At 36.8% G+C, this 72089-nt stretch overlaps 3 protein-coding genes across 5 annotated transcripts; 2 read left to right on the top strand and 1 right to left on the bottom strand.

Moving 5' to 3' along the window:
- The first annotated feature begins 24928 nt into the window (after positions 1-24928).
- On the top strand, positions 24929-38672 carry TAF7 (TBP-associated factor 7). Of its 3 annotated transcripts, none has more exons than XM_086451438.1 (7): positions 24942-25069; positions 32169-32236; positions 33479-33601; positions 36902-37035; positions 37114-37233; positions 37329-37400; positions 38261-38672. In XM_086451438.1, exons 3-7 carry the CDS (start codon positions 33481-33483, stop codon positions 38408-38410), a joined length of 597 nt encoding a protein of 198 aa, XP_086307564.1. In that variant the 5' UTR covers positions 24942-25069; positions 32169-32236; positions 33479-33480; the 3' UTR covers positions 38411-38672. The 3 variants fall into 3 exon arrangements, with proteins under 3 accessions (XP_086307567.1, XP_086307564.1, XP_086307566.1); XM_086451440.1 differs by having other exon boundaries at positions 24974-25069; positions 32176-32236; XM_086451441.1 differs by lacking the exon at positions 32169-32236 and having other exon boundaries at positions 24929-25069.
- A 140-nt stretch (positions 38673-38812) lies between these two features.
- Positions 38813-41711, top strand: LOC147396291 (putative expansin-A17). The gene is made up of 3 exons (XM_086451437.1): positions 38813-40532; positions 40769-41090; positions 41319-41711. The coding sequence occupies exons 1-3, from the start codon at positions 40382-40384 to the stop codon at positions 41623-41625; spliced, it is 780 nt and encodes a 259-aa protein (XP_086307563.1). The 5' UTR covers positions 38813-40381; the 3' UTR covers positions 41626-41711.
- Positions 41712-43040: 1329 nt separating this feature from the next.
- On the bottom strand, positions 43041-48475 carry LOC147396290 (integrator complex subunit-like protein). The gene is made up of 6 exons (XM_086451436.1): positions 48274-48475; positions 46116-46313; positions 45082-45205; positions 44891-44964; positions 44270-44427; positions 43041-43576 (listed from the first exon to the last, which is right to left on the bottom strand). Exons 1-6 carry the CDS (start codon positions 48354-48356, stop codon positions 43410-43412), a joined length of 804 nt encoding a protein of 267 aa, XP_086307562.1. The 5' UTR covers positions 48357-48475; the 3' UTR covers positions 43041-43409.
- Positions 48476-72089: the final 23614 nt, after the last annotated feature.

Genomic DNA, 72089 nt, shown 5'->3' with positions numbered 1-72089 from the left:
AAGTGAAAACTTAATTTGTTCAGTACAAGACTTTTATTGAAGTGCAAGTTTGTTACAAAGAAGATTAAGATTTTTCATATGAAAATTTTTGATTAATTACACTATAGTGATTCATCTAAGTTACAATGAAGAGCAGAATCGCTCATGTGAAAAAAATGTCATATAGAAAATTGAGTACATAAAAAAAAAAAATTACAGTTGTAAAGCAAAATTTTCATTAATTATGAAAAATATGTATAAGTGAAGTCCAAAAAATGGGAGAGAACATGAAAAAACAACAAAAGCAGAGTACAGTTGAAAGCGCCCTCGATCAGCGGGATGAGCGGATCCGCTTTTGATTTTTGAGGTTTGGGAGTCGCCACCTAGTTATTACGGTCTAGGAACCGAACATTGACTCTAAAAGGCAAATAACACTAATCTACGAAAGAAAATACGGGTCCGGGGATCACGTTACGGGGTTGGAAGGTGTTAGGCACCAACCCTGCCCAGCAAACACCGGTCTCTACTATTCCTCAAAGAAAATTACATTGCAAAAAGACCTAAAATAAATAAAATTAATAATAAAAAAAATAAAAAGATTTACTTTGATGATCGCAACAATGGTTCCCTCAGAACTAGCGGAGAGATTCCTTGCTTCGTTTCCGTCACTGGATCTGTTTCTGATCTTCTAAGATGAAGTATCTTCTTCCTACATCTGAGTGTTTTTTATTTTTTTTTATGGATTTTTGAGTGTTTTAGAATGATTTTTGAGTATTTTTTGAGCTAAAGTTGGGGTATGGATGTTAGGTAAAGAGTTAGGACTTCAAAATTAGGGTTTTGTAAAGGTTGGGGAGGCTTCTTGACTCACTTTTCTAGGATTTTCTCTTGGATATGAAAATAGGTTGTAGAGACCCTTATTTATAGATTTTTTTAAGTGCTTTTTTAGATAGAGTTAATGTTTAATCAGAATTACATTAGATAGAGTTAGTGTTTAATTAGAATTATTTTTAAATAGAGTTAGAGTTTAATTAGAATTCTATTAGATAGTTTTAGAATTTAATTAGATTTCTTTTAGATAGTTTTAGAATTTAATTAGAATTCTTTTAGATTATTTTTTAGTTTAATTAGAATTCTATTAGGGTTTTGACTTTGGTCTTATTAGATTGATTAGGGTTTTGACTTAAGTCTCACTTGATTGACTTGAATTTAGGGTTTTGACTTAAGTCTTACTTGATTGACTTGGCTTTAGGATTTTGACTTAAGTCTTACTTAATTGACTTGACTTTATGATTTTGACTTAAGTCTTACTTGATTGACTTGAATTTTAATTAGGATTTCACTTTACATTAATTAATATTTTAATTATGAATTTCAAAATTTTTAATTATTAAATTGTAAAATTACCATTTTACCCTCAAAAGGACTTTTTGTGTTTTAAGTCATTTTTTAATGTTCTAGGATGTTTTGGAATCGATTTTTTGTAAGGAATTCAATAGGAATATTGCTTTTTGTCATTTATGAAATTTTTTGTGCGAAATGGTCGTGAACTTTATGAGGGGCATTTTCGTAATTTTATCAAATTTTGTGAAAATTGACAAAATAGTTTATTTGATTTCGATTTATTGTTTTATGTGTTTGAAAGGGTTTTTTTAAGCGTAATGTAGGCTCTAGGGATGTTTTGAGGTTAGGGGTATTTTGATAATTTTGTCATTTTTTTAGTGATTTTTACTGTGAAGCTTCTTTTTGTCTACAAGATGATCATTTCTATGTTTTTAGAGTTATATTTTTCTAGTGTAGCATGATTTCTACAGTTTTGTTAGTTTGAGATACCTCATCCGAATTTCTAAAACACATCTGATAACCAAATAGAGCATTGGAATAAATATTCATCATTGGGAACCGTTGCAATTGGGTTGACGAGTTGATTAATCAGGCGAGTGCAAAAATGGGGTGTCTACAACAGTAAGGTCAAAGGAAAGACATTTATCCAACATGAGGAATCTGGTTGGTAGGAGGCAAGTCTTCAGCAAGGTTGGGGTGGACGATTAGCTTGTCCTGATCAACATCAATTACCTGATCAGGAGGCAAGTCCTTAGCAGGGTTAAATTGGTTGGCCTAGTCTAGGTCAATGATTTATTCAAGAGTTATAACATGACCATGAACGTGGTCTAGGATAACGAACGACATACACTGCTCTTCCAACTAGAATGAAGCTACATGCCCAAAGTCACTAGACCATATGGGTATATTTTTTACAAGAGTACTGGCAGGACCATCATAATCCTCCTCCTCCTCATCCTTTTTGTATTAGAGTAGAGCAGCCTCAAAGCTTTCATGGTAAGCCTTGGTGGATGTTTTCTTCATGGCCTAAGAGTACCAAGCTTGTACTTGACTCAACAACTTTTTGGTCTCTGCCTCGTCTTCCTTAGCATGCATTGCCCTTGCTTCTGCCCATGCTAAGTCAAACTGAGCCGTTAGAGCATAACTGAGATCAACTTCCAAGCATTACTCAAATTCAATTTTGAGATAGCTCAACTCAAGGTCCTGCTGTTTTATTTTTTTGGAGGTCTACCAATTCTGCGTTTCTTCTCTATACCCTCTCCTTGTAACTAGCAAGCTTTTATTGAAGAAGGGCTTGGGAGCTCTCGAGCTTCTTATTCTTGGCCTCAAAGACTTCGTTTGCCTTGGAGAACTGTGCCAAGTTTGCCTACAATTCCTCATTGGCCTCCTTAATGAGATGACTAGAGGAAGCTAGCTCTCCTTAGGGTAGAGCCAGCTTCTCCTTAGAGTAGAGCCAGCTTCTCCTTGTGTTCCTTTGTGAGGGCAACTATGTGGTTCTCAGCTTCACACCACTTTAGGAATGCCAAGGATCCATTAGCGTTGACCTGCAAAGGAAAAAATAGTTAAAAGAAAGGATAAAATGTGGAGCAAAAGGTATAGTGCTAGAAAAATAGTGCGTTACCTGGTTAAAGCCAGATCAAGATTGGCCCTATCAGTAAGATCTTAATCCTTGGGAGGAATGGAGTTGGAGAGCAGAGAGATAGCAATGACAGGGTCCTTTACCTCGCTACTTGTTATAAACCAGGCTAATACCAACTGTAAAATGGTGTCGGAAGGTGTTGTTTTCATACCCACCTTGGATGAGTGTTCCACAACTCCTCTAGTAAAAGGCTACATCCTCGATGGGGTATTATAATCATTAAGGCCCTCCTGTTCTGAATCCTTTGGGGAGGCGAACGCCTCCTTATGAGCTTACGGCTCTTGTGTTGTTGGAGCTGAGAAGCAGGGCTGATGTCCTTATTGGTGTCGGAGCTCTACACTACCTGGGTAGAGTACCCTTCAGGAAACTTAACATGAGCATCCTGCTTAGCACAAACAAGCGCCAGTTGCTCAGCCCCAACAAACTGAGTGGTATTGGAAGGAGCCAAACTATTCTTCTTCTTACTCTGTTTACCAGGGGGTGGGGTAGCCCTGACAAGGTGAGAAATAAATAATAAAAACTTTGAAAGGACGATGTTCATGACATCAAAGGAGTAAAGTAAAGGAGAGGAAAAAGGAAGTGGATGAAAGGATGAGAAAAGTGGAAGAACAGGAGGAGAGGGCATACTCTCCATGATCTGCATAGCCTGATCAATAGGGACAATTCGTACAAGTGGCCGAGGTAGGAAAGGAGGGAAATGATGGATCTACTCTCCTTTGGACTTCCACTGTTACCACCCTCTATCTTTGGCGATTATGTGCTACTCTTTCCTTTACAACAGAAAGGAAAAAAGAATCTCCAAAATAGCCAAGTTTAGATCAAACTGACTTGCACAAACTAAGGTGTAATAAAAAGACAAATATTGCTAAAACCCTAAAGTGTTACCCTATAAGGTCTAAGGGACCTTGAATCCCTCACGAGAAACACCAGAGCCAAACTCCCAATCCCTGGAGATTATTAGGGGCTCCTTGTACCATCCTTTGTCAATACTAAGAAGAGATGGTACCAGTGCAACAAATGTATTTTTGGAGGACAACGAGTAGTACCCAAGGCACTAGGGAATGGTCTACCGAGAGAGGAAGTTGTTAGGGGTTATCCTCAACTCCATTACGTTCTCTATCAGGTGAGAGAAGTTGTCTGACATTTGGCCTGCAACCCAGTTTATTCTTCACAACACCTCCCTGATGAAGGGAGAGATGGGGAGACTCAGGCCAGCCTTGATTTGGTTGGCATAAACCAAAATTTCCCCTAACGACATTCGTCAGGGTTGTTAGGGTTTTGTCAAACCCTGATAGACATAGAGGTGAGATTAAGAAGCTCCCTACGAAGTTGTGCAATGTTGATGGCCATTGAGAAATAAGAAATTACAGAAGATTAAAAAATAAGGAAGAAGGTTACCTCAAATCAAGAGAGGTAAAAATGGCTGGAAGACTGAAAAACTTTGGAGGCTTTAAAAGAAGAAATTGTAGGGATAGAAAAATAATAAAAAGGAAAAATGGTGTATGTCCCTTATTTATAGAAAGGCAAAAAGGAGAACAACCCTATCAAACCTAACCGTTGCAGTCTTTAGGCTTAGTAGAGACGTTAGTGGGGCAAGTGGACGGTTATAGATGAGAGACGATTCGTCTCAGTCGTCAAAAAAGATTTGAAATGACACTGCATTTAATGTGTCGATTCATTGACAACAAACGTAATGACAGGAGATAATGACAACCAATAAGGATGAAAACACGTGTCTCGAGAAGACAGTGAGACTTCGTATCTCCTCAAGAGGGGGTAATTGTAGTGGGTCAAAACGGTACGTTATCTAGATCGTACACGTGTCCAAGTCAATTAAGTGGTACTATGTGTAAACCAATACTTTCAATCCTGTCCAATAGCAGGACATACCAAGGTAGAGGTATCTAACGTGGCTGGTAAGGCAGGACAGCATTAATATTGACTTAGCCTCCTAGCAAAGCATGCTTGGTTTGAGTATCTATGTAATAGTCCAGAGATCTCGGAGGAGATCACCTAGGAATCATGGACTCAATCTTAGATATCCTAATTCTGTTTAGGATCCTTGTAATTAGGGGATTCTTCGTGATCACATCCCGATTGAAGAAGAAATCCTGATTCGAAGGAAAGATCTATAAATAGAGAAATTAACAAAGAGATAATGATCTTTTTTGACCAATTAAGATAAGAAAGAGTTCTTGTTATTGTTCTTATACAACTCTAACTTGAGCGTCAAAGAATTATTGGCAAATACCATACCAATGTTAGTAGGAAGGACAAGTGAGCAACTTTGGATCAATAGGACAAAATCTATAAAAGAAGCACTAGATTCCTCATTTATAGTATCCATTATCCATAATGGGATTGCTAGTTTTTTATTTTTATTTTTTATTATTGTTATTAAAGAAGGATTGCTAAATAAATTACTTTGATACATACATTTTCAAAAGACAATCTTTTTTTTCTTAATGGATTGAGAAAATTTTGCATAAATCATATAAGTTGGAAGCATGATTTGATTCAAATCTTACTCATAATTTTAGATCAAATTCGAATTCTGATAGAGCTGATCATAAAAAATTTCACTAAGAAATTATTAGTTAACAATAAAGTAATTCCACAATCTATTATTTCAAACGTAATATTAACAATACTTGAGACTAATTGTTTACAATATTTTTTATATGTATAAATTTATTGAAGAGAACAAAAAGCAACCAAGCTGAAGGATGAGAAATCCACCAGAATACAAACCAAAACAAAGGAAAAGAAAGCTAAAACAACAACAGACCTCACCAAATTACAAATAGCAAAGTTCAACCATCTAAACATGAAATCCTCGAAAAACACCTATTTAAATCTTCAATTTGTTTACACCAAAATAAGAGTAGGCCAAGAATTTCAAGAATTACTCTTATTGGACTACTTTTTTCCTTGAAAAATCCTTTTGTTCCTCTTTTTCCACAAACCAAATAATAGCCCAAAGATATCTCTTCCTCCTTAAGAAGATGTTATGATTCCAACCCTAAAAAAGAGAAAACACGGATAAAGGGAACACCCAAGTTTTGTGAAAAAGAGAAAGAAAATGAGACTAATTGTTTGCTATTGTTCTATAAGATGGTTATAAGCCTTCTTTTTCTTATGTGGGTGTTGGTTATGATCTAAAAGGAAGTGTTAATATACATCTCTATTATGCTTTCAAAAATATGAGGGCTTAACTTTAACACCTAGGTACTGTTTACATATTGGTTAGATAGGTATCAAATGTTTCAAAGCCAACACCATGTCTTGTGTTCAAACCTCGTAAGAGGGCAACTTAGGGGGAGAAGGGGGAGACTAAACTGAAAATTGCCATATAATGGGCTACCAAGGGGGTCAGTGGAAGAAGTGACTTAGCTAAATGACCACTTGGGGCCCCAAGAAAAGTGTACTAGAGTAAAAGTTGCCATAGAATGGACTGTCATGAATATCCTTTGCAAACTCTAGTGGTATTTTACAACCTCAAAGGGAGGAGCTTAAATTTTTGTACCATTAGCTCCTAAGTACTTTTGATGTATTCGTTGGTTGTTCATATAAAATCATTCTTATTATTCGAAAAACTATTCATGCCCCTATGATTTCAGCACTTTAGTTTCACTGCCTTGAGTAGTGTGTCAAGCAGTCTAACTCTCATACAAGACATTTTCATTGCAATTGAGAAAAACCCTTCATATACACATTTAGACCCACATTTAGCAAAGCTTCTGGCCTACATTAGGTTTATCACACAAAACAGGCTATTCACAATAGGTATTTTGGATTATCCTAAGGATCTCTATTAGGCATGTATGATTGGAACTTGAAACCTATAAACAAATTCACTGCAGGACAAATTTATGAGGTTACTAGCTCAATTACAATCTTTCAAGAGTATTGAAACACAATTTCATGTTTAAGTGTAAACCACAAACTTATTGGATTAACAGTTGCTCCAAATTCATGGGGAACACAAACTCATCCACAAAATTGGTGAAGTTAAAGAGGTAACAATCTTTAGTTTCTACATAGAGATTATCTTATTCAAAGTTTAGTAAAATTAGATATTGACACAACACCCTCAATAAATGATTTGCAGCATGTGGTTTTGTCCATTTTAGATTTTCTTGGTGTGAGGTTCTTAAAGAGTTCGAAGGGATTTTCTTTGACACATTTTAGGGAGATGGGATTGGGTTTGTCAAATTTCTTGTAATTAAGTCTTTTTTCTATTTTGTTGTGTGTTTGTCGCTGATTACCATATGAAATAATAAAAATAAAATAAAAACCTTAGTAAGCATATAGTTGATCCATAGAGACAATGTTGATTCTAACTTTTAACTAAAAACAAATTTAAGAAGGATTAAGAATTAATTAAAAATAATGAAAATAATAAGAGAATAAAGATTGCAGGTTAAAAATTAGATCAATCGAATCCACTAAAAACAAACTATCTTATCAGTTTATTTGTATTTGTCTTTATCTCGATCCAACTAACAATCTAATGTCGTTGGATTGGAAGGTTAATCTTGTTGAGCACAAATAATAAATAAGAAGTTTGTGATTAAAATTTAATAAGATGAAATCAAAAGACTATCTATGATATTCTCAATAGAGTATGATTTAGCTTGAACTTATATAAGCCTAAATCATCAAAATCGAAAAATCATAAACTATATTTGATGATCTTTACTTAAAAAATTAGCATCACATCTAAACAATGAAACACAGATGCAAAACAAACAAACTGATTAATATAATCTTCCTCATAGTTTCACCGACCTTACTAATGGAGGTCTAGCCATAGATCATTGCAAGGAACATAAAAGAAGATAAAAGAGAAGACATTGAGATAAGAGATAAGATAAAGGAGAAAATTCTTCTTTTATTGATCTTGATATGAACTTTGGCTATACTTCATCTGATTATAAAGCTAGAATAGAAAGCAAAACTAAAAATCTAAAATAGAAAAATATATAAGAAAAGAGAAAGGTAAAGAGAGAGATTTTTTTGGCTCTGGTTTGGTCTCTATTTATAAAGCTAGATTAAGGTTTCTTAAGTTGAAAATTCCATGTAAATAAAAAAGAGTCCAACCCTAATCCAATTGTGCATAATTATATCGTCAACGCATAGCATGAATCTCTAGGAAGGATGGATTAACTTTACTACCTTGCAGCTATTATGGGCCCCATGGGCTTGGGTTTTGGTCTAAATCTTTGTTTCGGGTCCCTAAGCGTAGTGAGCTCTTGCAACTTTCCTGATTTATTACTTTATTTCTCGTGCCTTTGACCTGTTACTAATAATTAACCAAAATTAATTCAAAAATAACATATAATATGGACTATGAATGTATTATATCTAATTAGGGGGTTTAACGTGTGTTTTATACTTAAAGTCCCTATAAATAGGACTTTGGAATCAACTTTCTAGGCCCTAATCATTGTGGTTTGGTTGGTCACCTCGACTAGCCTTCCCTTTTAATGAAGTTTTATAAATAAAAATAATAGTAGTAATAATAATAATAATAAGGGAGGCCAACACCTAATTGCAAATTGGCATAAAACCTTGGGGAAGAAAAGAAGAAGAAAATATATTTTCAATTTTTACTTACCAGAAAAAGATAGATCTAATTATTTGTCTTCTGAAGAAGAAGAAGAAGAAGAGGCGTTCTCACTAAGAAGACAATCCATCCTCTGAGCAATTGAAGATAGAACTTCCAATATGAATTGTTATTCCCTTTCTGGATGAAGAAGCAAGATATTTAAATCCATACACAAAGAACAATATATTTGAGCTTGAAATAGGAAAGAAATCAAGACTAAACCTTAAAAATATAATATAAAATAAAATAAAACCTAGATTGGTGAGCCTCCTTCAAACCTGAAAACTATGTGCTGAGAGAAGAAGAAAGAGCACCAACACAAAATATGCAAAGAAGTGAAGTGAGTGTATTTGAAAAGTGAAGGTTCATAGTATGAGTTGGACTTTTGGGAGTTCAACTCTTGAAAGTTCAATTTTTGAAAGTTAATTGTGAAAGTGAGTTATAACTTCAATGTTTGATAGTTATTAGAATTCACCCAAAAAATTCAAATAATTGGAATTACCTTAAAAAAAATCAAGAAGTTTGAAGTATTTCTCTAGGAATTAAATGAGATAATCCCAATCCACCTAGAAATCTCAATAATAAGATTTCATACAAAGATTAAGAAGAAGAAAAAAATCATAAATCAAAACCCAGAAGCTTTCATTTCTTATACTGTTAATATAAAAAAAAAACTTAGAAGCTTCAATATTTAAGATAAAAGATTGCAAAAGTTACTCTCCATTGGAATTTGGAACTGATTTTATAGGGATCATAATTTGAGGATTTAGGGATTTTGCTCCATGAGTAGGGGCCATAAGCGTCAAGCAATCTGTAGAGCAAGAGAAGGGAGTGGTTCTGTTTGTGAGAAAGGGTGGCAATGGGAGAATGATATAGGAGTTTTATTTTTCCAACTAGAAAGAAGAAGAAGAAACCCTAACGAGATTCAAATTTGCAAGTGTTTGAATCTCTAATAACTTTGGTCCCACTATTCTCTCTCTCTTTTGTTTACAAAAGAAGAAGAAGAAATGGTTCTACACATAAGCAAGGGGTTTAATGATTGAGGAATGGTTCTGTTCCTCTAACAAGGAGAGAGAGAGATACTAGATTTTGAAGATGTTACCAAATTTTGGAGAAGAAAGGCTTGATCAACTTACCTCAAAACTTGGACTAGTGGAGATAAGTGAAGAAAGAACATAAGTTTTTTTTTTTTTTTTTACCTTATTTTGATGGGCGTACATAGACTTGAAACCACGACCAAAATCTTGCTTGACGGCTCTTTGTTGTATCACAAAAACGCTAATAAACGCTTAAAAAGCAAAAATCACAGTTGAGGTTCTCCATTTACTAAGAAATATTTGTTTCTCACATAATTTTTCTAAATCACATGAACCTATATTGAATGATCCCCAAATTACAAAACTACCCTTATTATGCTTAAAAAGTATGTGACCAATGTGACGAAAAACTTTATAAACAAACTACTCTTATTAACCTTAAAGAGTATTGTTCTTTGTGTATGGATCTAAACAAAACTATGTAACCCATCAAAAGAAGGTATATAATATATATATATTCTCTCTTCACTTATCTCCACAGATCCGAGTTTTGAGGTAAGTTGATCAAGCCTTTCTTCTCTAAAACTTGGTAATCTCTTCTCCAAACTTTTGTCTCTCTCTCCCGGTTGGAGGAACAAAACCATTACTCAATCATTATATACTTGTTGCCCCTTGCTTATGTGTAAAAGCATTTCTTTTTCTTCTTCTTTTGTAGACAAAAGAGAGATAACATACTGGAACCAGAGTTATTGGAGATTCAAATACTTGAAATTTTGAATTTCGTTAGGGTTTCTTTTCCTTATTCTTTCTAGTTGGAATAGCAAAATTCATGGATCATTCTCCCATTACCAACCCTGCTCAAAAGCATAACCACTCCCCTCTCTTGCTCTACAGATTGCTTGACCCTTATGGCCCCTAGGGGTGTACATTGGTTTTGGTCAAATCGAGAACCGAACCAAACCAAAGCATTTTGGATTGGGTTAGTTCGATTTTAGCATGCTTCGATTCAGTTTTGGATAGTTTAAAAAAATTGATTGATTTGGTTCGATTCTCGATTCAAGGGTATCATAAAATCGAACGAAACCAATAATTGAACCAATATATAATAATTATATTATATTATATATATTGGGAGCATTCGGCTGACAATCTTAAGATGATAAAATGGAGTCAAAACTTTTGTCTTATGTGAATTAGAAATTTTGGATTGAGGTGATTTTTTGTGAAGATGATCTCCTAACCATAGAGTCCTCACAAAAAATAATCCCAATCCAAAACTTTTAAGACACATAAGATAAAACTTTTGTCGCCATTTTGTTATCCTTAGATTATCAGCCGAACCCTCCTCCCATGTATATATAGGGGAGCGTTTGGCTAACAATCTTATGATGAATAAACAAAGCCAACAATTTTGTGTTATGTGGGTTAGAAATTTTGGATTGAGATGATTTTTTGTGGGGATGATCTCTATGGTGAGAAGATCATCCTCACTAAAAATCAGCCTAATATAAAACTTCTAATCCCATCAAAATTATTTTAGAATTGTGAATGGTAGATTTTTTATCGAAAATTTGTAAATCACTTTTGATGAACTTAAAAGTTTCAAATTAAGCTAATTTTTTGTGAAGATGACCTCCTTATCGTAGAGATAATCCTCACAAAAAATCATCTAAATCCAAAACTTTTAAGTCATATAAGACAAATGCTGTCATCCTAAGATTGTCAATCGAACGCTCTCCATATATATATTAGAGGAATCGTGCAATTGTTCCTTATGCGTTGAATATTCCTTGCCCATTGAAAATTTAATTGAATCAGTAAAATATTAAATCCAATTAATTCGAACAATTGGCAATTTGAAACCACAACCCCCTAACTTTCATGAAAAAATCTATTTTGTGAAAAAGGATTAAATTTTGAATTGTACGACATGAGAACTCCTAATCTTCAAACTATAATTTAGTGGTGAAAAAATCATTCCTGTGGTACATATTTCATGAAAACTCTATAAAAACCGATACTACATAAATAGTACAATAGATAATGTGGATCAATTTGATAATAAAACTTAACTATGTTGACTTATTTATTTAAGATTGTCAAATGGGGATATAAATTGATATAAACATAAAATTGAGTTGACTCAATTAATTGTCCTTATGTTTGATTACCATTGTTTCTAAATTATTGAATGATTTATATTTTTCTTGGGTAACAATTGATTGAAGTATTACCGAATTAGAGTTTCTAAAAAAATAAAAATAAATATTATTTCTTTTCGATTCAATTTTGTAGAAATTAATTTATAGGGGGATTATGTTATTTTTAATTATTTCCATGCTTTGCAAGTCATTAGATTATAGAGAAAATAAATTAAAAGAAATCACTTTTTATCTTGAGCCAAGATTTTTAAAATGGACGACAAGAGAACTTATAATCTTAAAACTATTATTCATAAGTGAAATAAAAAAGAATCACTTTTGATCTTGAACCAAGATTTTTAAAATAGACGGCGAGAAAACTAATAATCCTAAAGCTATTATTATCCGTGAAATTTGACTTAACTTTTTATCTAAAAGTTTAAAGATTTTGTATTTTATTTCCTTATCAAAGTAATGGATTTTCCTCTTTTTTAGGAGTGCGATTTTGAGATGCACAAAGACCACACGATCCAAGGATTTCAGAGGATATTTTTGCTTCACCCCCTTTATTTAATCAATTTTTCGATACCTTTTAGTTATGAGAAACACTTTCTTTACTAATTTAGTAAGATTCAGAACTTACTAATGCTCATTTGAGTTGAAATGGATTACCAAATTGACAATCCAATACCACATGCCTATAGATTTTATGGAAAAATGCAGATAAAAATAAATTAAAAAATATATTTTTTGTGCTTAATCCATGGATTACCAAATTTATTTCCAAATTTAAAGTGTTTTAAAATTGGAAAAATGATTGAAAATGCTAGTTTATTGAAATTAAGTACCTAAAGATCCTCTCACAAAGAATACAGACTCTCAAGGACCCATCACAACATTATCTTACATAATCCTTTGTAGAAGGTAATAATGGTACGTTATCCAGATCATACACGTGTCCAAACTGATTAAGTGGTACTTTGATTAAGCAAGTAAATCTCGTCTTGTCTAACAACTTAATAGATTAAGGTAGGAGGTGTCTAACCTGGCTGGTAGGGCAGGACAACAATAGTAAAAACCTGGTCTACCTGGTAGGGTAAGCCTAGTTTAAGTATCTATATAATCTTGGGTTGCGTTTATTAAGTCCAGAGATCTCGGACGAAATCTCTCTAGAATCAAGGAATCAATCCTAAAAATCCCAATTCTGTTTAGGATCCTAGTAATTTGGGGATTCATCGTGATCACATCCCGATTGAAGGGGAAACCCTAATTCGAGGGAAGGATGTATAAATAAAGGGATCAACAAAGGCAAAAAGGATTTTTTAGCTGATTTGAGAAAGAAAGAATTTTTCTATTATTCTTTTGCAATTCCAACTTGAGTGTCGAAGGATTATTGGTAGGTACCACATCAGTGCTAACAAAAAGGATGAGGTAGCAACTGGATCAGTAGGAAAGAGTCTATCAAGGTATCACCACAGTCATCATCTACAAATTTGGTGTTGTTCGTGGGAACGCCACAACAAATTGATTTTAGTTGAAATAATGGCGAAAGCCACAAGATCAACCAAAGTCAACGTTCTTCCACATGTTGCACCAACTATGGAAGCCAATCTCTTAAGTCTATTGTAGGAGATGAAAAAACAACAAGAAGATATGCAGAGGAAAATGAATGACCTAGTTGAACATAATTAAATGCTGACTCAGCGCATAGAAAACCAACAAAAAGAAAAGCAACATCTCATTCCTCCTATTGGAGATTATCATGATTTGAATACAAAAGGCAACTCTCGATCACAAGACCCAATGGGGTGGGAGGACACTGAAACTGTGACTGCCACAACCACTCGAGTCAAGCCCACGATAAGTTTGACGCGGGAAAAGTTTAAAAACATGATTTGAAAAGAGAAAGAGATAGTAAAGAACACAGATGTTACTTGGTCGCTGCACAAGCCGTAAGGGGAATTCATAAATCACCCTTAATGGTTGAGATTTTTTCTGAGGAGATCCCAAAAAAGTTTGTACACCACGTTTTACCCCCTATTTAGGAACAAAGGATCTAGTCAAGTACTTGTTCCACTTTTGACATATATTCACACTATAGGAGGGGAATGAAGGCTTGATGTGTAGGCTATTTCCTTCTAGTCTATAGGAAAATGCCTTGACTTGGTTCCATAAGTTGCCGAGTGGGTCGATAGCTTTTTTTGAGGAGCTTTGCACTGCCTTTGTGGCATGTTACATCGGCAATAGAAAAATTGGTAGATACATGGATGCCCTGCTTAGTTTGAGGATGCAGCAAGGAAAAAGGCTCAGAGAGTTCTTGAGAAGATTCAAAGAAGAGACCATGGCCCTGAAGAGCTGCAACGAAAGGACTGTAGTAGTGGCATTTAGGACCTCCTTACCATCTGGCTCGGGGTTATATAGATCATTGGTTAAGAAGATGCCAGAAACATTAAGTGATATGTTTGAAAAAGTAAATAAATATATCCTATTAGAGGATGATCCTCGAAATGTAGTCAGAAAGAGTAAAGTAATACACACGGTGGCTAAACCTATCAAGCAGCAATAGTCGCAACAAAAGAAAATGAGAGTGCAACTTAAGCAGAGCAAGAGACAAAAGAAAGATGGGATGTACTTCCCCATGCCCCCCAATGAGATCTTGCCCTTTATCGTGAATGAACCTTATTTCAAGTGGCCAGTGCCACTTTTTCCAGATTAGATAAAACAAGATACAAGATACTACGAATATCATAAAGTGTGAGCTCATACCACAAACAAATGTCAAGCTCTAAGAAATCTATTGTAAAGGTTGACAAAGTAGGGTTTCCTAGGAAACCTATCAAGGAGAGAAAAACCAAACCATCCTCGAGAAAAGATTCAAAGGCAAGAGCAACCTCCTGCGGGAGGGCAGAAGGGAAGGGCAGCGGTGATTCACGTTGTCTTAAAGTAGAAGCTCAAGAGGTTAGGACAAGATAAGATTGACGGGAAAGTGAAATGACAATGGATATAACGTTCTGCGCACATTTACACATCTAAGAGTGGGCCTATAGAGCATAATGAGCCATATAGAGAGCAGACTATGGCCTTCACTCAGAAAAACTTAGAGGGCATGGTAAGGCTGTATTGTAATGCTCTGGTGGTCACCTTCCAAGTTGGGACCTTTACGCTCAAAAGGGTGTTGATTGATAGCGACAGCTCAGTCGACATCTTATATGCCTCATCCTTCCAAAAAAATAGGCTTGAGTATGAGTGTAATAACCCAAACGGGAGCTCTCCTGATCAAATTTGATGGGAGGACAAGCCAATCTTGGGAGGAGGTCTTGAGGTTCCCACCATTGCAGGGGATGTGGGATATCAAAGGAGATTAAGTGGCAGCCTAGGTGTATACATTGGGCCAGGAGGAGTGTGCAGAAGGAAAAAATCAATTATAGAAATTACAGTAGGGGAGATTAAGCAGAGTGGACCCCACGCTTGGAAAACATCCAAATGATAAAAATAGGGGAAGGAAGGCAGATTGGAGTAGAGGCAGAATTAGATCCAAAAGAGTTTGAGGATCTGACGGATTATTTGAGAAATAATAGGGATATCTTCGCTTGATTGATAGAGGAGATGCCTGGAATCAGTCCTAAAGTGATTTGCCACCATTTGAACGTAGACTTGGGCATGAAACCAGTAAAGCAGAGTCGAAAAGGTTAGCTCTATGTATGAGAAAAATATTAAATGAAAAAGTAAATAAACTAATCAAAGTAGGATTCATCAGGAAAATATAATTTTCAGACTGGATAGCCAACATTGTGGTGGTACCAAAGAAAAATGGGAAGGTTAGGGTATGTATTGACTTCACAAACTTGAATAAAGCCTGTCCAAAAAACAGGTTCCCAATGTCAATAATCAATTAGTTGGTAGATGACACTTTAGGCCATGAGAGACTATCCTTTATGGATAACTACTCTGACTTCAACCAAATTCAGCTCAGCCCTAAGGATCAATAGAAGACGATTTTCATCACAAAGAAGGTACTCTATTGCTACAGAGTCATGCCCTTTGGCCTGAAGAATGTAGAAACTACTTATTAAAGATTAGTGATGAAACTCTTCAGAGATCTGTTAAGGAAAATCACATCACAAACTTGGAGGAAGTCTTTTCATGAGTAAGAAAGGTTGGGATGAAGCTCAACCCAGAGAAGTGCACTTTTGTGCTAACATCATGAAAGTTCCTAGGTTATTTGGTAACAAAGAGAGGGATGGAAGCTAACCAAATCAGATCAAAGCACTGTCAAAAATGCCTTTTCTGAAAACCCAGAAATAGGTACGAAAGCTTGTTGGAAAGGTAATAGCTTTGAATAGGTTCATATTTAGATCTTCAGACAAGTGCAGACCTTTATACCAGCTACTACGGAAGAACATGGGGTTTGAATGGACAGAGGAGTATGAGTGTGTTTTTGTTGAATTGAAAAGATACTTGGGATGACCACCCATCCTCTCAAAATCATAAATAGGAAATGAACTAGGGTTGTACTTGGCCATTTCTGAATGCGTGCTTAGCTCAGTCCTAGTTAGGATATGGACAGTAGCAGAATAACTCATTTATTTTCTTAATAAGACCTTCATGGATGTGGAAACATGGTACTCTAAGATTGAAAAGATGGGTCTAGCTTTAGTCTACACAATTCTTCGACTAAGGCCTTACTTTCAAGCACGTAAGGTTCAGGTAATCACTAAATACCCATTGAAATCAGTATTGAAAAAGACAGCAGGGTCAGGCAGAATAGCAAAATGGGCAGTGTAGTTGGCAGAGTTTGACCTTAAGTAAAAGGCAAGTAGTCATAAATTTCTTAGTCGACTTCCCAATATAAGAAAATGTAGACCTGCTAATAAAAGAGTTGGAGAGTGTAGAAAGTGGGGAAGAACCAAACAACAAGCTATGGTGGAAGGTTTATGTGGATGGATTATCAAACTTGGACAGTTTTGGGATTGGAATGGTAGTACTTACCCTAGATGGTACCAAGATGGAAAAAATAGCCAGATTAGGGTTCAAAGCATCAAATAATAAAGTAGAATACGAAGTAATGCTACTCGGCCAGATCATATTAGTAGGGTTGGAAGTCAGAGAAGTCACTGTCACAGCACGTGGTTAACCACATCAGCAGGATATTCGAGGCACGAGGTCCTAAGATGCAGTTCTACTTAGAAAAGATCAGGTCTACCATATTTCAAGTGGGAGAAGTAAGGGTAGAACACATACCTAGGACAGATAACAGGCACGCAGATACACTAGCCTATGTGACCTCGATGTTGGCATGTCAAAATAGAAAAAACTCTCATTCAATTACCAAGAAAGACCATCGATCGACGAACTCGAACAAATCAGTTTAGTGGTTGCAACAAGGGATCAGGGTTGATGAATCCAATTATTGCCTTCCTTCAATTAGGATAGCTGCCTGATGACCTTAAGGAGGTAAAAAAAATAGGAGCCATGTAAAATGTTATATCTTTTTGGATGGGCAGTTGTATAGGAAATTTGTAGGTGGATTGCTTCTACGTTGCCTAATGTTGAAAAAAAGTAGAGGAAGTGCTGAGTGAGATCCACGAAGAAGATTGTGGTAATAACTCAGGTGCAACATTGTTGGCACATAAAATACTTTCTCAAGGGTATTTCTAGTCGTATTTATAGAAGGATATTGTCATGTATGTCAAACGTTGTGATAACTGCCAAAGACATGGAAGGACTATCCATCAGCCAGTATTCAGCTCAATTTCCTAGTCAACTCGTGGCCCTTCGCGTAGTGAGTGATAGATTTGATTAGTCCGTTGCTCAGAGCGCCAGGAAATCTGACTTTCTTGCTAGTGGCAATGGACTACTTTATTAAATAGACAGAATTACTTCCCTTATCCAAGATTCGCCAATAGGAAATGTAGAAGTTCATTTAGGAGAACATAGTATGTTGGTTCAATTTGCCTCACATAATAGTGTCAAACAATGGGAGACAATTCTCAGGTGAGTAGATTAAAGCATTTTGTAAGGAGCATAGGATAACACAGTTGTTTTCTTCACTGCAATATCCACAGGGTAATGATCAAACTGAAGTCATGAATGAAATATTTATCAACATACTAAATTTTTTTTAAGAGAAGCGAAGAGTAGGTGGACAATAGTGTTGCATGGGGTATTATAGGTTTACATGATAACTGTTAAAACCTCTGCAGGGTCATCTCCATTTGCCATGGCTTATAGAATGAAGGTAGTGATACCAACAAAAAATAACTTCCCCACGTCTCGTTCAAGTGGTACAGACTGACCAAAATAACAAGCAGATAGTAGCAGAATTGGATTTGCTTAAAGAGAAACGAGAAACAACACTGGTAAGGTTAGAAAGTTATCATCAAAAGTTGTAGAGGTACTTCAACAAAAAAGTTCACCACAGACAATTTAAAGAAGAAGACTTAGTACTGCTCAAAGTGTTCTAAAATACAAAATAATTGAATAATGGGAAATTAGGTCCAAACTGGGAAGGGCCTTACAGAGTGATAAAAGTTGGCCAAAATGGGGACAACTATTTCCACCATGTTCAGTCAAGAATTTGTTAGGTTGTGGAACACTTGTGATCTCAAAAGATATTATCAATAAAAGAAAAATCATATTGATTGTGGGTAGCTTGTGCATAGAAACACTGAGTTGGGCCCCTTTGGGAGTCAGAATCTTCGTCGCTCTATTATATCTTCACTGATAGGGTGTAGGGTTGGGCACGACTTTGCTTTGTCCTGAATGGTAGAACACTAAGTTGGGCCCTTTTGGGGGTCAGGGTCTTCGCGGTTCTACTTTGTCTTCATTAATAAGGTGTAGGGTTGGCCGCGACCTTACTCCATTTTGAGTGGCAGATCATTGAGTTGGGCCCCTTTAGGGGTTAGGGACTCTGCGATTCTACTCTGTCTTCACTGATAGGTTGCAGGGTTGGGCACGACCTTGCTTTGTCTTGAGTGGCAGAGCACTGAGTTGGGCCCCTTTGGAGGTTAGGGTCTTCGTGGCTCTACTCAATCTTCACTGATAGGGTGTAGGGTTGGGCATGACCTTACTCTATCATGAGTGGTAGAGCATTGAGTTGGACCCCTTTGGAGGTCAGGGTCTTCACAACTCTGCTCTATTTTCACTGATAGAATGCATAGTTGGACACAACCTTATTTTGTCCTGAGTAACAAAACACTAAGTTGGGCCCTTTTGGAGGTCAGGGTCTTCGTGGCTCTACTTTGTCTTCATTGACAGGATGCAGGGTTGGGTGCGACCTTGCTCTATCTTGAGTGGCAAAACACTGAGTTGGACCCCTTTGGGGATTAGGATCTCCCCGGTTCTATTCTGTCTTCATTGACAGGGTGTAGGGTTGGGCGCGACTTTGCTTTTTTCCTAAGTGGTATAGCACTGGGTTGGGCCCCTTTGTGGATTAGGGTCTTCAAGGCTCTGCTCTATCTTTATTAACAAGATGCAAAGTTGGGCGCGACCTTACTTTGTCCTAAGCGACAGACCAGTGAGTTGGCCCTTTTGGGGGTCAGGGTCTTTATGATTGTTCTGTCTTCACTGACAAAATGCAAGATTGGGCCCGACCTTTCTTTGTTTAAGTGGCAGAGCATTGAATTAGGCCCCTTTGGGGGTCAGGGTTTTCGCGGTTCTGCTATGTTTTCACTAACATGATGCAGAGTTGGACGCAACCTTACTTTGTTCTGAGTGGTAGAACACTAAGTTGGGCCCCCTTTGGGGGGTAGGTTGTTCATGACCACACTCTGTCCTGAGTGGCAGATACCTCTTGGAGGGGGGGCAAGTCATTCATGATTACGCTCTGTTTTAATTGGTAGAGGCCCCTTTGGGGCATAGGTCGTTCATGACCACACTCTGTCTTGAGTGGCAGAGCACTAAGTTGGGCCCCTTTGGGGGGTAGGTCGTTTATGACAACACTCTATCCTGAGTAGAAAAGTACTGATTTAGACCCCTTTGGGGGAAGTCAAAAGTGACAAAACATATAGTCCATACTTCTATGGCTTGAGGCCATAAGTGATCTACACTGCCCCGAGCAATAATATGTAGCATCATTGGAGAATATAATACACCTACCCTCACAAAAAAGGTGTTATCTAAGGTAGGAAAAGAAACTTGAGATAACACCTGGGGGAAGAAGTAGAGTGCAAATATTAAAACAAATTTTTGTTAGAGTGAAGTGCAAAGTTATTCACATAGAAAATTTTTCATTAACTACAATGGTTCAATTGCAATGAAGAGCAAAATTATTGCAATGACTCAGTTAAGTTGCAGTGAAGAGCAAGACTGCCCATATGAGAAACTTTCATTAGGAAAGTTTATTGCACAAGATAAGATTCAGATGTGAAGTAAAAAAATATAATGGAAAATAATTACAATGAAGTCTCAAAAGGGGAGAGTACATAAGAAAATGAAAAAGCAGTAATAGTAGAAATAGTTAGCCTTCAGCAAGAAGGTCAGGATTAGAAGGAGGAGACAAGTCTTCCACAAGATTGGATCGGTTGGCTAGCTTGACTTGATCAAGATCAATGACATGATTAGGACCCATAATTTGATTGGGAGCATTGGTTGGAACATAAACTGGCAGACCTTGCTCGTCCAGCTAGAATGGAGCTGATGTCCATGGATACCCTACCATATGGGTTTATGCTTGTAAGGAGAACATAGAGGACCATCGTAAGACTTCTCCTCCTCCTTATCTTCCTCATACTAAAGTCGAGCAACCTCGAAGCCTTCATGGTAAGCTTTGGTGGAAGCCTCATCCGCAACCTGAGACTAGCGAGCCTACAGTTGACCTAACAGCTTCTTGGTCCCTACTTCGTCTTCCTTGGCATACGCTACCTTGACTTCTACCCGTGCTGATTCAAGCTGAATTGCCAGAGCATAGCTAAGATCAGCTTCCAACCGTTGCTCAAATTCGACTTTCAGGGAGCCCAACTCGAGGTCTTGCTGCTTCACCTATTCTTAGAAGTCTGCCAGTTCTACGTCCCTTTTCTATACCTTCTCCTTGTAGTTGGCAAGCTCATGTTGAAGAAGGGCCTAAGAGCTCATAAGCTTTTTATTCTTGGCCTCCAAGGCTTCGTTTGCCTTGGTGAACTAGGCCAAATCCGCCTCCATTTCCTCACTGGCCTCCTTAGTAAAGTGATTAAAAGAGGCTAACTTGTCCTAAAGAAGAGCAAGTTTTTCCTCGTATTCCTTTATGAGGGCAACTATGTAGTTCTGAGCTTCACACCACTTTAGGAATGCCAAGGATACATAGATGTTGGCCTGCAAAAGAGAAAAACACTTATAAGGAATGACAAGATATGAAGTAAAGTATAGTGCTAGAAGAGTAGTGTGTTACTTGGTAGAAGCCATATGCGAACCTCCCAAAGGCCATATCAAGATTGGCCTGATCAACAAGATCCCAGTCATTGGGAGTAATGGGGTGGGAGAGTAGAAAGGCAACGACGATAGGGTTTTTTATTTCATTATCCTTGTTGCTGACCAAACCAATACCAATAGTAAAGTCGACCCAAAAAGTGTTCTCATTCCCACCCTTGAGGAGTGTTTCATGGCTCTTCCAGTAAAAGGCTAGATCCTCTACGGGGTCTTGTAGTCACTGATACCCTCCTGCTCGGTTCTTCTAGGGGGTGAAGGGATCCTTCTTCTGAGTCCACGCCTCTTGCGTTATTGGTGGTGAGGAGCAGGGATGACTTCCTTGTTGGTGTCAGAGCTCTGTACCACTTGGGCAGGGGGCCTTTCAAGAAACCCTATGGGAACATCTTACTCGGTACTAACCAGTGCCAGTTACTCAGTCTAAACGGACCGAGCGGCATCATGAGGATCCATATTCTTTTTTTTTCTTCTTACTCTGTTCGCTATGAGGTGGGGTAGTCCTGGCAGAATAATGGACAAAAATGGGATTCCGAGAGGTCAATATTCATGAAGTTTAAAGAGGGGTTTGAGGCAAAGGAATAGGAAAGTGGAAGAGATGAAGTATTATCTCCGGCCTGGTTGGCCTGATCAACAGGAGCACGTCGTGCAAGTGGTCGACTCAAGAGAGAAGGGGAAGGACATGTCTGTTTTCCTTCAATCACTCCCATTTGGAGATCCACTACCATCACCCTCCTTTCTTCGACTACTCTGCGCTATTCTTTCTTAGCCTCTACAATAAAAAGGACAAAAGAATATGCAAAAGAACCAAGTTCACATTAGACTAACTTGCATAGTCAGAATGTAATAGAAGCAAATACTATGATAAACTAAATATATGGCTTACCCTAGAAGGTTTGAGGGACTCTAAATCCCTCATGAGAGATACCAGGGCCAAACTCTTAGTCCCCAGAGATGATCAGGGGGTTATTGTACCATCCTTTGTCAGCATTGGGAAGATGTGGCACCAGAGCGACAATTGCACTTTTAGAGGATAATGAGTAGTACCCAAGGCATTGGAGAATGACCTTTATATTGTATATAGAGAGGAAGTTATTGAGGGGTTATCCCCAACTCCTCTACTAGGTGATAGAAGTGGCCTGACTTTTGGCCTGGGGCCTGATTAATTTTGCTCAGCACCTCCCTGGTAAAGGGAGATAGAGGGAAGCTTATGCCAGCCTTAATTTAGTCGGTGTACACTAAAATTTCCCCCTGATGACACTCATCATGGTTGTTAGGGTCTTTGCAAACCCTAACAAACACAAAGGTTGGGATTAAAAGCTCCCTATGGAGTTGAGCAATATTGATGGCCATTGAGAAAACGAGAAACTACAGAGGATTAAAGAGTAAAGAGGGGAGAAGATTACCTCAAAATGAGAGAGGTAGAAATGGTTGGAGGTCTAAAAAAAACTTCGAAGGCACTAAGAGATGAAGTTGTAGAAACAAAATAATAGTTGAAAGGAAAATGATGGGAGTCCCTTATTTATAGAAGGGCAAAGAGGAGGATGTGTGCCTGAGGAGGATACCCCTTCAAGCCCAACCATCATAGCATTTGGGTTTAGTGAAGACATTAGTGGGGCACGTGGACAGCTACATATAAGAGACGTTCATCTCAGCCGTTTAAGAAGATTTAAAACGACGTTGCATTTAATGTGTCGATATGCTAATAACAGAGGTAATGATAGGATATCATGGCAACCAATCAAAATAAAAATGTGTGTGTCTTGAGAAGACGTGCGAGACTTTGCATCTCCTAGAGATGGGGTAAATGTAGAGGGTAATAATGGTACGTTATTCAGACCGTACATATGTCCAATTGATTAAGTGGTACTTTGATTAAGTTAGTAAATCCAGTCCTACCCAGAAGTAGAACAAACTAAGGTAAAATCGTCTAACCTAACTGGTAGGGTAGGACAACATTAGTAGAGACCTGGCCTGCTTGGCAGGGCATGGCAGACCTGGTTTGAGTTTCTGCGTAATCTTGGGTTGCACATATCAAGTCCAGAGATCTTGGAAGAAATCTCCTTAGAATCAGGGACTTAATCCCAGATATCCCAATTTTATTTAGGATCCTTGAAATTCAAGGATTCATCATGATCACATCCCGATTGAAGGGGAAACCCTGATTCGAGGGAAGATCTATAAATAGAGGGATCAACAGAGGCAAAATGATCTTTTGGCTGATTTGAGAGAGAAATAATTTTTCTATTATTCTTCTACAACTCTAACTTGAGCGTCAAAGGATTATTGGCAAGTACCACACCGGTGCTACCAGGAAGGACGAGGGAGCAACTTCGGATCAGTAGGGCAGAGTCTATCAAGGCCTCACTAGATTCTTCTTCTACATCCCTGAACTACCCTTTTGACAATACCTTTAAAACTCTACAAACCGTGTGTTGATGTCCTTCCAGGTTTGAGTGATTATTTGAGGTACCCATATATTTTAATATTAATTAAAAATCCCTTGACCTTGGTTTTTTCTTATAGATTAAAGAAAAATAATCTAATGGCAAAAAAGCCTTTAATTTTTCTTCCCAGAACTATTCATCTTACCTTCTTATGATGCAACGACGATAATGATGGGATGATGATGATCATCCAACTAATTTGGAATGTGTAGGTAGACCGATGTAAGGTCTAAAATAGTTAGACCACATCAAATCGTATCAACTTGAAAATCCAAAGTGGGCCCAAATGGGTCAAATTAAAATATATTTTTAACATTTAAAATATATATTTTTTCCATAAAAAAGATTATAGATAACCAAATAACTAGATCAAAATTTTGACCTTATTAAGTGCATTTTCGAGTTGACTCGACAAGTTGATTCCACCGAGTTTGGGCCCAAGTCACTACAAATTCTAATCGAGTTGACTTGAACAACCAAGTTCTATAGATCACTATCAACTCGATTGGACTTTGTAATGATTCGGCACCAAACTCAGTGGAACCAAAGTTCTAAGTTAATTTAGTTGAGTAAACTAAAAACAATGTATCGAGTAACTTCAAAAATTTAACTAAGTTATTTGGTTATATAAAATAATTTTTGTGGAGGACAAAAAATATTTTTTATTTATTATAATTATTTTAAAATATTCATAATAATATAATTTTATTCAACTCACAAGTTTTCAAGTTAATTCAATTTAATGGAGACTTGAGTCAAGTTTTAAACCAATGTTTTAAATAGTTAATAGATTTAAGATGTGTTTAGAGGATTCTAAATATTTTAGATCTTACATCGGTCAACGCACCAAAAATCAGTCTGATCAATCCTCTATGAGAGTTAGATGACAAGTTTCTGGGAAGCAAAAACAATGAATATTGGATCATTTATATAATTATTATTTAGTTTGTAATAGAAGACTAGGGTCAAGGGGCATGTCATCAATTTTATAAAAATACAATTTTCTTATACATTTAAATTGTTATTGTAAGGGTAGTCAAGGTATTTTAATTAAAAAATAGTGCAAGACGGTCTTTTAAGACTAACACGCTATGAATGATGTCCTTATGAGTTATGAGTCGAATTTCTTATCAAAAGACTTTTTAGTACGCATTTTCAGATAACAAGCCTTTTAGGGTATGTTTGGATTGAGAGAAGAGAAGAGAAAATGCGGAAAATTGCATTTTCTCTCAATTTCTCCTGTTTGGATTGTTGAGTGGGGAGTGAAGAGGAGAAGTGCAAAAGTGGAGTGACGAGGAGGGAAGAGAAGAGAAAGAAGTATTACATTCCCTTATTATTATCAAAATTTCCACGATAGATAATATTGGCAGGCCAACTATAACTACTTACACCCCAAGTAATCAATCACATTTAATCTAATTTCTGAAACCCCAGAGCCGTGGAACGAAGGAGGCGAACTCGAGTAGAAGACGACCGAGGTATCTCTCTCTCTCTCATTCTTCTGGTTTTTTTGTAAAAAATCCAGAAGAGTATCATTCGAAATTGAGTAAATATGTTGAAATTGTGAAATGGGTTAAGTTTTTAGTGTAGATTTGTTCTTCTTAACTATAATCGTTTTTTTTAATTGTATTTTTATGAAATATATGTGAAAAATTGTAGGTTGAGATGGTGTAAGCAATCAAACAGTTTACAGTTCTGTTTTAGACATGGTTTTCTAACAATTGATTCATGGGTTCTGATCGATTTGGAAGATTTGCACAAAATTCTGTGTAGTTCGATTTGTAGAAAATAGGGCTGTCGAAAGAGGCTTCATTAACGAGTACATAAGCTTTGGAACGAGGCTTCATTAATAATAATACATTTTTATTATTAGATTATCTTGAACTTTGTGAGAATTTTACTTTACTACATTTCTGGAAGAGATTCGGAAAAGATGTGGGATAAAAATCAGAGTTGTATTGTCCTAATCATGTCTTTACGATAGGAGTTCGCCTTGAGTGAAAATTGCTAATTTTGGTGATTGTATTTGTTCACCTACAGCAGAATATAATAAGGTTTGGCAACCAAGGCTGTGAAATCATGCAAGAAAGGTCCCTTATCAACAAATTAAAATCATGGATTTTCTATATCAATAGGGTTTGGAGAGTTGTGCTTGCTTCACATAAGAATCCATTAAATCATTCAAAATTCGTTGAATAAGCTAAAACCTATTCTTCATTTGATGATAGGACTTAGAATTGCTCACAATGTACAAGTGAAGAAACCTGAGCTAATAAGGTAGATAAGGTCTCTAGTTCCACATAATATTTGAATTCCTGCTATTTGTGACCCATCCTACAATTCAGTAATTTGATTACTTAGCTTAGGAAAATTTGCACAAAAGATTGAAAATTTTATAGTTACTTCATTCCACCCCTCTTGCAATCTTACCATCTAGAACAATTTCACTGAACTTGAGATAACTCAAGTTTTTTTTATTCTTAAGTTGTTGCTTGGCCATGTGTTACTTTTTTTCATAGAATCATAATGGTAGCATTTCATGTGATCTTGTTTTCATGCTTCTGGTATGACTCCCCACTAAACCCATCCCATTAATTAGTGTTGTTGACTGAGAGAAAGTGACTGTGTGAAAGTGAGAGAGAGAGAGATCATACCTGTGTAGGGTTTTGGGTGTTAGAGAGATCATATCTGAATATGGGGTACAAACCCAAATGTCTTTGGTGGGTGTTAGTGTTCAAGTTGATGGATTAATCCCAAATCTCAGTAGTTTGAAATTATTAAGGACATTTATGCTGGTAGTCTGGTAATGTAACTAGTGAGAATAGTATGTGGGGTGATAGGGTAGCTTTCAAATACAATTGTTTGACGAGTCATCGATCTTAAATGTGTGTCCTTTTTATTTTATTTTATATATGTTATGAGAGGTCCTTTGATATATGTTATTTGCAGATGATATAGGATTGGTTGACAACGGAAAATTACTGCTACAGAGGAATATTTTAGAAACTAAGGTTTTAAGATAAGGAGGAACCCATATAGAATATATGTAATACAACTTTAGTAAGGGCATTCATTTTAATTGGAAGATACCTCTTTTCTTATTTCTATTCAGTTATGTGTAAAGATTGGTGAGGATGAAACTCATAGAATTAGTGTTAGGTGAATCAAGTGGAGGAGCACTTTTGGAGTATTACATAGCTAACGAGTACTAATCAAACTGAATGTAAACTTTATGAGAAGACAATAAGACCTGTTTGTTGAATGTTGGGCAGCAGGGGTAGAGCCAGGATTTTGCCCGCGTAGAAGAAACTAAGAGTGGAAAAGTTTTTGCAGGGCAACTAAGAGTGAATTTTTTTGAAAATTCTTGTGGGGGCAAGTACCCCTATTGTAAATCCACGCCTGTTTGGTAATCAAGAGACATACATTCTTAAATTGAGAGATGTTGATGTTGAGTTGGTTGCGTGGAAGACTTAGAAAGAAAAATTTAGAAATAAGTACAACAAGGAGTTTTAGTAATAGCACCAATATGTGACAAAATCAAGGGTGGATTTACAGTGGGAGCAATGGGGGCACTTGCCCTCACAAGAATTTTCAAACTCTTTAACGATTTATGAGTTATTGTCCCCTGAAAAATTTCCCCCCTTAGTTGCCTCCACGAATTTTTTTCCACACCTAGTTGCTTGCTCCCACATGGGCAAAATAATTGAAAACTGATGGTTCATATATTTATAATGAATTGAAGACTAAGTAAGATATTGATGAAAAGAGCAATTAGTGCAAGATGGGAAACGCTGTGTATTGAGATGGTAAGAAAAATATCTATGTACACATGCCTTAACATGAGATAGTTCTAGATTGGCTAGAATGATGAAATATAGGATATGTTTAGCCAACCCCATTGTTGATGATGTATTTGTTGAGATGGTTGAATTCATATTATTTTTATTGTCCATAATATGGAGAGATTAAGACCAAAGTTTGGAGGCTAAAGTGGATATGTGCCTCCAAGAGGCTACACGGATAGCACATGCCGATCACACAAAATTAAATTTTTTAACAAGGAAATAGTTAGAATAATATGTTTTTGTTTAGTAGACAAGAAATAATATTTTCCAAGAGTGGTTGCAAGGATGGATGTTTGCAAATATTGGTAAGGAAAACATTGGGAATGACTAAATCCTTAAATTTAGGCCTAGCTCCAATAAAATAGTTGATTGAGATTACATGGGCAATGTCAATCGGACACCAACAATAACACTGGTAAAGAGAAGTTTGTTGCATGGTTAAAGATTCTTTGATCTCTTATTGATTAAATAAAATGTCACAAATACCCTCATCTTCAACCTTTAGCCAAAACTCTTGGTTTTTCTTCCTAAAACCAGTCATCTTCAAGCCTGAAGAACACGATATGATATTTAGAGAAGTATAAGACGATGGAATTTTAGTTAGTAACATTTGTAATTAATATGACATTGAAAACGATAGATTGATGATCACGAACATGGAGATGACTGGTTTTAAGAAGAGACAATGAAGAGTTTTCGTCAAGGTGAGATGACTGGTTTAGGTAGAAAAATTAAGGGTTTTCGCCAAGGTGATGTATAAAACGACGAATTCAAGATGAAGAGCTTGAAGACTATTGCTTTTTGGGAAAAAAGCCAATGAAGGGTTTTACAAGGTGAGGTTGAAAACGATGGATCGAAAAAGAGGAGTCTCAAGATGATTTGTTTGGGAAGAAAAGATCGGTGAGGATAAGGGCATTTAGGTAACAATGCAATCTTGTTCTTAACTATTGAGTTGGCTTAACCTCAATTTCTTCAAAGATTATTGGAATCTCTAAGGCTATGTTTAATTTAGAGAAGTGGAGAGGATTCGAGCGTTTACTTGGAGGATGATGTTTTTGATGAGTTGGTAAGGTTAGGAATTGATTCAGAACTACTTGATCGTGCTAACTCTTTCCTCATCGAAAAATCAGGAAGAATGATGACGTTTTTTGGTAACCTAGTTGAGAGGCGTGTGCGATTCTCGATGATGATGTTGAAAAGTGTTGGAGATTCTTGATTCAGTTTGTTAATACTTTTTGTGATGTGACTTGATTAACACTTTGGAGATTCTACTTTGATGATGTTTTTTTGGTCATATAGGCTACTTTTTGAATTAGTTGGAAGTCAAGATATGTGTTAGTTTTCATTTATTTTGTATGTTAATGTTTATACTTTTTTTGCGACATTGGGAGAATGTCGAGATGGTGAATCCATGATTTCTATGTCATAACAGCCACAAGCCACAATACAAGGTTGTGGAATTGATAAAAGTTTGTTTCCATCTACCTTGAACAATTTGTTGTTTTAGGAAATCTTTATGAAGGGTGTTGTTATACTTCCATCTATCCAAAATGGATTTTGGCACGGTTGTGTTAGGTGAGGGGAATAATAGTTATTTGACTAAAAAAAATTTCTTACAGCTCAACTCATTTATCGACTCTTTAGTAGAGTGCAATGGTTATTTGTAGACTATGAAGGGTATAATAGTCATTTGACTAAAAATAATTTCTTGGTATGATATTTGGTTGGAAGATGAATATTTATCATGTTCTTTATAAATGAGTTTAGGTGTTTATATTTTGTATCATTGTACAAGTAGAACTTTGTTCTTTAGACTATGAAGGGTATAATAATCATTTGAAAAAAATAATTTCTCTTCTCTTCTCTTATGAATGCTAACCAAATAGGAGAAACTTGGTTCTTTCTCTTCTCTTCTCTTATGAATGCTAACCAAATAGGAGAAACTTGGTTCTTTCTCTTCTCTTCTCTTTCAATCCAAACCAAATAGGAGAAACTTGGTTCTTTCTCTTCTCTTCTCTTTCAATCCAAACCGGGTGGAGAGAAACTATGTTTCTCTTCTCCTCTCTTAATGAGCTTCTCTTCTCTCAATCTAAACATGGCCTTACGGTAATTGTCTCGTTAAAATTTGGAAATAATTCTTATTTTAATATTTTCTCTCTCGATGAGTCATGGCTACAATCTATTCTACGAAACAACCTAAGCATTATTCTTCTTTCCTTCTCTCTCCTTCTCTCTAATATGAGTTGTTTCTCTTCAACCAAAATATTCATATACTTCAACCTTTTGTTTTGTTGAAAACAAAAATTCATCTACAATATAGTCATCAACCTAAAACTATTTTTTCAAATAAGTCCTTTTGATACATGTGAGTTTCCTTGCACGTGCAAGGAGATGATTGGAAAATAACAATTGCCAAAATAATAAAAAGGAAATTAACTTACCTTTTCCACATCAGACTTATAAGCACATTTTTTAATAAAGAAACCTACTAAGAATGTTGGGTTCAGTTCTTGGAACGGACACAAACCCTTCTCGATCTATTTTATTTTCTCATTCTTCTACATTATCGTTGGAGCAGCTAAGAAGACTGTCCACTAAGTAATCATATCCAACAACCCTATTTGCTCATTAATCTTTAGAAAATATGTATTGGGTTGATTTCCCGAAGATCACTGACCAAAAACCTGTTTATTTATTAAACATAAGTTACAAAATAGAAATAAAAAACATTCGAGGAAAATAAAGAGAGAGCGATCTCCAAGATTTCTTGAAGAGTAAGAAGAAAAAGAACGTGAGGATGTTTATTGATGCATATGGTTGCTTTGAGATCTCAAAAAACCAAGCACATCTACAACAATTGAAGCCGTCTAAGAACTTTAGAAACACCAATTTCTCCATCCCTGCAACTGTAGTATCAAACTAAATCCAACAAACACATAAATAATCCTAAATAATAAAAAAAATGACATTAAAAAATGGTACAATCAAACTATTAGATCTACAATTGAAAATTGAAATGGAAAGAGAGATTTTGAAATGGAGAGGTGGTTTTAGGAGGTTTCTTTGTAGGGATTGCTCCCAGCCCTTGGATCTTTCCCAACGTAATCTTAGACTAGTAAATATGTTTATGACTGAGACACAGATGTGTTTCATATATATGTAGGGGACGGGTCATGGGACAACAATTGTGATAACATCCATGACAACGGTTTTTTGTAAACCACTTTTGATGGGGTTAGAAGTTTCGGAATGGCCTGATTTTTACCGAGGATGATCTCTATGTGAGGAGATCATCCTCACCAAAAGTCAGCCCATTCAACTTTTAACCCCGATTTACAAGTTGAAGAATCATGGAGCGTCAATTTTTTTTATAAACCACTTTTGATGGGCTTAGATGTTTTGGAATGAGCTGATTTTTGGTGAGGATGATCTCTATGATGAGGAGATCACTCTCACAAAAAAACAGTGTATTCCGGAAATTCTAACCCATATAAGACAAAAACTGTTGTCATAGATGTTGTCCCATGAACCGCCCCCATATATATATATGGGGAGTGTTCGGCTCACAATCTTATTCTCACTAAAGTTTTGTCCTATGTGACTTAAATAGTTTTTTATTGGCTGATTTTTTTTGTGAGGATGACCTCTATGGTGAGATCACCCTCACAAAAAATCAACCCAATCTGAAATTTCTAAGTCCATCAAAAGTGGTTTACAAATTTTCTGTAAAAAAATCGATGGTACACAATTCTAAACCACTTTTGATGGACCCAACCCTGTAACTTAGAATGGCCGGTCTCTTTTGGACGGTAGAATGGGGAGAGGGGGAGTCGTGCCCACTTAGAAGTTCAGATTCGGCTGATTTTTGGTGAGGATGATCTCCTCACCATAGAGATCATCTTCGCAAAGAATCAGCCCAATCAAAACTTTTAAGCCACATAGGACAAAACTTTGTGAGAATAAGATTGTGAGTTGAACGCCACCCTAAGATGACAAAACGGAGCCAAAACTTTTGTCCTATGTGGGTTATAAATTTTGGATTGAGCTGATTTTTTGTGAGGATGATCTCTATGGCGAGGAGATCATACTCACCAAAAATCAGCCTAATCTGAAACTTCTAACCCCATCAAATTTATTTTAGGATTGTGAATCATCGATTTTTTACCAAAAAATTGTAAACCACTTTTAATGGACTTAGAAGGTTCAGATTGGGCTGATTTTTGGTGAGGACGATCTCCTCACCGTAGAGATCATCCTCACACAAAAAAAAAAAAAATCTGTCAGCCAGTGTCGTCATCCTAAGATTGTCACCTGAACGCTCCCCTATATATATAGGATAGCGTTCCATAGACAACGTTTTGTCTTATATGGCAAAAAAGTTTCAGAATGGGCTGATTTTTTGTGAGGATGGTCTATGTGATAAGGAGATCATGCCCACAAAAAATCAATCGATTCTAAAACTTCTAACCCTATGAAAATTGATTACAAACTAACAGTAAAAATGAACAGTCCACGATTCTTCAACATGTAAACTGGGGCTAACAATTTAAGAATGGACTGATTTTTGTGAGGATGATTCCTTTGTCATAGAGATCATCCTCACAAAAAGTCAGCTCATTCTGAAACTTTTTGTCTATATATGTTGTCTAGAACTTTGTATAGAATGTTGTCTAGGGAACCCGACCCTTATATATAATAACCCTTTTAAGCTTTCATCTTTCTTTTCATCAAGTGAACAGACCCTAGCTGTCGTCATCACCAGCCAAGTCGCCGTTGCCACCTCACCGGAAAATTGAAGAGGTAAGATCTCTCTCTCAAATACAGATTCATAAAGACAACACAGTGGCAGCCATAGCCAATTTCTTTTATCTTTTGAGTCGTGCTACTGCTGCTGGTGTGCACAGATCTCTCTCACAGAACCATAGATACTTCTCACTCATATCTCGATGAAAAGCATCTATGGTTATACATCCACGTCAGCAATGTCTGAAACGGTTGGTTTGTGACATTGGTGCTGCAGTATTGGGCGACCCAGCCATAGTCGAATTGGTTTATCTTTCGGATTGGGTTGTGCTGCAGCATGACTATGGCTGTGGGAAACTACTGCAGCTGCATTGGTTTATCTTTCATGTTTTCTCTTTGAAATTCTACTAACAGATGTAATTAAGTTTTTAATAATGATGATGTGTTTGGTTTTTAGTTGTAATTCCATAAGCTTGCCATTCTGCATATAAATCATGTCTTCACCATATTCACCATTCTACATATAAATCCAGAAGTAGCAGTCTTAGTACCAGTGGTGCACAAAAAAAAGGAAAATAAAAAAAAGGAAAATAGAAAATAAGTAGGAGAACCGAGAACCGAACCATGTGAACCCCTAATGGCCCCTACCCATGAAGCAAAACCTTAAATCCTCAAATTATGATCCCTATAAAATCAGTTCCAAATTCCAATGGAGAGTAGCCTCTGCAATTTCCTATCTTAAATATTGAAGCTTTTATGTTTTTTTATTTTATATATTAACAGTACAAGAAATGAAAGCTTCTAGGTTTTGATTTATGATTTTTTTTTCTTCTTAATCTTTGTATGAAATCTTATTATTTAGATTTCTAGATGGATTGGGATTATCCCATTTAATTTCCTAGAGAAATACTTCAAACTTCTTGATGTTTTTTAAGGTAATTCCAATTATTGGAATTTTTTGGGTGAATTCTAATAACTATCCAACATTCAAGTTATAACTCACTCTCACAATCAACTTTCAGGAGTTGGACTCTCAAGAGTTGAACTCCCGAAAGTCTAACTCTAACTGTGGACCTTCACTTTTCAAATACACCCGTTTCACATCTTTCCATATTCTGTGTTGGTGCTCTTTCTTCTTCTCTCAGCACATAGTTGTTAAGTTTGAGGGAGGCTCACCAATCTGGGTTTTATTTTATTTTATATAATATTTTTTAGGTTTAGTCTTGATTTCTTTTCTATTTTGAGCTCAAATATATTGTTCTTTGTGTATGGGTTTAAGTATCTTGTTTCTTTTTCCAGAAATGGAAGAACAGTTCATATTGCGGGTTCCACCTTCGATTGCTCAGAGGATAGATCGCCTTCTCAGTGAGAACGCCTCTTCTTCTTCTTCAGAAGACAAATCTTTAGATTTATCCTTCTCTGGTAAGTAAAAATTGAAAATATATTTTCTTCTTCTTTTCTTCCTCAAGGTTTTATGCCAATTTGCAATTGTGTGTTGGCCTTATTATTATTATTATTTTGATTAATAAAATTTCATTAAAAGGGCAAGGCTAGTTGAGGTGACCAACCAAACCACAACATAATACAAAAAGACTTAATTACAAGAAATTTGACAGACCAAAAGTGGGAATGGTATGGAAACCAACAAACCAACAACCAATACACCAACAAACCAACAAACCAATACACCAAAAGTACCTAGGAGCTAATGGTATGGAAATTTAAGTTATTCTCTCTTTGGGGTTGTAAAACACTACTAGACTTTGCAGAGGATATTCATGGTGGTCCATTCTATGGTGGCTTTCACTCTAGTACACTTTTCTTGGGGCCCCAAGTGGTCATTTATCTAAGTCACTTCTTCCACTAGCCCCTTGGTAGCCCACTCTATGGAAGCTTTCACTTTAGCCTCTCCCCATAAGTTGCCCTCTTACGAGGTTTGAACACAAGACATGGTGTTGGCTTTGATACATTTGATACGTACCTAACCAATATGCCAAAAGTACCTAGGTGTTAAAGTTAAGTCCTCATCTCTTTGGGAGCATGATAGTATTAGCACTTCCTTTTGGATCATAACCAACACCCACTCAAGAAAAAGAAGGCTTTAAACAATCTTAAAGAACAATAGTAAACAATTAGTCTCATTTTCTTTCTCTCTTTCACATAACTTGGGGGTTCCCCTTACCTGTGTTCTCTCTTTTTGAGGGGTGGAATCATAGCATCTCTTCCTAAGGAGGAAGAGATATCTTTGGGCTATCCCTACCATTTGCCATTTGTTGGGATTTGTGGAAAGAGAGGAACAAGAGGATTTTTCAAGGAAAAGAGCAATCCACTGGAGAAGTAATTCTGGAAATTCTTGGCCTACTCTTCTTTTGGTGCGAACTAATTGAAGATTTAAAGGGGTGTTCTTCAAGGATTTCATGTTTAGAGGGGTTGAGCTTTGCTCTTTGTAATCCGGTGAGGCGTATTATTTTGGCTTTCTTTTCCTTTGTTTTGGTTTGTAGTCCGGTGGATTTCTCATCCACCGGCTTGGTTGCTTTTTGGTCTCTTCAATAAATTTATAATTATAAAAAAAATTAGTAAACAATTAGTCTTAAGTATTGTTGATACTAAGGTTTGAAATAATAGGTTGTGGAATTACTTTATTGTTAACTAATAATTTCTTAGTGAGATTTTTGATGATCAAGGCTATCAGAATTCGAATTTGATTTAAAATCATGAGTAGGATTTGAATCAAATCATGGTTCGAACTTATATGATTCATACAAATTTTTCTCTATCAATTAAGAAAAAAATTATAAGATGTTCTTTTGAAAAATGTATATGTATCAAACTAATTTATCTAGCAATCCTTCTTTAACAATAATAATAATAAATAAATAAAAACTAGCAATCCTGTTATGGATGATGGATACATTGTTCTGAATCCAAAATTATAGAAAGATAACATCTTTTCACAGAAAGCAAGTTAAGACCCAATATGATCTTTCCATGGTCAAATTAAACAAGCATCCATTTCTTACCCATGCCAGGTTGTTTTTCATGTGAAAAACACAACCATGAAACTATTTCTTACAATAATTGATTTGTTCTTGCTCATTATAGAAATATTATGGCCATGTAAACCTGCAAAACATCGTAAGCAAAGTTTTATGCTGCGAAGTCTTGCAAAGCAAAACTTTGCTGTCTTTAGCAGAGAAGATCACAAAATTTTGTGCCATTTGCTGAGGGGCAACCAAGCACGTGAAGATCACAAAATTTATTGTACACTGATCTACGACAATTGATGATCGTACCAAGCGAGGCCGTATTAAATACCATATTCATAATCATCATAAATTCAGTACCATGAACTGGAGAAAAGGCTAAAGAAAATATACTAGAAAGTAGAAATGACCCTTTTATCAGTAGAATACTTGTGAAAAATACTTGTATTAGTTTCATTTCCATTAACCACTTAGGAGTTCCCTGTCAAAAGCCTTTTAACTTTTTATGTTTTAATCATTATGGGATCTTTTAACATTTAATTTAACAAAGAAACAAAACAGTAAAAAGATAGAAGATCTATGGTTGAGAAGTGCCAACTTAGCTAAGTTGGTAAAACATGTGGAGTGTTGTTCCCACATCCTAGGTTCAAGTCCCCATGAACCCAACTTCACCTCACTAACCACCAACCCTTTACCTAAACCAAACCTAAAAAGTAAATACTCATGGATGATCTAACTATGTTAAAATGACCTTTTGTTTGTAACATGTGTAAATTAGCAAATATAGTAAAAGAAACATATAGATTTTTTTTATAATATTGTATTTAAGGTCAAACAAAAACTGAAAACACAATAAATACAAGTCAAATTTTCACATGAACATTGTGCAGCATGTTTTTTTTTCCCAAATCCTCAAGTATTTTTATTCATAAGATTCAAATTGTGAATCATTCGAGTAGCAAGATTCAAAAAAATGTGTAAGATTTTTATCAAACACAATTCACACCTATTGTTATAGGTTAATTGTGGTTTGGGTTCATTTTACTCTTATTTGTTTAATAGCCGGGAGGGGGCGATTTGTTCGTTTTACAGTTATAGAGCGAGTATTCTATAATTTTAGAGAATTAACGGAGAATTTATAATTGTAAGAAAATGATAGGGTTTTGTTGTAATTTTGTAGAAGGGATTCATGTAATTTCTAAACCTCTTCCCCTATAAATAAGGGTGGGAGTAACACATGGAGATGGAAGATGAATAGAAAGAGGAGTTATCTTTCACCACGAGAGGCATTCCAACTTATGGAGAGAACCTTTAATTTCATTTACATCATTCATCTAGTTTTGTTGAATTCTTAATTAGATCTCCTATGTTATATGATTTCCTTGCGGGTTCTTTCAATTCCTTCATCTCTCTCCATGAAATCAAATTTGATTTTCAATCTAACTCCGAAATTAGGAGAACCTATTGGAAGCAGACCTTCACATCCCTCCATGGTTGGGAATGAGATCCTTGTGATCATCGTGACTGAATTCCTTCCATTGCATCTATAAATCAAATTGTTTGGGTTAATTTTGTTGTTGAATTGTAACGATTTAAATCACAAAGGTTAGGCTTTTAACCATAATGCTTTTCATTGCAAGACCTACATTTTTATCTTGGTCATTAGCCTCTGGGATTTTAGTTTTCTTTGGCTTTACTATTGTAACTCTGGACTCCTCACCCTTCATCTTCCATGTAGAGGATGGAAGGACTGGCACCTTTGTCATCGGTAATGACCATTTTCCAGCATCTCTCTTGGATCTTCCTTGTGTTGTGGAGTCATACAAAACATATGATGACAATGTGCTAATCAAAACAGCTGACATTGGTCAGGTAATACCATTTAATGCCACAGTTATCATGGTTACAGAGGCATTTGTGCTTTCATAAGTTGTTGTGGGGTTGTGACAGATAATTATGCTAAGTGAAGAAGGTGATAATGCTCCTGATGGGGTGGAGTACAGGCATGGCCTCACCCCTCCAATGAGGGATGCTCGAAGGAGAAGATTTCGCAGGGAACCCGATCTAAATGTATGCCATGGTCTCTCAATTTTGGGTTGTATCTTTGTATCTTCAATTTGGCAAGTTTGTGATTTGTACAGATCATGGGTTTGTTGGTTTCGCAGCCAGAGCTTGTCCAGCGGGTGGAGAAAGATCTGGTGAACATTATGGCTGGTGGAACAGCAGGGAATGTTGATATCCTGGAATGTTATTAATTTTTTCTATCACTTGTGCATATTAAGAAATGCTAGCTCCACTTTGATGATGGTTAGGGCTTAAAATGGTTCAGGTTTGGGTCAGATATGAGTATATCCAGATCAAATTTTTTTTTCGGATTTGGATCCGACCCAATCAAGTTACTTTATTCGGTATAATTTTGGACCTTTCAACATGTTTTTTTGCTATATTTCTTTTTTAATTGCTATACTATTTTAGTTCTTTTATTCTATAAGAGTCTGTGTTACATTAAAGTAGTAGAAAAAAGATATTTTGAAAAACAAAAAAATATAATTTTCAAAGCAATATATCATTTTGGTCTAGGTGGATATAGGAATAGATCTGTATCCGACTCAGATCAATGGACATCAACCCATATTTTATTCAGGTCTTCCCTAAGGGTCCAAACCCGCTAAATTTCGGATTCGGATTTCAGATGAAATCAGACCCATTTTAATGCCTTAATGGTGATGATGATGATTGCATATTAAGAATGTGATGCATGAGGGAGATTATTTGGTGCCCATTTATTCTCGCGTACTGTTTGATTAAAATGTGAATGTTAGATAACCAGTATCAAACAGTAAGACGAGGTCTTATGGTTGCGTGATCTGGCCTGCTCTAGATGATTGAATTGTGGTAACCATTATTCTGTTTGTGGACACCTTTGCAAGTGCTTCAGTAATGGTTTGCGTGGGGAGGGGGGGCATTGGGCATGTGATTGAATTGTGAACCTCTATTTGCATTTTGAGAATTGCTTTTATCATATTTTATCTGTATAATATGATGGACATGAATATTTATTTTGTAGCTATTCCTTGACTTAAAAAATAGTTCACATGTTGAAGTGGTTGAGCAAGAAGAAGATGGTGACCGTAAGGCTGCTCCTGTACCTGCAGAGAAGCCTGGTGGTCCAGAGGCTGAGAATGAGATGAATGGTGGTGGGGAGCCCAACAGAAGTGAATCTGAAGATTCCGATGATTCGATATGACTTTGAAAGATGGATTTGGTACCAACATTTTTCTCTATGTGAAGCTCAGTACTGAACTCCTTGGCAAGAGCATGTAAATAAGAATACGGAATTTTATGCTAATATGTAGTAAGTTTTGCAGTTGTGCATTGAAGTTGCATAAACTTATCACTGGCAGTGAAAAATGAATACGGGAGTCCCATTTGATTGATGTATGCCACTTCAAGCCACGGGGCAATCATATCCTATTTTAATCAAAGTGAACTGTTTTTTCCTCAACAAATCTATAATTATCAACCATTGATTGTTGGGCTTTTACTCTCCTACTACCCTTCTCTTTCACCTTCATGTTCTCTGTGTCAAATTCTCAACAAAGATTCGATCGAAAAAGGGGAAATGAAAAAAAGAAATGTTTGGGGGACACAATGGGTTTGTTGAAAATTCGATGATCACCGTCATCCCCTAAACTCCAATTCACTATATCTCAAAAGAATTATAATAATCTATAGACTGCATAGTGCCCTAGCATCTTTTTCTTATATGAGAGGATAACTTTTTCTCCATTGAAGATACCCCATTAACTCTCTTGATTGAGGTCATTTGTAACTCGTATTTGACTTTGTAATACACATCAGAATAACATCAAGATTGATACACTAGACCAATCACAATGTTCAACATTGAAATATGCACAATTTATACATCATCTGATCTAAGATTGATTCAATTCCCATAATATGTTTTTTTTTTTTTTGATAAAAAAAAGGAGCAAATTAAGAGTGTTTTGTGTCATTTAAAAATCTCTCCTAATTCAGTGTCAGTCAAAGACGGTGATATTTGCCAAGGGATTGAATTCTACCCAAAAATAAATTTTCTTCCTTGAATTAGAAACCAAGTCATTCCTGAGTAGTTGGTGTGTTACATAGAATGATTGATCCAACGACTCTGCACATGAGCCAACCCAACTGTACCAAAAATAATTAAAAATGGATTGTTTGTGGAATTGGCTCCTGATGATGGTTAGTTGCTATATTTAAGCAAATACTTTAGGCTTGTGGATTAAGAATATAGCACATGGGGTGGGGTAGGTTCATGGATGTTCCCCATATGTACAGAGCTGTAGTTTTAGATGATGGGCTGATCCTAAATCTTCAGCTTTCAAACTTATTAACACAAATTACTTAGTTCAGCATCATGATCATTTTTGACATCATGTGCGATACAGTTAGAACATTTGCTTGTTAGCCCAAAGTCTCTCCTTTATTTTATTTACATTCATGAGTACCATTCTATTCTGAGAACTGGATCTCAATCACTAATTAAACTATTACAAGTAAACGTCATCAATGAGGAAAACTGGGTGTAATTCTCAACCAGTTGGGTTGGTGAGATAAGATCACTAAGGGAGGATGGCATCACCCATGTGCAACTTCCCACCAGACATGCCATACATTATGGCACTCTAGAGACAAATATGTATGCATACATATGGTTTCTCACTCCATGCATATATCTATCTCATCTATCTATTCCTTTTCTTTCTTTTTGGTGGTTGGATTTGTGAACTTTGTTATGTTCATCTTTTAAATATCTCAAAGTTTCTTAATATAGCTTCTCCCTGTTGTAAGCCATTGCATGTTCAACTAACTTAGAAAACTATAAATAAAAAAAATTCAAGGTTGACCTTAATTTAATTAGACAGTTGACAAATGCCCAACTAGAAGCAGACCCATTTTAAAACACTTTTGCGTTTGTTTCTTTATGAATTTCATTCCCAAGTGTACCATTTCGTACCAAAGAATTTCATAACCTCCATCCGGATTTTAATCACAGTCAACTTTTAAAGTCACTATCATGTTCCAAGTTTTGCATTACGTATTCATATAAAATATACATATAGGAGACAATTAGAAGAGTCGAGTACTGTATAAATAGAAGAAAGTTCAACACGTTTAAACACACATGAAAAAGAAAAAGTAGCTTCAACTTTGAATGCAGACAGGGAGAATGGAGAATTTCTCTAAATTTGGAGGTGTCATGATAATTCTGGCAATGCTCGCCACTAAAATTGGTGGATCTTTGGCTGTTTGGCACAGTGCCCATGCCACATTCTATGGAGGAAGTGATGCTTCAGGGACAATGGGTGAGTAATATGTGCACTTTACAATGATATCCATCACAAGATGTGTAATGTATAAACTTATTTGTTTTGTTTTTTTTTTCCTTTTTATACAAACAAACGGTTTCCTATCATTCCATGAATTTAATATCTGGCTTAAGGGCTCTGAAACTGAGAAGCACCCAAGTAACCAATCGATGAGAGAGATATGCGAACTAACATATTTACTTGACTCGGTATGGTGTGTTGTGCCTTTGTAGGGGGTGCATGTGGTTATGGAAATCTATACAATGATGGTTATGGTATCAAAACTGCTGCCTTGAGCACAGCTCTCTTCAACAATGGCAAATCATGTGGGGCTTGTTATCAGATTGTTTGTGATGCAACTAAGGTGCCCCAATGGTGCTTAAAGGGCACGTATATTACAATAACAGCTACAAACTACTGTCCACCAAACTACGATCTTCCAAATGACAACGGTGGGTGGTGCAACCCACCACGTGAACACTTCGACATGTCACAACCTGCATATCAGAAGATTGCAATTTATAGGGCAGGGATTGTGCCTGTGCTCTATAAAAGGTACGCTCATTTCCAACGCTCGACATTTCTTAATATGGTTTAATGAGCGATTAAGGGTCCCGTTATTGGACATGATCCGCATTTAATTAGTCCATGAATAATAAATCTGATGACCATAATCATTTGAGAATGCAATAGAAAGGATGGTTAAGATCATCAAAATATTTTTATTTTTTCCCCTAGTGAGTTATCATTAAAAAATTGTACCATTGGTTCTTTATATACCAGGGTTGGGTGTAAGAGAACAGGAGGCATCAGGTTTACCATCAATGGACGAGATTACTTCGAGTTGGTGCTCATTAGCAATGTAGGGGGAGTCGGGGAGGTCTCCAAAGTGTGGATCAAAGGGTCCAAAACCAATTGGGAAGCCATGTTAAGGAATTGGGGTTCAAACTGGCAAAGTCTATCTTATCTGAACGGACAGAGCTTATCATTTAAAATAGAGACTAGTGATGGAAGAACTCGTACAGCCTTTAATGCAGTACCGTCCAATTGGAGGTTTGGCCAGTCATTCTCCAGCACCATTCAATTCTAGCAGATTGTGGATTCAAAAGCTTCATTATTATTATGTTTTTCCTTTTTGTTCTCAATTGATGTATGTTACCTATGTACTACTTAGGTTGTGGCTAAGCATATTTGATAAAGCCCACCTTCTAAATGAACATTCCAATGGAAATTAATTAAATTACAGTGCTAAAGAACATCATGGTATGTGGATTCTCTCTTGAGTGCTACCACCCAAAAAACAAAAGCAGAACAAATGGCCTTATTATCACTAAAAGATTTTAAATTTAAGCTCTCGTTGAGAGTAATCATACCACTTCATCTCACAGGCCTTTACATGCTCCACTCCCAGTGTTATGGCATACTTTCTTAAACAAACCGAAGTCCTGGCATTCACTCTATTATTTCTTATTCCTACTTTTTAGGTTTTACTTCTGAGGATATTTTATCCAAAACCAAAGTGGCATCACTACCACCTTGAGTATCTCCCAAAATAGAAATTCCACACAGCCTCAGCTAAACGGTCTACCTGACATGAAATTTCTTCTCCACAATCATCATCGTCTTCTTTTATTGTCTCTAGCCTTCCTTCCACAAGATCCAACTTATCTATCACATAATTGTTTTCATCTTCTACATATTTGTCCAATCTATTTATTTCAACACTCCCAACTTCCACATGATCAGCCTCAACGCAGAATGTCAGTTGATCGTAACTCTGAGCTTCCCCTAAGCTTTCTTCATCGTCAATACCCTGCACATGTAAATATTCTCTCCTTCCACAGTGGTTTTCCGACAAGATGAACCATGCTGCAAAGCATATTCCGGTGGAGAGTAGAAGTGGGAAGAAAAACTCAACCACCTCTAAAACCAGAGGGCATAACAGAAAAACAAACAGAAAGATTAAGAAGATCAAGAAAGAAGAAACAAAATGATCCCGAAATATAGTCTTCAAGCAGGATGCAATGCTTTCAGATGGTGTAAGCAGTTTGGGGTGCATGGCTAGTTCTGAGTATTAAGAATTTAGCGATGAGTCTTGGGCTATCTTTACAGTTGGGGGGGATAAAAAGGCACATTATTCTACAAAGAGCATACTTGATTATTTGACCAAGATCTCTTTCATAATGGAAGCTGAGTTGTAATAAAGGGAATATTTGTTATTACTTTGGGAGGGAAAATGGATGAGCATATATGCCAAAACATCTTCTTATTGAAGGCTCTGACTTTTTATCAGATATGCTCTTCCTTAAAATATAACCATCAGTTCAGGGCCAAGTAATGGCCAACCAAATAATAAATTCCTCCTTTCTTCTCCAATGTTATTTGCACCACAAAGCTGTTCTATGGTGAGGCTCGGCTTACAAATCTAACACTTCAAGTGGGTATGCCATAATGATGTTGGCAAGAACATGAAACAAAACAAAGAAGAAAGCCAAAAGAATCGAATGATCAGTCATTCGGAAAATCCAGAATTCAATATATGAAAGAAAACCAGTCACTTGGAGTCGGGGGACATCCAGATACATGAAACCCACCAAAGTACAGCGAGAATATGAAGTTATATATAAAGTTGCCTAAACTTTGGTTTATGTGACTTCTGCACCATGTGATCAGACTCAGTCATCTGTGATTTACATATATTCTCATTTTATCAGTGTGATGATCATACACAATCACAATGACATCTGAATTATAAACTTATACGACTACGTTGCATGGATAGAATGTAAAACAAGAGTAACAAATAGGTTCAGGTGTCATCCCATGACATTTTATGGGGGATTAGGAAGATCGAATCATGGACTATTACAAGTGCTATCGCCTCATGCCACGGTGGCGTTCTCGTTTACGGAAACGATCAAGCATGAACTCATCAGTTGCAGCTTGCCTTCGACCCACTGCATCTGTGTTAGTTGTGTCCGTAGGTCTGGAACCTGCACCATTATCCACCGTACTTCTGTCCTTGTAAAGCTCAGGATGGTCTGTATACATCACATTTATGATCAATGGGAATGGAAATGAATGATATATCACAAATTAAGGAACACCATGAATTTCAAATTTGCAAAGTAGCACCACAGTTTTTGCAGAAAAGAACCAGTTGGGGAAGCTGAGCTAGTTATCATTAACCAAGGCCACCACTGCTATGGACCGTAAATATCTTCTCTCATAGAATAAGGTACCTATGGGTTATTCTTCCTTCGGCCATTGCTTGGGGCCTGTGGAAAGAGAGAAACAACAGGGTGTTCCAGGGCAAGGAATACAACTCACATTTTGTTTATATGGAGATTCTAGGATGGTTGTTTCTTTGAGTGAAACTGAATAAGGAGTTCATTGGGTTTTCCCTTGAGAATTTTGTATTTAGATGAGACTGCCTTTGCATTATGTAGGTTTGATTGTGGCGGCTTTTTGTTTCTTTTTCGGTCTTTGTGCATTCTTGTTTGAGAACTATCTCAGCCTCCCTTGTACTCTCCATGTGATATATATAAAATTTTATACTTGTCAAAAGAAATAAAAAAAAAATTTAACCGAGGCCACCGGAGCCTGGACTTCCCAAACTTGGTGAGAAATTAACCTAAAAAAAATTTATGGGAAATAATCATTTTTGCAGTAATTTCCAGATAGATGGCAATCTACAATTACATGCATCTATAATAATAGTAATAATAAACCACCTCGCCGAAGCTTTTCTGCATAATCCCTGCCACGTTGAAAATAATCTGCACTGTAACTTGAAGGGATGCTCAACTCCACTCTTGTTCGGCCCACAAGCCTCTTTTCCTGCAGAACTTTTTTGGCGGCCTCTGTTTCCTCAATATTCCGCAACTTGTATCTGCAAGAATAAAAATGCATGAAGCAAGCAAATTAATCATTTAAAAAAGATGGGTGTGTGTGGTGCGCATGTGGGAGAAAGGAGGGAGGGAGCACCCCTTTCATCATTCATGAAAATAAATTGAGTCGGCCTCTTTCTCTCTGGTGCGAATGACAGGATCAAAACTGAGACCTCATGGTTGCAACACAGAATGTCCACCAAATGAGAAATGGGCTCAAGCCCAGCCACCCACTTATGATTTCAAAAATCATTTATCATAAACACGGGCTCTAACTTATATTTTGCTAAGCAGGTGAAGGTGGGTTTTCAACCCAGGTCCTGGAATCATCAACTTAGCAAGCTGGCACTAAATACCAATTGAAGCTAATACAAACAGACTGGATACCAAAAAAAAAATTCAAAATCAAAATCAAGAAATAAAATAAAATAAAACAAAGAAGGAAAAAAACAGGAACCAACATACTCAATGGGGAGCTGAACTTCAGCAATCCCAGTAGTCCACTGAGTAGAGCTTTCTTCAGAGTTTCTCTTCTTCACCTAAGAGGAAGTTGAAATTGAAAATATCGTTTATCATGAACTGTTATTATCATGAAGTGTAATCATTATGAGAAATAACTTACTGAAGAAAAGAACATTGCAATATCACCAACTCACTTTAAGATGCTCCGGGATGATGTACAATTCATCCTCTGCCCGTTTTAAATCATTGTCAGCTTGATTAGTAACATCAATATTCTTACCCCTTTTCTTTGCCAATTCTTGTTCAACATACTTTAACCTGTTAAATAAAGGAAAAACATTGAGCAAACAACCTGAAAACCCAACAAGACTGACTCAAAGAAATGCTTTTCAATGTTAAAAAGAAATTCGTGCCAAATTTCAGAATCCACATAGAAGTTATGGAAATATTGATCCTAGAAAAAATGTACCCTTTTTTTATACACCTTAATGTAGCGAAGCAAATTTTGGAGGTGATATTTTCTTCAAATGGGAGCAAGTCTCCTTAATCAGATTCTCTGAGGCCCTTTAGTGTGGTGATTATCCTCTATCAGAGGATTTTCCTTATATTTACACTATAACTAATCTTAAAGTGCTTTTATTGACCAATGCATGATTATGAGCCAAAATGAATTCTCTTGGGACCTATGCCTAAGTCAGAAACTGTGACATTGGAAGATTGATGGTACTGCCCAGCATCTTGGTAGAATCAATGTTGTCTTCATTCAGCCTTTGGAGCCAATCAAGCAGATTAGGAAAGGAATTCAAAGAGGTCTTCTTGTTAATTATTTTTGGGGCCAATTAGAGAAGCTACAAGACTCGGGCATGGAAATTTAATTGTGCAAGAGTACACTAAAGATTCTCATAAATTTTATAAGAAAGTGAAGCTATCCATATTCTACGTTACCTTGATGACCTGAAACCTGATATCAGATGACTAGGTCTATATTCAAAAAAGGACAGTGGAAGAAGCTTACAGATATGCCCATGATTCAAATTTCCTTTCAAAATCTAGAAATAAACTCAAAACCTACACCAGTTTTAAATAATTCCCACAAAACTACATATCACAATGAAACCTCAACACTAGTAGTAGGAATCAAAATCAACTTCACTGACTCCAAAAACCTTACAAACAACACAAAAAGGAATTATAAGAACAGGCTACAAGAAAAGAGTAGAAAATTTACATGTTAGGGTCTTCAACCATTACAGCAGTTTCTTGAGCAAATGTATCTTGCAAAACCAATTCCTCTTTCTCTCCATCCCCTTCATTTTTCTCACTCAACTTCGGAGCAACACCAACCGTTTGTAAAGTCGGGATGGCAGGGATTCCCAATTTCCTTTCCCTTTGTTTCTGAAGGAATTTCACCTCCTCTATTGCCAATCTGAAAATAAAGCACACAAGAAAATAGTGATTTTTTTTTCCAAACTCTCCTGCACTACAGAAATAACATAATATATACATACATATAGGATTGGGATCCGTAGATTCATGAAAGTGAACTCATATGTTAACACACAATCTTGACTGTGAATGTGTGAGATCTAACAGTAGGGGGATTTATCTTAGAGATCCGTAGCATATTCTCAACATTCATCTTTCATCCCAACTGTTGGATCTCCCATATACACGGTTGGGATTGTGTGTGAACAAATGAGTTCACTTTTCATGAGTCTTCAGGATTGTGTTGAAAAAATGGGACCTAATCATTTATATTGAAAATATATGATATATATATAAGGTCGGGTTCCATAGATAACATTGTAGGCAACGTTCTAGACAAGGTGTTTTGTCCTATATGGGCTAAAAGTTTCGGAATAGGCTGATTTTTCGTGAGGATGATCTCTATGGTGAGGGGATCATCCTCACAAAAAATCAGCTCATTCTGAATTGCTAGCTCCAGTTTACAAGTTGAAGAATCGTGGACCGTTTATTTTTACCGTTAGTTTGTAACCATTTTTCATTGGGTTAGAAGTTCTAGAATAGACTGGTTTTTTTTTTTTTTTTTTGTTGTGAGGATGATCTCCTCACCACAGAGATCATCCTCACAAAAAATAGTCCATTCCAAAACAAAATTTCCATATAGGACAAAACATTGTCTAGAATGTTGTATATATATATATATATATATATCGTATATTTTCAATATAAATGATAAGGTCCCATTTTTAGTAATAATTTGGAGAGAGTAGGTCGATCTAGGTTTACTTATTTAGTTGATTTTGAAATCTAGCTTCCTATTTTGGTTAGGGTTCCTATTATCAAATAGAGTAGGTTGTTTAGGAGTTTTGATATCAATAAACATGGATACAAAAGGATATTTTATAAAAGGAAGAAGAATTTTCCAATTGCTTATGAGGTTGATAACCCTTGAAGTGGTATTCGATGCATCTACAAAACTTCTGAATATTGCGTTCCCATACAGGATATGCCCAAAGGGGTCAATTGAAAAATGTAGCAATAATGTTAATTTCATTTATAAGAACACATGCTTCTTCACTACAAGATCGATGGACGTGGCAAACAACAAAGAATTAGTGTTTTGGAAATAGGGTTTGGCTACACAACACTTTTGTCGAGGTTCCTTTTTTCTATGCTTGATGTAGTGGAGTTGATTATGAAAAACACATTTATAATGTTACACGGATGACATATTTTTTGTGACTCTTTGAAGGGCAGTGAAGGAGGTCCGTCACCTCCAATGAAGTAATTCAAAATTTCAACCTTGAAGACAAGTTGATTTCAAGGGGGAGTGGAGTGACATAATCCTATTATTTTAATAGTAATTAAGATTTATTAGGCAAATGTAAGTTTACAAATTTATAGCTGATTAAAAATTCTAGTTTCCTATTTTGGAGAAGGTTCTTTATTCACCACCAAGTGCTCAAGGAGGTAGAGATACCAATCTGATATGATTCCAAAGAGGCTTTTGTGTATTGGTTAGGTTCTGTTATATGGTATCAGAGCTTCTAATCTCGGAGGTTAGGGCATCCAATAGACAGGTATACAAACAATTATGATGTGTTCCGACCCCAAGGATTGATTATCCGAAGCACGTATCACAATCCACTCTCCCTATTTCCTCCATATTCTTTTTTATTTGATTATATACACTTGATACAGTACACAAATTTGAGGATGAGAGAAACTTCAAGAACTAAAGACACCCCATCCATCATCCCTTTTCAGTTTGTTATTAAAATTGATTCAAGAAAATAAAAACCCTAGATTTATTAAGGCGTACTAATTTGAAAATTAGTAAAGGAAAGAAACAATATGAAAAATAAAGATTGGAGTTTGAGAAATTAATATAAACAATGGGTTTGGGAGAAGAACAGCTCTACCTCCTTTCTTCTTCGTCTTCAGACTTGTCGTTTTCTTCTTCTTCTTCTTCGAGGTTTCTCTTCCTGAAGTTCTTCATCCGCATTTGATTTTGATTCAAAAAATTTCAGACTTGTTCCCCAAAGCATTAATGGTTAGAGTATCAAAATTTCACTCGTGGGGCAGACTTATCACTTCCGTTTTTATTAAAAAAGAGTCGGTCTATTGGGCACGCACCGAAATAAGTGATTTTTATTAATATATATATATATATAGTAGGGTAGCGTTCAGGGCAAACTTTTTAGCAAACTTTTTGGCAAAACATTTTTCAAAACATGGGTTAGAGGTTTTGGAATGGGCTGATTTTTTGTGAGGATGATCTCTACGGTGAGTAGATCATCCTCACCAAAAATCAGCCCATTTCAAAACTTCTAACCCATGTTTCCAGTTGAAAAATCGTGGACCGTCCCTTTTTTTGTAAACTGTTTTTATGGGGTTAGAAGTTTTGGAATGGGCTGATTTTTGGTAATGACGATCTCCTCACCGTAGAAATCATCCTCACCAAAAATCAGCCCAATCCAAAACCTCTAACTCATGTTTTGAAAAATGTTTTGCCAAAAAGTTTGCTAAAAAGTTGGCCATTGAACGCCCCCCATATATATATATATGGGTCCCATTCGCCACCCTTAGTTTTACCACACACTTTAACAAACGCGTTTTGTCTTACATGGGTTAGAAGTTTCGGAATGAGCTGATTTTTGGTGAGGATGATCTCTATGGTGAGGAGATCATCCTCACCAAAAATCAGCTCATTCCAAAACTTCTAACCCCATCAAAATTGATTTACAAAAAATGGACGGTCCACGATTTTTCAACGTGTAAACATGGGGCTAAAATTTCGGAATGGGCTGATTTTTGGGGAGGATGATCTTCTAATCATAGAGATCATCCTCACCAAAAATCAGCTCATTCCAAAACTTCTAACCCATGTAGGACAAAACACGTTTGTTAAAGTGTGTGGTAAAACTTAGGGTGCTGAACATTTCCCTATATATATAGGGTCCCGTTCGGCACCCTTAGTTTTACCACACACTTTAACAAACGCGTTTTGTCTTACATGGGTTAGAAGTTTCGGAATGAGCTGATTTTTGGTGAGGATGATCTCTATGGTGAGGAGATCATCCTCACCAAAAATCAGCTCATTCCAAAACTTCTAACCCCATCAAAATTGGTTTAAAAAAAATGGACGGTCCACGATTTTTCAACGTGTAAACATGGGGCTAAACATTTCGGAATGGGCTGATTTTTGGGGAGGATGATCTTCTAATCATAGAGATCATCCTCACCAAAAATCAGCCCATTCCAAAACTTCTAACCCATGTAGGACAAAAAACGTTTGTTAAAGTGTGTGGTAAAACTTAGGGTGCTGAACATTTCCCATATATATATATATGGGAAATGTTCAGCACCCTAAGTTTTACCACACACTTTAACAAACGTTTTTTGTCCTACATGGGTTATGAAGTTTGGAATGGGCTGATTTTTGGTGAGGATGATCTCTATGATTAGAAGATCATCCTCCCCAAAAATCAGCCCATTCCGAAATGTTAGCCCCATGTTTACACGTTGAAAAATCGTGGACCGTCCATTTTTTGTAAACCAATTTTGATGGGGTTAGAAGTTTTGGAATGAGCTGATTTTTGGTGAGGATGATCTCCTCACCATAGAGATCATCCTCACCAAAAATCAGCCCATTCCGAAACTTGTAACCCATGTAGGACAAAACGCGTTTGTTAAAGTGTGTGGTAAAACTTAGGGTGCCGAACGGGACCCTATATATATATATATATATATATGGGTCAGGTTCAGGGCCATATGAGAAAACATATGTAAAACACTTTCGTTTTTAATAAAATTTTAAAATATGGGTTAGAAATTTGGATTGAGCTGATTTTTTGTGAGGATGATCTCTATGATGGGAAGATCATCCAAAAATAAATAAAAATCAGCCCAATCTGAAACTTCTAACTCCATTAAAAGTGATTTAGAATGTGGACCGTCGATTTTTTATCAATTTTTATCACTAATTTGTAAATCACTTTTGATGGATTTAGAAATTTCTGATTGAGCTGATTTTTTGTGAGGATGATCTTTTCATCATAGTGACCATCCTTGCAAAAAATCAGCTCAATCCAAAACCTCTAACTCTTATTTTGAAAAACGAAAGTTTTTTCATATGTTTTCTCATATGGCCCTTGAACCGCCCCCTATATATATATATGGTCCTGTTCAGCAGCAAACATTTTGACAAACATTTTGGCAAAACATTTTTTAAAACATGAGTTAGAGGTCTTGGAATGGGCTGATTTTTGGTGAAGATGATCTCTACGGTGAGGAGATTATCCTCACCAAAAATCAGCCCATTCCAAAACTTCTAACCCCAGTTTACAAGTTGAAAAATCGTGGACCGTCCATTTTTTGTAAACCATTGTTGATGGGGTTAGAAGTTTTGGAATGAGCTGATTTTTGGTGATGATGATCTCCTTACCGTAGAGATGATCCTCACCAAATATCAACCCATTCCAAGATCTCTAACCCATGTTTTGAAAAATGTTTTGCCAAAATGTTTGTTGCTAAACATTTCCCATATATATATATATATAGGGTCAGGTTCGAGGGACGTTTGAAAAGCAGTGTTGAAAACCGATGTTTCCAACTCGTTGGATTCGACGGTTCGAACGGTTGTGATTGTCGTTTGAAAACAGCCGGAAAGAAACATGTTTCTAATAAGAGCCATATAATTGTAGAAAACTCCCTCTATTATGAGGTTTATTAAAACTAAATCCAATCTCTCTCTTTCTCTCTCTCTCGACCTTTCGACCTCTTTGAACCCGAACGCAGAGGTGAAACGTCTCTTGATCTCTCGATCGATCGATCAACCTCGATCTCTCTATCGATTGACCTTAACGTGTGTTATCATTAATTTTAAAACTTTACCGTAACAAAAGAATTTAAATACCAAGACTCTGCCAATCAGCAACACTGAAGTCTTAAAGTGGATCGGGATCGGTGGCATGAAAAAAGACAAAGTTACAAACACAAGTAGAGAAAATCAAATTGTCATGTCTACTTTACTCACTACTTCTTTGGTAAGTGTTCTAAGAGGTTATTACATATATGTATATATAGGCTCTTTTTCACAGTGGGTTTACAATGTAAAGGGTGTCAAGAGAGGTTGATGTTGATTTCTTAACCTTCACCCACCGGGAGTTAGCTGAGATTCTAAAGACAGCGGCGGCGTAACAGGACAGTGGCGTGGTCCCACAAAATTGTTCAAAAATATGCTTTTGTACTGTGTTATCTTCCACAGCTCTACGTAAGGACAGGGTAGGCGGATTTGTACACGAAGACTAAGGGGGCCTTGCCCCCCACAAAAATTTTAATTTAAAAAAAAGAAAAAAGAAAACTGTGTTATCTTCCACAGTTTCATGTAGGAGGGTTGAACTACCGGTAGATTACGGGTGCCATAAGTCGATTCTGAATCTTTTTCTGTTCTACTACCGATAGATTACGGGTGCCATAAGTCGATTCTGAATCTTCTTCTGTTCTTACACAACCTGAGGTCTAGCACAAGGTTCTCACAATAGCCCAACAGCCATTTGACATGTGGCGTGAATCACATCAACAATGGAGAGAAAGTTTCTCCCTCATGCCCACACGAAGGGTTAATAAAAATTAGAGGGAGATTTCTATAATTATATGAATTCTTATTAGAAACATGTTTTTTTCCAGCTGTTTCCAAATGATAATCACAACGTTCAACCGCTAAATCCAATGAGTTAGAAACGTCGGTTTCTAACACTACTTTTCAAACGTCCCTCGAACCGTCCCCATATATATATATATATATACCCATCTAAAGTACTGTTTGTTAAACTGAATAAATAAGTGCTAAAATTGTATAAGCGTTGAATTTAAGTACTGAAATTGTTGTCTATTTACCGATTTGAATTGTACTGAACTGATTCAAATTAAGTGTTGTAATCACATAAATTTGTTTGTTACTTAATGCTGAAAACTGGTAAATTGACTATATTACCCTTTTCAACAATTGTATGTTTAAGAAGAAATTATTAATAAAATCCAAAAATAAAAATTATTTATTAAAAAAATATTAAATATAATAAAATTCGTTTTGGGAACCTAGCCGAACAAATACTCTTTCCTCCTTATCATTTAAAAAGTAAATTTAAAATTTTTTTAATTCAAATTAAAAAATAATATTAATTCAAATTAAAGAGAGAGAATATTAAATATAAATATTTCGTTAAATATTAAATATTTCAAAAAAATAAAAAAGAAAAGAGGAAATTTCTCTCTCCTCTTTTATTTTTTGCAAAATATTTAATATTATTTAAATGCGTGGAGGAGAGAGAAAATTTCGACCCTTAAAGGGCTGAAATTTTCTCTCTCTAATTTGAATTAATATTATTTTTTAATTTGAATTAATATTATATTTGAATTTGAATTTGAATTAATATTATTTAAGTACGTAGATGAGAGAGAAAATAGGAGAGAGATAATATTGGTGTGGGTTGCCTTATTAATTTGTGAGGTGCTTATATCATTATCCATAAGACATAAGAGGTAATATCATTTCAAGTATAAGGGCATACTTTTCCGTGTTGAAAAAGATCGGTGCTTACTATTTCAGCAAAAAAATTAAGTAATCCAACTTCACTTAATGCTTTTCACTTATTTTTCAGCAATAAGTGCTGAAAATGTGGAGTAAACAAACGTGCTGATTGCTGAAGCTGAATTGCATTCAACATTAAGTGCTGAAATCAGCGTTAAAAAAACACCCCCTAAGTTTAAGTGATATATATAGGGAGCGGTTTGGCGGCCCTAACATCTACCCAGTTCCTTACCAAGTTTTTATGGCCGTGAGATCTCAGCGCATCCGACGGTTAACAAAGTCTTACGGTTTTAAGTTAAAGCATTACGTTTTTACAAAAAGCCCCCCAATCAATATTAATATTCTTTAATAAATCCCTCGCAACACAAAAATCTTCTCTTCTTCGAACGTCTCTCTCTCACAACACAGAACTGAAACTCTCTCTCTCTCTCAAGTTTCACTTCGAATGACTCGAGTTCGAACTCTCACGTTTCGGATCGAAACCCCCTTGGAACGAAACCCTCTCCCTCCCTCTCTATCTATCTCTCTCTCAAGTTTCAGATCGAACTACCTTGGAACGAAACTCTCTCCCTCCCTTTCAATTATATGAAGAGTTAAAATAAAAAAAAGAAGAAATTATTACCCCATGAAAGATTGGAGTCGATACAGTATTCAAATCCTTGGAGTTGATCCATTGGCAGGTGAGTTATTTCTTCTGGTTTTGGAAGCTCCATGGATGATACCCAATTAATTGAACTTTTAAATTCTTCTTCTCCTTCAAATGCGTGTCTCTCAAAATCAACCCAGAAAGAAAGTGAGAGAGAGATCTTGTTTGGGATCTTATTAGAAGGATATCTAGAGATCAAGAATCACAGAGAGAGAAATAAAAGGTGAAAAATTATTAAAATTTGAAAAGATGCAAAAAGAAAGGTAAGGATGAGGGAAGCAAAATATAGACGGAAGCAAAATAGAGACGGTGAGATAGAAAGCTAAAAGAGAGAGAGAGAAGCACAGTTGGTGCTCACTCGTCTCTTCATTTTTATCTTTTTCTTTTGTTCTTGAGTTTTGATTACAAATGTTCCGTTAAGTTTTTTTTTTTCCAACTTGCCTATAAGAGAGATGGGTTTTCATTACAGAGAGTTCGATGGATAGAGTAGTGGGTTTTCGTTACAGAGAGTTCGAAGAAGAGAAGGAGAGAAGACTGTGAGGGATTTAAAACATAATAAAAAGATGTTAGAGGGGGCGTTAGTTAACTAGAGAAATTTTTAACTTTAAAACCGGTTAGGGCTACAAACCGTCGAATGCGTTGAGATCTCACGGCCATAAAAACTTGGCAAGGAACTAGGTAAATGTTAGGGCCGCCGAAACGCTCCCATATATATCTATATATATATATATATATATATGAACTATAACACCCCAAATTTTTAATTCGTATCTCGAGAAAAAATAAATAGTGGAATTTTAAGAAAATCTTGAAAGTGGGACTTAGGGTAAAACTGTAGGACCTTATTCTAATCATTTTTAATGGAATCTGACCTCACCATTAGATTCAAAATGATCGAAAAACATAGTTTAGCCTGTAAGCACGCTCAAATGCGAGTCCGAATATAAAAGTTGCAAAATCCTCTATTATCGGGTCGAACCAGGCTAAAATAGTGACTTTTTATTAGAGCAATAATTTGAAAAATTCGATCATACCATTGGGTTCATAACGAAAAATTATTCAACATGGACTATTTATTTGTCATTTTTGGAGATCAAGAAATTGAATTATCGTCAAAAACGAAAACGACATCAAGTTTAGGGGTCACCTCAAGTCAAAAATGTAAACTTTTGATGGAGACATAATTTGTAGAAATTGACTATACCATTAGATCCAGAACAAAAAATTAGGCAAAATAGAGTATTCATTTGTCAGTTTTGGAGTCCGGATGATCAAGTTATCATCGATCGAAACAATTGACAAAATACTGAATTCGTCCCACATTTTATTTAATAATAATTTTAATTTTTTTTATAAACTCATCTTCCCCAACGCGTCCATACGGCCAAAACATATAAAAACGAAAATTTTTTTTTCTCTTTGATCTTCCACCTCAGATCTTTCACAAACGGCTCGCCATCGACGATCGACGCAGAAGGGAGAAATGTCCGCAGCTACGTTCTCTACAAAACCCACCCAACCTTTCTTCGTTTCACTTTCTATTTCACCTGATATCGTCAAAAATCAGCCGTATTTGGATACGGAAATTTCGAAACTTTGACCTCGGATTTCGTCTGTTTCGGGGTCAAACCGTCTTCCGACGTAGAAGGGAGAAACGTCCGCAGCCTCATTCTCTACATAACCGAATCAAATTCCTTCCGTTTTCTCGTCTTTTTCAACCCGTATCGTCAAAAATCAACCGTACGTATATACGTGGATTTCGAAAACTTCGACCTCGAATTTCATCGATTTCGGGGTCAAACTGTCTTTCGCCGTAGAAGGGAGAAGAGACAAGCACTTCAAGATCTTCGAAACCACCGGGCCGGTTTCGAAAATCAGCTGCTTCGAAGTTCGGTCCGTCTCGATTTCCATACCGATCACCTCGATTTCCGCGCACACGCTTTGATCTTTTCGCCTAGACATTGTAAGGAACTCTCAATTTCTATTAGTAATCGTAGATTGTAAAAATTGCATTTAGGATTTTATTAAAAAAAATTTGGATGTATCTCCGAAATGTAGAATTCTTTTGTTATTTCAAAAATTCACGCCAGAAATTGCATGATTGATATGTTTAATTGTATTTTTAACAAATTATACGTGGGTAAGGTATTTTATTGGGTTATTTCTGTAAGTTGGGTCCTGTGCACTGCTCGGAACCCGTTTTAATATAAGTTTTTTATTTTTTTAAAGGTTTTTGATAAAAATAAATTCTTTAGTTGGAAAATGTGATTTAATATTCAATGAACTCATATTGAGTTGATGAATATCAAAAAATGGATGTTTTTATTGAAGAGATTGAAAATTGTAAAAATCGAAAAAAAGAGAAAAATGGTATGAAACGGTAAAATGTCAGAGTCACACCGGAGGGGTGATGTCTACATTTTACGTTGTTGTGTTGTGTGTAGGTTGGTGAACAGATATCCAGGGATAATATTATTGGTTGCATGTTTATTTAATTTCTGTTAGCGCGAGGCGCTCCGTTATGTTATTTATTTTAGGCCGGGTGGCCACACTTGCATGGTAGGAAACTGGATATCTATTCTCAACCTTGTATTGTTAATTTCTCTTTTGTTTTCAAATGAAAATAATATATATATATATATAGCTATTTTGTGAGCTGTTAAAGAGTTTGTGAATGCCTGAAGGGATAGTGCGTCATATCATCCGGAGTGATGTACTATCCTGAGATGTACGGTAGGGACCACCAAACTCATACGTGGTATGGGACGCGTATGAGAGTGGAGTCACAACTGGAATCCAGGATATTCCTCTCTATCTTTACCAGTGAACTTGTAATGTAAAGATGGTCGTATACGAATGGTTTGTATATTTGAGAATCATATGCACGCCTGATAGGGATAGACGAAGATGATTGGTCAGTGATCACTAACAATCTATAGTAGTCGAACATTCTGACACATCGAAAAAAGACCCATTGCTTACGGTCACGTCAAACGGTCAGCCTGAGCCAGATAAATGGTCAATCAAACGTGGTAAGTGCAGCGACCGACCACAAAATCAGGAACTAAAAGCCAGAGAAGAATTGTAACATCATGTCCTGACTGGGAGCGATCCAGTCGTGAATCCCAACTCTCTAATTCCAATACTCCACCATTGTGTATTATGTATCTGCTGCTTTACTTTGATATATAAAATGAAATACATGTTTAATGTTTCCATTTGATCAATTAGATTTGTACATAAAGAAAATGGTATAGTGAGTACTGTTTATTGATGTAATGTCAGTTTTAAAATGTTTAGTTGCTCATCCCTAGCTATATGTACCAGTTAATCGTAGTTCATTATGTAAAACTTTGATTATTTTAAAATGATTCAGTATGCTTATTCGTTCATGCTAGGAGGGGTTATTGGCAGAAATTGTTTGTTTCCCTATTGGGTAACCATTGTTACTTACCCTTTCCTTATCTATTTTTTAGTTTCAGATTCAGAGTTTGACGAGGCAAGTATAGAGTACGAATGATGATCATCTGGTTGGTCAGATAGACAACCAGAGTTCGTCACCTGGTAAGTACTAGGGCTATACCCCCTAGTGGTGTCAATTCCCCCAGGTAGTTTTATGGATTCTGTCTTGAGTGTTAGGAATTCTGTTAGAGTGAGAAATTTTGTATAATCCTGTATTCTGGTTATTCTTCCGCACTCTGATATTTCATTCGTTATTAGACGTATTTAAGCTTCCGCTAGTATTATATTTTGTATATATATGCAGGATTGTATGTTGTTTATCAGGTGCAGGTTGAACGCCCTGGAATGCTAACATAAACAGAGGAGACCATGCCGAAATTTCGAGGTGCCACCTAGTACCTCGAGATCTGACATGGGGATTTGTGTTAGTATTCGGCGGGGCGCCACATGAACAGTGTTATTACGACCCCTATTACGACTCACATTGCGACACACCGTTTTGTCTTATATGGGCAAAAATGTTTGGAATGGGCTGATTTTTTGTGAGGATGATCTATGTGATGAGGGGATCATCCTGGAAAAAAAATCATCACATTCCAAAACTTATAACCCCATCAAAATTGATTTACAAAAATTGGACGGTCTAAAATTTTTCAACTTGTAAACATGGGGCTAGAGGTTTCATAATGAGCTGATTTTTGGCAATGATGATCTCCTCACCATAGAGATCATCCTCACAAAAAAATCAGTCCATTCCAAACATTTTTTCCCATATAAGACAAAACGGTGTGTCGCAATGTGAGTCGTAATAGGGGTATACGGAACCCGACCCTATTTATATATGGGTCCTGTTCAGCAACAAACATTTTGGCAAAACATTTTTCAAAACATGGGTTAGAGGTTTTGGAATGGGCTAATTTTTGGTGAGGATGATCTCTACAGTGAGGAGATCATCATCACGAAAAATCAGCCCATTCTAAAACTTCTAACCCCATCATGATTTACAAAAAATGGACGGTCCACGATTTTTCAACTTGTAAACTGGGGTTAGAAGTTTTGGAATGGGCTGATTTTTGGTGAAGATGATCTCCTCACCATAGAGATCATCCTCACCAAAAATCAGCCCATTCAGAAACCTCTAACCCATGTTTCGAAAAATGTTTTGCCAAAATGTTTGTTGTTGAACATTTCCCTATATATATATATATGGGTCCCATTCAGCACCAAACATTTTGGCCAACATTTTAGCCAACCATTTTTGTCCTACATGGGTTAGAAGTTTTTGAATGAGGTGATTTTTGGTGAGGATGATCTCTACGGTGAGGAGATCATCATCACCAAAAATCAGCCCATTCCAAAACTTCTAACCCCAGTTTACAAGTTGAAAAATCGTGGACCGTCCATTTTTTGTAAACCATTTTTGATGGGGTTAGAAGTTTTGGAATGGGTTGATTTTTGGCGATGATGATCTCCTCACCGTAGAGATCATCTTCACCAAAAATCAGCCCATTCCAAAACCTCTAACCCATGTTTTGAAAAATGTTTTGCCAAAATATTTGCCAAAATGTTTGTTGCTGAACATTTCCCTATATATATATATATATATTATATATATATATATATATATATATATATATGGGAGGCGTTCGGCGCCCAAACAGCTGTCAAACATTTTGGCAAACATTTAGGGACTTTTGGATTTAGAATAATCGGACGGATCATATTCAATTTAACAGTCGAACGGTTTTGTAGACACCCCATTTTTGCATCCGCCTGATTAATCAACTCGTCAACCCGATCGCAATGATTCCCAATGATGGATGTGTATTCCATTGCTTTATTTTGTTATCGGATGTGGTTTAGAAATCTGGATGAGATATCTCAAACTGACAAAACCTTAGAACCACGCTACGCTAGGAAAATACGACTCTAGAAACATAGAAATCATCATCTTGCAGACCCAAAAAGAAGCTTCACGATAAAAATCACTAAAAATGACAAAATTACGAAAATACCCCTAACATCAGAACGACCCTAGAGCCTACGTTACGCTTAGGAAAACTCTCTCAAACACATAAAACAACAAATCGAAATCAAATAAATCACTTCGCCAATTTTAACAGAATTCGACAAAATTACGAAAATGCCCCTTATAAAGTTCATAATCATTTCACACAAAAAATTTCATAAATGACACAAACCATTATTCCCATTGAATTCCTTACGAAAAATCCATTCTAAAACATCCTAGAACATTAAAAACCGACTTAAAACGTGAAAAGCCCTCTCCGGGGGTAAAACGGTAATTTCACAATTTTCATAATTAAAAATTTCGAAATTAATAAATAAAATATTAAATAATTAAAGTGAAACATTAATGGAATTAATTTAAAATTTTGAATTAAAAAAATCGATCAATCGGGCTTTCAAGTAAAATTATTGAGGGTTCGTGAGATATTTCTTTAAAGACCCCTCCATTTGGGGGTCCAAAAAATTAAAGATATTTTAGAAGGGAGTTCTCCAAAAATTTAAAATCAATCAAGCAAGACTAAGGTCAAGGTATTAAAGTCAATCAAGTGAGACTAAAGTCAAAATTAAAGTCAATTAAGCAAGACTAAAGTCAAAATATTAAAAGTCAATCAATTATGACTAAAGTCAAAATATTAAAAGTCAAAATCATAATAGAGTTCTAATTAAAAAATAACTCTATCTAATAGAGTTCTAACTAAAAAATAATTCTACCTAAAATAATTCTAATTAAAACACAATTTTACCTAAAACAATTCTAACTAAAACACAACTCTAACTAAAAGAAGTCTAATTAAACACTAACTCTATCAAAATCAACCCCTAAAAAAATCTATAAATAGAGGTGCTCACACCCTATTTTCGTATCAAATCATAAACCCTAAGAGAAGTAGGTCTAAAAGTTCCCCTAGCCTCCCATAAACCTTAGTTTTTGAGTCCCAACTTCTTACCTAACATCCCTCCTTCGATTTTAGCCTAAAAAATACTTAAAAGCCCTTCGAAAATACCCCAAAACCCATAACAAACTTGAAGAATCCAGATCAAAAAATGAGATACCTTGCCTCGGAGATCAGAAATCCAAATCCGGAGACAGAACAAAGCAAGGAATACGGTACAAGGAGCAGTTTTTGTCGGATCTGAAGGAACAAGATCTTTGCTATCAGAAAGGTATATATATATATATATATATATTATTATCTAGGTTTTTTAGTAATGTAACTTATTTGGGAAGTTAGTAGAAACTGGCTTTGGCCGGGCGGGGTTGGTGCCTAACACCTTCCAACCCCGTAACGTGATCCCCAGACCCTTTTTTTTTTCTTTCGTAGATTAGTTTACCTTTTTTAGAGTCAGTTTGGTTCCTAGACCTTAACAACTAGGTGACGACTCCCAAACCTCAAGGGTCAAAAGCGGATCCGCGCATCCCGCGGATCGAGGGCGCTTTCAGTGGCGACTCCACTGTGGACATTGAGGATCAGACTTGAAAAGCCCCAAGTATGGGAAGCATTGCTAATAGAGACCTTTTTATTATTTTTTGTGTTGTTGTTTGTTTTTATTTATTGCTTTAGTTTATCTGTCTATTTTCATGGCTTATCCCTCTCGTGGCTCTATTAATGATCATTATGTTGAATGCTGTGTTTAGCCCATTTTTTATGGTTCAATAAAAGACCATTCGGAATGGTCCCAGATGATGCGAAATTTCGAAGGACAATTTTATTAAGGATAATGGTTATGGATCATGGAGATCGTTAAAGTTTTTTTCCAAGTTATTATTCATTATTCGATTTAAAAAAAAAACACATATGGATCCATTCTTTAGCTGTATTATTATTGATTTTTATTTTTATTATTTAAAAAAAAAAAGGGGATATTTTTTTAGGTATGTGCAAGCATTTTTTTTTTTAGTCTTTTAATTTTTTTATATATTAAATTGTTTGGCTAATTTTTCAAAAAACAAAAAATTATAGTTCTTCTAGGCGTGCCCCTTGACAGCAAGGAGAAAAATGAAAAAATAAAAATAAAAAAAAAGTTCTTGTGGGTTCTGTCAACAGCACTAGGTGTTGGAATAGTTGGGGTGCCTCGAGTAAAATCGTTTTTATTTTTTTTACACCACATTAACAGCAACAATATGCTAGTTTGAGTGGTGTGTTATAGGTAGAATCGATTTTTGCTCAACCCACATCACCTTCTTAAAAGACATTCACTTGGATTCATTAACAGAGACCGATTTTTTTTTCTCCCTGTTCAGCCGATGGAAATCAGCTAAAGATCAACATAAAATGAGCATTAAAAACACCGATTTCTTTCCATTAGGAGCTATGAAGCTTCAAATCGACAGCCCTCTTTAAATCTATCTGATCTAAACGGTTTTAATGAATTACTATCTCTTTCTTCTGTTGAAGAATGTTTCATGGTGTGCTGGTTCGAATTGTTGGAGGACGTTTGACTTGAATTAATGGATTCTGTTTGAAGAGCCAAAGATCCGTGTTGCCTTTCTCCTAATATCTAATTCATCCTTTCGGATAAAATGGGTAGTTCGGATCTCATTCGAAACGTTAAATCATAATTGGAAGTGCTGGACCTTGTGTTTCAGAAACGTAAACGTTGGGATTACTTTTGCACGGATCAAATCGAACCTAGTTGTGATCGATTCCCCTTTCAACCAATTTTTGTAAAAAAAAATAAAAAATCCTTGTGTTTTGTATTTTCGCTCGGATTTTTTTTCTTTATAAAAAAAAAGCAAAAATTTCAGAAAAATAAGAGGATTGAATCCAGATTTCTTTGGATTTGGAGATGAGGATGTCAATCTGAAATTACAGATGAATATCCGGGTTCATCAGCTTTGTTAAAAATCGTCCACTAATGTGGAAATTTCTGGATTAACATGTATCGGAAGCTTTGAGCTTTGGTTTTTTTCTTTCTATTATTATTTTTTTCATTTTTTCTTCCTGTAAGTATGGTTGGCAGTAGCAAAGGTCCATTTTGGTCACCTCATACTTTTATGAAAAAGTGAAAAGAAAATTGTTAGGAAAATCGATTTGTCTAATAAATAAATAAAAGAAAAAAATCATTCTTTGCCTCAATAATGTCAATCTATTGTCAATGAAATAGTCTTTGAAATCACAAATTATTTTGGGCCATTCAAAATAGTCATCGATCGAGCCATAGAGGAATAGTCATATTTTCCTTTACTTATTGATTTGACTTATGATTGATTATCTTGGTGTCATGATTTATGCTTACTCGATGTATCACGATCCTGATTGGTATATAACATCGATATGTATGTTTTGATGTAATAATTTCGATTAATATTTATGTGATAATCATAAAGTGATGATTGGATCCAGCCCATTTGTTTTGAAAAGGCCCCGGGCACACCCCACCCTACTTTGCACACACCACAAGCACGTTTACTGTTTTACCCACTTACACGTCCCATATAGCCAACGTGGCACTAGTGCGTGCCCCGGTCTCTTCGAAGATGTGAAGTCATTCATGAAAACCACAACTCCAGTCACGTACCTTAGGGTATATCAAACTGGGGCATCAATACCGTCTGATCAGGTGATTCTGAGAAATATATTGATGCACCCAGGCTGGAGCGACCTGAGCCTTTGACCTATTGTAAGCCACACAGTCACATTTCCCGATTGCCAACGTAGTACTAGTACGTGGTCGGTCCCCTCGTGGGATGCCAAACCATTTATGAAAGCTAACACTCTTGACTCGTACCCGTAGGTATAAAAGATAATCTAAGTATATCAATTACACTTCTTGGTCAAAATCGGTGCCTAAGCAAGATCTTGCCCCGCTGTACCCTACTGTACGAGGGGGATAGACTACGTCTATTCTAGACGAGAGGTATTTAAGTGGGCCCTTACTCAGTATTGTGCGCCACCTCTCAACTGGAGATCAAACTGGCTGTTTTTGACTTCAGAGAAGTGAATTGAGGTTTTAGATTATCACCTATACGATATATCAAACCATGTCACCACGTATCGAAAGGTATATAGGTGTGCTTGGGCAAGGGATGCCAGATAAAAATGCATTGCATGTAGTAAGCCTAGAGTCTAGAAACCTTCCCTGTAGGTCACGACTCGAACTTATCGTGGGTGTTCCCGGGTTGTTTATTGAATGGAACCTTTTGATTGGTGAATGTATGCGAATGATGTGAAGGATGAGATCAGAGTGTATGATTGTCCTCAAGGATCAAAAGTGTTGTTTTTGAAAATTAAAATGGGTGCACCGACCTAATAAAAAATCCATCTCTTGCAAATGACCCAGCCCAACTTGATTCAACAATCCTGATGGACCGGGCCATTTAAATGAAAATGGAAATCAAATTTTCAAAAGAGGACAAATAGTTTACAGAAAGAAAATATTTTCTAGAAAAGAATGTTTTCCAAGAGAAATGTTTTCTAGAAGAAATGTTTTCCAAGAAAAAATATTTTAAAAAAAAGAACAAGATTTTCTAAACGAAAAATATTGATATTTTATATGGACCTTGGAAGAGTACTAAAATACCTTTTTCTGTCAAACAAGGATGCTAGTCGCAGGCGACAACCCAATATATCATTTAGTCAAAACAACCGTCATAGGAATGCACCCTGTAGAGAAGATCAATTTTGGAAGATTCATGTTGAGGAGTGCTCTTTATTTCCATGAGTTTGAGATAGACTGGAACCTCTTACATGCTATGGCTAAGTGATGGAACCCCTATCTTCACATATTCCATATGGGGTATATGCATTTGTGCCCTATTCACGAGGATTATTGTGGCATCATGAGGATATCCACTTCAGGACCTCTAGTCAGGCCCTCATTGAAGATCGGATATTCTGGTGACCTCGCTACAGGACTGAATATTTCCAAGGAAGAAGCCACGGCCTTAGTCCATGACAGGAGATTGAACTTAGTACCTTTACTGGGCCCGTATCGCTCCCGCAATCATCCTATCAATGTAAAACCCGGAGCCTGGCGAGCTACTAAAGATTATCGATTGTGCTTAGGAATCCTAGCCCAATACATACTGACCTCCAATAGTGATGGCCAAACTATCCTTGAGTCCTTCATAGATATAGCCTCTTAACTCTCAAGGAAAGCCAACCCGGTACTTCTCATCTTAGTCAAAACTTTCTCAGGTCTAGATGCCATAAAAAACGGTGAGCGGGAAAGCTTCAAAGGAAGCCCCTACTTACTCTATATGTGGCTTTGTGACCGTCTCAAAATCGTAGAGGTTCCTTCAAACCTCGAATATGGGCCAGAACATTTTTCCAAGAGAAACCTGTTAGTGCATCACAACTCAGTCAAAGCTTGGAGCAAATGGTTAGACTCTCGCCTTGCCTGTCATATCGATTTTAGGTGCCCTTAGTGGATGACTGATCCCCCTGTTCTAGGAACCAAAGGATCCTACTATGTCCGTCTGATTGGTTTAGAAGAAACATCTTTTTACCATCCTAATCTGATCACAGAACAGTACGACGTACCTATAGAGTTATCCTTACCCCAGCACAAAGTTTTCTTCCCCCCCGAGCCTTTGACTGAAAAGTTAGTGCATCTCATTGAGAAAGCTTGGAACAAGCGCACCTTAGGGTATCCAGACGGACCAGCAGAATTCAAAGAGCCAGTTGTTAGAGTCAAGGGGGTCAAGCCTGACAGCAATCCTGATGACCATTAAGACAAAGCCAAGCGTCCATGTAAAAATACTTTAAGTCAAATTTGTTGAAAGATGTTTTTAATAAGAATATATTCTTTGTTAATCATTTTTAATAAAACTATCTTTCTTTTTGAATAAATATCTATTTCCTTTTCGAATATTCATTGTGTCAATGGATTAATTAATGGATTGGTGCACAAACCTCAATAAAATGATTTCTTAAAATGTTATCAAGGGGGTAATACTGAAATTGACTAAATCTACCTTTGATGGGGTCATATAGGATTATCATTGAGCCTAAACTCAGGCGTCCACTTCCTAGTTGGAGTCGTAAGTCCAGTCGGTTAGAAAGAACCACAGTACCAAGTCAACAAGCAGAGATGGCTTCAGAATCTGAGCTCACAGAGATCCGTAAGATCTTGGCAGCCTTTGCCAATGATATCAACAATATAAAAGGCAAAGTGGAAATGTTAGAACAGACCTCGGAATCGATAGGGAATCCTCTAGATGACCCAAAAGGAAAAAAGGTAGAAGAGAAACGTCCGCGTGAAGTATTCGAACTCGATGGAGACAAAGAGTATGTTGATGAAAATCCAGCGTTATCTAACAGAATGTCTCAATTGGAGTCAGCTATGAAGAGCATAAAGGGTATTGATGAAATTGCAGCAGGCATTGAAGCTCTGAACCGCATCCCTTGAATCCATTTCCCAGAGAAGTTTGTGATGCCTGAAATGGACAAGTTCAGTGGGACAGGGTGTGCGAAAACACATCTTAAGGTGTATGTTACCAACATGCGCACTATGGGGCTTAGTGACGAACAGATGACATTATTGTTCCAAAGGACTTTATCAGGATCAGCACTACGTTGGCTAATGTCTCAAGATCTAGTTACTGTGGGTACATGGGAGAACATGTCAAAGTCCTTCTGGCATCAGTATAAATATAGTACTGAGATTGAGACTTCAAGAAGGGATTTGGAAGCAACTAAACAAAAAAGTGGGGAGACATTCACTGATTTTATTGGTCGTTGGAGGGCCAAGGCTACTCAAATGTGGGATAGACCTTCGGAGAAAGAACAAGTAGCGATTATCCTAAAGAACCTCTCTCAAGGATATACTCAGCACCTAGTGGCCCAATACCTCCCTACTTTTGAATCCTTACTACAAGCCGGAAGCCAACTCGAGGATGCATTTGCCTCTGGGATTCTTTCCAACCCCTCAGATAACAAGCCTAAGAAACCATATGTTCCCAAACCCAATATCAACCATACTTACATCGCCAATACCTCAGTTATCCCAGCTCAACCCCCGGCCCGGACTAATAACCAGGTTCACCCCAGTCAACCTCGAACTCCACGTCAATTTACCAATTTAGGGATGACCCTTACCGTAGCTCTGCAAAAACTGTTGAAAAAATGGTTGCTTACCCCGATTCAACCCCGACCTTTACCAAATCCCTTGCCAGCCGGACACAACTCCAACTTATTCTGTGAATTTCATCAAAATCCTGGCCATCACACAGATCGATGTAGTACCTTGCGCCATGCCATTCAAAACCTTATTGATAACAAAAGGATCACAATCCCTAACCCACCAAATGTCACCACTAATCCACTACCTGCCTATCAACCTCCACCAACCCTAAATATGGTTTCTTACGCCTTATTGCCATTTGATCCCGCCTCTCTTATCCATCCAATCCAAGTCAAACCACCTAGTTACCCCCTTGCTGGGATAACTTTCACTGATGAGGTTTTCACCACAAACTATGAACCATTTGATCTAACCTCAGACGATATATATTGTTTATCCCCACCTCGCTATGATAATCCCGTATTCACTAGTTACCTGTTGGCCCAAATGAATCTGAAAAGCTCTGTACCTTCGACAGACGAAGATCCATAGTTGTTGACTGAAGAAGATGAGCCATTCCCTCTCTCCTGTGATGAAGTTAGACATATGACTCGAGGGGGAAGAGTTTTTAAGCCACAATAACTCTGTGTTGATAATCCTGCAGCCCTAGCAAGAAAATAAAGAGAAGATCCCACTAAGGAAAGTATCGAAGAAGATAACTCCGTGATCAAACAGTTGAAAAAATCAGGGGTCAATATCTCAGTATGGGGTTTACTCATGGCTTCCACTGCTCATAGGGAGGCTGTTCTCAACGCACTAAACACAGCCCAAGTCTCCCTTGATACTTCTCCAGATTAGCTGGCCAGTATAGTGGGGGCAACTTATGTGGAGAATATCATATCCTTCTCGAACTCAGATCTCCCAAAAGAAGGGGCAAGCCACACTATGCCGTTGCACATTACAGTTGACTGTAACGGGATGAGGGTACCTCTGGTTTTGATTGATAATGGGAGTGCACTGAACGTTTGCCCGTTGAAAATGGCTACTTATCTTGGGTTTAAGGTTGAAGATCTCAAGCCCACTAATCAAGGTGTTAGAGCCTATGATAACACCAAGAGAGATGTACTGGGAATTTTGCACCTTCGATTGTCCACAGGCGTAGCTGAATTTCTTGTGGAATTTCAGGTCATTGACATCTAGTCTTCTTTCAATTTACTGTTAGGGAGACCATGGTTACACCAGATCAAAGCCATCCCTTCTACGCTACACCAGAAGGTCAAGTTTATCAAGGATGGGCTAGTAATTACTCTTCATGGAGAAGCTGAAATTGTAGGGATCGTAAATAATACTGAGGTTAAGGAGGAGCCGTTGCTTGAGATTCAACCAGAACAACAGGGAGTAGAGCTCAGTGGGTTCGAATTTGAAAAGATATGCTCAGTCCAATGGGATCAAGCCATGAAAGAATATTTTCCAATGGAAAATACCTCTAATTGCTACATGGCCAATATATTCAAGAAAATGAGATTCTTCCCTGGTATGGGCTTAGGTCGCAAGCAGTAAGGTATTAAGGAGGCACCAATGATTAAAGAGGTCATCGGCACATTCGGACTATGATATAAGCCTACTAAGGAAGATTGGGCGCCCAATACTGGAAGACAAAACGGGATAAGGCCATTGCTAAAAGGCAAAGGCGTACCATAGATCTCATTAAAATGAAGCCCTATCGAAAGACCCTCAATGGTTATTTTGTGAAAGAAGGAGAAGACTTCCGCTACTGTGGGTTCCCAGAGCCGTTCATTGATCACATCATAGGTACTCGTCTGCCAGGATTTGAAATCTTCTTTGGCATGGAATGGCCTGAAAAAGAAGCAAGCACAGAAGTTAAATAGAAGAAAATTGAAGACTGGCAGCTCGATCTGGACTCCCTCAACATAGATCAGCTATTCATTGAAGATCATGGTATTTTAGTGTTGTCAGTTGAGAAAGGAATCCCAAATCCTCAGTCTGTAATCAAATCCGCTGTTGGGTCTTTATCAAATTGTCATGTAATCAGTCTTGTGTTACATGTCAAGGCTGGGTCTGTCGGTCCCATTAGTCCTGTTCAGTCTGACATGCCAGTTGAGTCCTTTATTTCTGTTGAGTTAAATAAGTTAGTTGTTTCTGCTGAGTCTGTTATTTCTAGTGAGTCTGTTTTTCCTGCTGAGTCAAGTGAGTCTGTCAAGTCTGCAATGAGTCCTGTTACCCCATCTCTTTTCAATGAAATGAAAGAAATTTTTGATTACCCCGAGCGCAATAATAATTTAACTAATAATCTAGCTTCGGAGGGAGAATCTTCTGACTAGGAACCTCGTCCTGAAATAATCAAATTACTTTAACAAGAAGAGGAACGTCAAACTCAACCTCTAATAGAGGAAGTAGAGGTTATCAACCTCGGAACAAAAGAAAGTCCTCAAGAAATTCGGATAGGGGTCACTTTATCTCCCGATGAACGCAAAGGGATAGTAGACTTGCTCAGAAAGTTCAAAAACGTGTTCGCGTGGTCTTACGAGGATATGCCGGGGGTAAGCACATATATTGTCCAACATCGGATTCCGTTATATCCTGATACTCGACCAATCAAACAGAAACTTCGACGTATGAAGCTAGAATGGACTTTGAAAATCAAAAAAGAAGTTACGAAGCAGATTAATGCTGGATTTTTGGAAGTAGTAGAATACCCTGAGTGGATTGCTAATGTCGTCCCAGTACCGAAAAAGGATGGAAAAGTTAGAATCTGTGTGGATTTTAGAGACTTAAACAAAGCAAGCCCAAATGATAGTTTCCCTTTACCACACATAGATGTTCTAGTGGACAGTACAGCAAGACACTCGTTATTGTCCTTCATGGATGGATTTTCAGGGTACAATCAGATAAAAATGGACCCTCGAGATATGCAAAAAACTTCATTCATCACACAGTGGGGGACCTTCTGCTACAAGGTCATACCTTTTGGTTTGAAGAACGCTGGAGCCACCTATCAAAGAGCAGCCACGACTTTACTACATGACATGATACACAAGGAAGTCGAAGTCTATGTTGATGATATGATAGTCAAATCTAAGGAACGACTGGGGCACGTTATAGCGTTATAAAGTTTCTCACAAGAATCCAAAAGTACCAACTTCGCCTCAACCCACAGAAATGTGTATTTGGAGTAACTTCTGGAAAACTGTTGGGATTTGTGGTTAGTCAGAGAGGGATCGAAGTAGACCCTGTGAAGATTAAAGCTATCCAAGAGATGCCACCACCCGAGACTAAAAAGCAGATTCGAGATTTTCTGGGCAGGATCCAGTATGTTAGCAGATTCATCACTCAATTCACTAACGTCTGCGAACCTATTTTCAAGCTTCTCAAGAAGAATGAACCAACAGTTTGGAATGAACAATGTCAAAAAGCTTTCGACCAAGTCAAAGAATATCTCTTAAACCCACCTATTTTGGTTCCACCTACGCCGGGTGAACCACTTCTTCTTTATCTATCAGTCACAGAAGAAGCTATGGGATGCATGCTTGCACAATATGACGAAGATACTCGCAAAGAGAGGGCTATATACTACATCAGTAAAAAGATGTTAGAATATGAACGAAAATATTCGACTCTCGAAAAAACTTGCTTAACACTGGTATGGGCTACTCAGAGACTCCGACACTATATGCTGTCTCATTCAATCATCATGTTATCTCGAATGGATCCTCTCAAGTATCTTTTCGAGAAATCGGCGTTGACAGGGAGAATCGCCCGATGGTTATTGTTGCTATCAGAGTTTGACATCATGCATGTTACACAGAAGTCTATCAAAGGGAGAGCTGTAGCAGAATACTTGGTAGATCACCCTGTAGTAGAAGGAATAAGGCCTGTCGATCAATTCCCAGATGAGAACATCTTGCACGTTAAAGAAGAACCGCAGAACCAAACATGGCAGTTATACTTTGATGGAGCCGCCAATCAAAATGGGTATGGAATAGGGGCAGTCCTGTTTTCTCCGGAAGGATGCCACATTCCTATTGCTATTAAATTGGCCTTTTTGAACATTAATAACACGACTGAATATGAGGCGTGCATCGCGGGGCTCAAAGTTGCTTTGAACCTGGGTATTACAGAAATTGAAGTTTTTGGGGATTTGGCCTTGGTCATACATCAGTCATTGGAAGAATGGAAGACTAGGGATGAAAAATTGAAACCTTATCATGAGTATTTGTTAAACTTAATCAATAAGTTTAAAGTTATCCTGTTCCAACACTTGTCAAGGGAGGATAACAGATTTGCTGACTCCTTAGCAACTTTGTCTTCAATGATCCATTTGCCCCCTGGCATGGAATTGAGACCGATCACTGTTGAAGTTAAAGACAAATCCGCATACTGTCATTAGATCAACATTGCTACTCGACTACCTGATGGAATGCCATGGTACACGGATATAAAGAAAGTGTTGGAAAAACAAGAATTCCTGGAAGAAGCATCGAGGAAGGAACGACAAACCCTACTAAGATTAGCATCTCAATTCATCCTGTGCGCAGGAAGTTTATACAAAAGGTCTTATGATGGGATCCATTTGTCGTGTGTTGATGAAGATCAAGCTGAACAGATAATGATTGAACTACATTCAGGAGAATGTGGCCCTCACATGAGTGGGAAAATGTTAGCTAAGAAAATTATGAGACAAGGATACTATTCGCCCACGATGGAAACGGATTGTCATCACATGGTCAAAACCTGTCATAAGTGCCAAATACATGCGAACCTTATACATGTGCCGCCATCTCAATTAGTGGGTCTGACTTCACCATGGCCATTCTCAGTTTGGGGAATTGACATTATTGGTAAAATATCACTTAAGGCATCAAACGGGCATGAATACATTCTAGTTGCTATCGATTATTTTACCAAATGGGTCGAAGCTGCCTCTTATGCTGTCCTCACTGCTTCTCGAGTTGCAAAGTTTATTCAAACGAACATCATCAGTCGATACGGGGTACCTTCGGAATTGATCTCTGATAATGGGTCACACTTCAAAGCTGAGGTTATCAAATTGTGTTCAAAGTTCAAAATCTCACACCATAAATCATCTCCTTACCGCCCTCAGACTAATGGAGCAGTCGAAGCAGCTAATAAGAATATTAAGTTATCCTCAAGAAAATGTGTCAATCATATCGAGATTGGTTAGAAAAACTGCCATTTGCATTATGGGCATATCGAACCTCAAATCGATCCTCCACTAGAGCTACTCCCTACTCTTTAGTGTATGGCATGGAAGCAGTCTTGCCAGTTGAAATGGAGATTTCGTCTTTCAGGGTTTTGTTAGAAAGTCAGTTGTCAGAAGCAGATTGGGTTCGCCAACTGTATGAAGAATTAAATTTGATCGAAGAAAAATGACTAAGAGCGTTGTACCACGTGCAAACTTATCAAAGAAGAGTCGTCCGCGCATTTGACAAAAGGATCAAGGCCCGTCACTTACAAGTCGGGGACTTAGTACTCAAAGAGAGTCGGATACCTATCTTTGACCCTAGAGGGAAGTTCAAACCAAATTGGGGAGGTCCGTTCATTGTCAAGGAAATATTACCAGGAAAAGCTGTCAGACTTTAAGATCATGATGGAATCGAATTACCAGAACCAACCAACCTTGACCAAATCAAACGGTACTACATTTAAGGAGGCCATCTTTGGCCAAATCAATCCTCATATTACCCAGTTACCCAGTTCAACATATCCTTTCTCAACCCCTTTGCAGTCTTTTTAAAAATAAAAATTATGCCTTTTTTTTTCTCAGCTTGATCACCTAACCTAGGGGAGGGAAAACTTCGAACTACGTTTTAGTCTTATCCCAAAATTCTGGGGTACGTAGGTAACCTGAGAAGTTACTTCAGGCCCGACTACATCAAAATTAAAAAAAAAAATCTATGTCCCCATACAGTAAAAATAAATAAAAAAATAATCTAAAGAAAAAATTCAAAAGAAAAAGA

Source organism: Akebia trifoliata, chromosome 8, assembly GCF_017979445.1.
Source record: "Akebia trifoliata isolate Shusen 1 chromosome 8, ASM1797944v1, whole genome shotgun sequence".
NCBI classification, from domain to species: Eukaryota; Viridiplantae; Streptophyta; class Magnoliopsida; order Ranunculales; family Lardizabalaceae; genus Akebia; species Akebia trifoliata.
Note: the sequence above shows the minus strand (reverse complement) of the source record. Positions and strands in the feature narration are given on the sequence as shown.

What these genes read in the sequence shown, in the direction of transcription:
- LOC147396291 (XM_086451437.1), top strand. Translation starts at nt 40,382, where the DNA reads ATGCAGACAGGGAGAATGGAGAATTTCTCTAAATTTGGAGGTGTCATG. An exon ending in TGATGCTTCAGGGACAATGG is followed by an intron (nt 40,533 to 40,768) that starts GTGAGTAATATG and finishes GTGCCTTTGTAG; the next exon opens with GGGGTGCATGTGGTTATGGA. An exon ending in GTGCCTGTGCTCTATAAAAG is followed by an intron (nt 41,091 to 41,318) that starts GTACGCTCATTT and finishes TTTATATACCAG; the next exon opens with GGTTGGGTGTAAGAGAACAG.
- TAF7 (XM_086451441.1), top strand. Translation starts at nt 33,481, where the DNA reads ATGGAAGAACAGTTCATATTGCGGGTTCCACCTTCGATTGCTCAGAGG. An exon ending in GCAGGGAACCCGATCTAAAT is followed by an intron (nt 37,234 to 37,328) that starts GTATGCCATGGT and finishes TTGGTTTCGCAG; the next exon opens with CCAGAGCTTGTCCAGCGGGT. An exon ending in GAACAGCAGGGAATGTTGAT is followed by an intron (nt 37,401 to 38,260) that starts ATCCTGGAATGT and finishes AATAGTTCACAT; the next exon opens with GTTGAAGTGGTTGAGCAAGA.
- LOC147396290 (XM_086451436.1), bottom strand. Translation starts at nt 48,356, where the DNA reads ATGCGGATGAAGAACTTCAGGAAGAGAAACCTCGAAGAAGAAGAAGAA. An exon ending in GAAGACGAAGAAGAAAGGAG is followed by an intron (nt 46,314 to 48,273) that starts GTAGAGCTGTTC and finishes CTTTATTTTCAG; the next exon opens with ATTGGCAATAGAGGAGGTGA. An exon ending in GAAGTTCAGCTCCCCATTGA is followed by an intron (nt 44,428 to 44,890) that starts GTATGTTGGTTC and finishes TTATTCTTGCAG; the next exon opens with ATACAAGTTGCGGAATATTG.